General features: G+C 36.5%; 5 protein-coding genes, 1 non-coding gene and 1 pseudogene across 6 annotated transcripts; 4 read left to right on the top strand and 3 right to left on the bottom strand.

Moving 5' to 3' along the window:
* Positions 1-1049: 1049 nt before the first annotated feature.
* On the bottom strand, positions 1050-1625 carry LOC118491598 (alpha/beta-gliadin clone PW1215-like). Its single transcript, XM_035989490.1, has one exon. It carries the CDS (start codon positions 1623-1625, stop codon positions 1050-1052), a length of 576 nt encoding a protein of 191 aa, XP_035845383.1.
* Positions 1626-2834: 1209 nt separating this feature from the next.
* On the top strand, positions 2835-3701 carry LOC110933956. The gene is made up of 2 exons (XM_022177155.1): positions 2835-2963; positions 3069-3701. Exons 1-2 carry the CDS (start codon positions 2835-2837, stop codon positions 3699-3701), a joined length of 762 nt encoding a protein of 253 aa, XP_022032847.1.
* Positions 3702-22115: 18414 nt separating this feature from the next.
* LOC110933957 (uncharacterized mitochondrial protein AtMg00810-like) lies at positions 22116-23288 on the bottom strand. The gene has a single exon (XM_022177156.1). The coding sequence runs from the start codon at positions 23286-23288 to the stop codon at positions 22116-22118; it is 1173 nt and encodes a 390-aa protein (XP_022032848.1).
* A 10216-nt stretch (positions 23289-33504) lies between these two features.
* LOC110937395 lies at positions 33505-34883 on the top strand (annotated as a pseudogene).
* Positions 34884-38584: 3701 nt separating this feature from the next.
* Positions 38585-42989, top strand: LOC110937396. The gene is made up of 3 exons (XM_022179821.2): positions 38585-38826; positions 40998-41495; positions 42289-42989. Exons 1-3 carry the CDS (start codon positions 38748-38750, stop codon positions 42876-42878), a joined length of 1167 nt encoding a protein of 388 aa, XP_022035513.1. The 5' UTR covers positions 38585-38747; the 3' UTR covers positions 42879-42989.
* A 2063-nt stretch (positions 42990-45052) lies between these two features.
* LOC110937397 (la-related protein 6A) lies at positions 45053-51399 on the bottom strand. Its single transcript, XM_022179822.2, has 11 exons — positions 51064-51399; positions 48717-48798; positions 47353-47447; positions 47106-47177; positions 46834-46913; positions 46662-46746; positions 46358-46405; positions 45887-45952; positions 45696-45818; positions 45485-45590; positions 45053-45402 (listed from the first exon to the last, which is right to left on the bottom strand). Exons 1-11 carry the CDS (start codon positions 51226-51228, stop codon positions 45287-45289), a joined length of 1038 nt encoding a protein of 345 aa, XP_022035514.1. The 5' UTR covers positions 51229-51399; the 3' UTR covers positions 45053-45286.
* Positions 51400-67635: 16236 nt separating this feature from the next.
* Positions 67636-67741, top strand: LOC118491817. Its single transcript, XR_004892262.1, has one exon. It is a non-coding gene; the product is annotated as a small nucleolar RNA R71 (small nucleolar RNA).
* The last annotated feature ends 4348 nt before the right edge of the window (positions 67742-72089 follow it).

Below are 72089 nucleotides of genomic sequence, written 5' to 3' on the forward strand. Positions count from 1 at the left end.
ACAACTAGTCAAAATCAGAAAAGAAAGGTAGAAATGAGATAATCCGGCGATTTCAAGCTGTATTTGGTATGAACTCCTCGTCCTGAGCTCTGATACCACTTGTTGGACAGTTCTGATGTCCTAAAACGTCAGTAGAAGCAGTTCATCTTCACATACGAAGGCGGAATCAACGTAAATGAAGTCAAATACAGCAATTCCTTTCAATTTTTCCTTCTATTACTGTTTGCAAGTCTTTACAACAATTCTAAATACAATTGGACAGCACCTCGACTCACAAACACATCAACAACAACTGTTGACCGTTTGAAAATGACCACTATATATAGGCATAGGCTGACCGTTTGAATCATGTTGAAACGGCCAGGCCTCAAACGGCCAGACAATCACAAACGGCCAGGCTTGTTCAAACGGCCAGGGTTCTTTCAAACGGCCAGGATTAAATCTAACCTAAACAACCCTACTTTAATCGCGTTTATACAACCGTTTAGCCTATCTAGACACAAGACTTGATAAGACGTAGTCAGCAGACATTTCGTGCACCAACAGGTTTGCATAATAGTCGCCTCGCTCACTCCACTTTGTGGATTTCAGTTTTACAAAAAATAAAAAAAAAAAATATTTAAAACTGTTTTTATGTTTTTATAAAAAACTGCTTTCTGTATTTTATAAAACTGTTTTCTTTTTGTTTTTAACTGTTTTTCTGTATTTAAAAAAAACAAACAGTTTACTCTATTAAAAAAAACAGTTTTCTGTTTTAAAAACTGTTTTTCTGTTTTTATTAAAAAACTGTATTCTGTTTTTTATAAAAATTGTTTTTCTGTTTTTTTTTAAATCTGTTTTCTTTTTTTTTTCTTATAAAAACAGTTTTCTGTTTTTAAAATATTAAAAAAACAGTTTTATGTTATAAAAACTTAAAAAACAGTTTTAAATTTATAAAAAACTGTACCACTTGAATGAAACAACCATTGAATTTACTAATTTTCCGGTTCAAATCGGTCCACTTCGATGTCATTTGATCCATGTTTCGGTCCGTTGAACCGAGAAGTTTGCTAAAATGAAGCATGACTCGTCTCCAAAACATTTCCTTTTTTTTTTGCTCGTTGGAATATTTTGTTGTTTTCGGAGGTGTGCAAGTACGCCTTGACCAAGGCGATCTCCTCCTTGGTTCTCCAATGCCCCCGAACCGATGGCGGGACAACTTGTTGTACGTCTTCGTCTTCTTCTTCTTCGTTTTCTTCTTCTTCTTCTTGAACGTCATCCTCGTCTTCATCATCATCATCGAGATTTTGTTGTGGTTCGCGATACGCACATGCAAAATGATGGATGAGGGTGTTATCTTCTAGTGGGTCGACTTGGTGGGATTGGGTTTGAAAGTGTGGAAATGATTGGGGTTGAAATTGGTGAGGTTGAAACGGTGGAACGAACGGTTGATTTTGATACGCTTGTGATTGAAAGGGTGGATATTGTTGGGTTTGAAAGGGTGGAAATTGTTGGGTTTGAAAATGTGGGACTTGGTCGGGTTCGTCTTGCAACCTAAAGCGCGCCGGCTCGCCAAGATTCGCTCGCACCTTGTGTCGTACGGGATTTTTCTTCGAACCTGAACCTTTCTTGCTTGAACCTTCCATCTTTGTATTAATTTTTTTTTTTTTTTTGAATTTGGAAGAAAGTTTGGATTTGATGGAAGTAATGATTTTTTTTTTTTAATTTTGGAAGAATGTTTGGATTTGTAGAATGTTTGGTATATAGTGGGGGAATATTTGGATTTTGATAAAAAACCCTCAACCTGAAATGGTCATATTTTCAACAAAAACAAGCCCCCAACGCTCTTTTTTTCCGAAAATCAATGCGTGTTCACTTTCACGCATTAAAAATGATGGTGGCAGCGGTGTTTGGTATTGTTTCACTCGTTATAAGTTTCCATCACAGGGAAAAACTTCTCCACCACACCTGCCCTTAGACCATATGGTGTGGGCGGTGTTGTTGCCAATCAACGCCCGCACTCCCACACCGTCCCCCGCGTTATTCACGTTGTTGTTTAGTGGGCTTGGGATTCTTCACCGGCTTTGAGGGCAAACATTGTTGGAATTAATCGTTTATTATCGGGTCACGGGTTCGGTTCGTTGGTTAGCATTTTATATTGTTTTGAGTTTACTTAGCTGAATGCATGGAATAAGCTTTTCTTCAAAGGTTCACGAGCATGTTACATGGCTGGATTTGAAGATTAAAGCACATGGGTATTTATGTTTCATGGGTTAAACGGTCACTAGAATAAGTCATATGACATGTGTTTGTTGAGTCAAATAACTCCTGTTGAATAGGAGATTTTAGGGTGAGTCAAAGTGGTAGGTTTTGATTAAGTCAGTTTGTTTACGTTGGAGGGTAGCCTATTTAAAGGCATGGTTGATGTTGAATAAAAAGTAACCCTGCATATATACAGTTTCCTTTTTTTTGAAAAATCCTAGTTATCACATAAAAGTGTTCTCTTTTATTACTATATAAAGAAGAGTGAATAAAGAAAGAGCAGGTCTGAACCAAAAGTTAGTATCGGAGCTTCATTCGTTTTGAAGGGGCTGTGATTTTGAATCTGATCAAAAGTTGAAGTGTCACGAAAGCAGCTTCCACTCTTGATCATCCTGTTCGTGATAAGGGTTTAACCGACGTAGGTGCGTGAAAAACGAACGTGAAAGATCCGTCAAAACATTTGGTTTTGGATTTTGTTCGTCTAGCGGGTTAAAGAAAACGGTAAAAGCGGTTGCTTATTTTCTTGATCGGGTGAATAGAGCTCTTGAACGGGTTTGATTGAAAAAGGAGTCGAAGCTGTCAAAGAAAGGAAAATGGCGTTAGTACCAGTGAAAGAAGGTAGTTCGATGACGTACCAATATCCGGTTTTGACCGCAACAAACTATCCGGTATGGGCGGTCAAAGTGAAGCCGATAATGGATGCTCACGGTTTTTGGGAGACCGTGAGGCAAGGAATTTAGGTGAAGAGCCAGGTCAGAAAAAATCGAAACAAGTGTTGGCCTTCTTGTTTCAAGTTATCCGGAGGAGATGGTTTTGCAAATGGCTAGCTACACCGATCCCAAGCAAGTGTGGGACGGACTGAAGACACGGTATTTGGTGTAGATCGGGTGAGAGCGGCTCGCCTTGCAACATTAAGAATGGAGCTTGAGAGTTCGCGAATGAAGGAAGGCGAAACGGTTGATGAGTTCATGGTGAAACTGAGCGGGTTAGCCGCGAAGGTAAGAAGTCTTGGCTATGAACTCGAAGAAGTCGACTTGGTGAAACGATTGCTTGATTCAATGCCCAAACCGTTTTTCCAAATTGTTGCGTCTATTGAACAATGTTTCGAATTAGAGTCTATGTTATTCGATGAAGTCGTTGGTAGGTTGAAAGCGTATGTGGAGCGCTTAAGAGCCACGGAGAAAACGGAGGACATTCAAGGTGGGTTGTTGTTGGGTAGCCATGAAAAACCGCACGGGTGCAAGCATTGTGGCGTTGGAAGCTCGAGCCGAGATGACTTCGGGCATGGCCGGGGAAGAGGCTGTGGGTCCGGGAGAGGTCGAGATGGTAACGAGCGGTTCCGGGATAAAAGCCACGTGAAACATGATAAGTGCGGAGAATATGGTCATTATAACAACGAGTGTCAGAAGTTGAAAAATGAAGAAGCGAATTTGATTGAGGAGGAGCCGACATCACTATGAGTCATGGTATGAATAAACGATTAAGGAGGTGATTGTTGGAATTAATTGTTTATTTATTAGGTCACGGGTTTGGTTCGTTGGTTAGCATTTTATATTGTTTTGAGTTTACTTAGTTGAATGCATGAAATAAGCTTCTCTTCAAAGGTTCACAAGCATGTTGCATGGTTGGATTTGAAGATTAAAGCACATGGGTATTTATGTTTCATGGGTTAAACGATCGCTAGAATAAGTCATATGACATGTGTTTGTTGAGTCAAATAACTCCTGTTGAATAGGAGATTTTAGGGTGAGTCAAAGTGGTAGGTTTTGATTAAGTCAGTTTGTTTATGTTGGAGTGTAGCCTATTTAAAGGCATGGTTGATGTTGAATAAAAAGTAACCCTACATATATACAATTTTCTTTCTTTTGAAAAATCCTAGTTCTCACATAAAAGTGTTCTCTTTTATTACTATATAAAGAAGAGTGAACAAAGCAAGAGGAGGTCTGAACCAACCAATGTTCTCAGACCTGGACCGGACCGGCCGGTTCGACCGGTTGGGCCGGGATTCGTCGTCTTCTCCGGGCCGGTTCACTACAACAGACCAGATCTGCAGTTAGCCGGAGGTTCGGCCGGAAATTCGCTAAGGGCCGGACCGGATCTATTTCTTTATTATTATTATTTTTGACCAGAAATTTGCTGAGATCTGATGACACAAAAAATACTTCTACCAGAGAGGAGAAACAATCTTCTGTTTGGAGATTTGATACCCTTCAGCCCTTCGATATACGGTTATACAAGAGTTTTATGAGACAGAAATTGTATATAATTTGTGAAAATGGATGATGATGATGATGATGATGATGAAATTAAGATCTGCAATGTGAAAAGAAATAAATGTATGTTCTGAGAACATTGGAGGTGAGGCTAGGGTTTTATGAGAGAGAAAATATACATGTGGGCTGGCCTTTAAAAGTTGGTAAGCCCAATTTTTAACTTGGGTATTAAAATATTAAGAAAAACTGAGATTGTTGTTAGACTTTATATATTCTATATTATTTATTTATTTTTTAAAATCTGGTTCTTTAATCCGGTTCGACCGGTCTGACCAGTAAACCGGTAAGGAGGCCGGTTCAACGTCCGGTCCGGTCATGAAAACATTGGAACCAACAAACGTTGCACGACGTGAACGCCATTTATTGGTTGAGGGCAAATGCTGCACGACGTGGAAGGCTCCAATTTTTCTTCTTCTCCGTCGTCGTCGTCTGGGCTTGACGATTTAATTCTATTCTCGTCAGACGACGAGGGACCGGCACTCATAATTTCAGCGGTTCAAAAGGTGGTTCAAACTATAATGGAAGACGAAGATTGCTCCTCGGAACCCAAGAGGAGAAAATACATAGTACGTGACCAAGTCACCGCACATGAATTATTGGTAAGTGATTATTTTTCACCGAACCCTACCTATGATGATAGTACTTTTAGACGTCGATTTCATACGAGCCGTGAATTATTTCTAAGAATATCGAGCGATTTATCAAGTAAATATGAATTTTTTCGACAAAGAAAGGATGCGTGTGGTCGTCTAGGTTTTAGTACGTTGCAAAAAGTCACGACCGTGCTCAGACAATTGGCTTATGGGCTTCCGACATTATGGTTGAATATATAAAAATGTCAGAACGGGTGGCGAGGGAAAGTCTCCATTATTTTTGTGAGTGTGTTATCGAACTATATTAAAAAAAATATTTGAGAAAACCTTCATTTGGTGACGTACAACAACTTTTGGAGGCTCATGAAGAGCGATATGGTTTCCCTGGGATGAGCGGAAGTTTAGATTGTATGACATGGGAATGGGAGAATTGTCCAACATCGTGGGCGGGGCAACACAGTAGCGGATTTCATAAAAAAACGGCTATGATGCTCGAAGCGGTTGCATCTCAAGATATTTGGATTTGGCATGCATTCTTTGGTATGCTTGCTGGAAATAACGATATAAATATTCTTAATCAATCTCCAATTTTAAACGACCATATGAACGGTGTTGGGCCGAAAGGATCTTTTTTTGTTAACAGTGTTGAGTATAAATATGGTTATTATCTAACGGATGGTATATACCCGAATTGGGTTGTGTTCGTAAAATCATTTACCAGGGGAACGACTTTAGACGAAAAGCAACGTAAGTTTAACGGGGCTCAAATGGCGGCACGAAAGGACGTCGAACGAGTGTTTGGTGTTTTGCAAGCAAGATGGCACATTTTGAAAGTGCCGTTTAGAATTATGGAAAATCTAGAATTCGAAATGTGATGTGCGCGTGCGTTATTTTGCATAACATGCTTTTGGAGGATGATGAACGCGCAATTTGCGAGTATTACGAGGAGACGAGTCAGCCAAGCACCGAAGAGTTAAATAATGAAGAAAAAGAAGCGAACTTTAATGAAATTAAAAATAATACAACACATCACAACCTTCGAGCAGATTTGGTTGAACACATTTGGAGCGTTCCACGAGACGACTCTTACGTAGACGAAGACGAAAATTAAAGTTTATGTAATTTTTTATTTTTTATTTTTTAAATCCTGAGAAGAGCTGGGATTTCGGCTAAGAAACAGGCTCCTGTGAATTTCCTTACGAACCCTATGGAAAGGAGATCTACTAGTAGCAACCAGCGGATCTACTCGTCTTTGGTTGGCTAGGGGGAAACATGCTTGTGTGGACCTCACGGGGGTTTCCCCTTTGGTTGATTTAAGGGAAAACGGGTTTGTAGCTGGATAAGCAGCAAGAAAGGTAGAATTGAATAAAGTTGATAAGCACGCTAAATCTTGTGCAGAGAACCAGCATGTTTTTGTCCCTTTTGCCTTTGACACATTTGGCTCCCTAGCGCTAGAAGCTATCCAATTCCTGACCAGGGTCCAACGTGTCACACCCTCAAATTCCACATGCAGAGTATTACCGCGAGGCGTGTGACTGACCAGGATCATGTAGGGCTGTCTAAACTGCTCGACGATCGAAGATCGCTCGACGATCGCTCGAAAAATGATCGAAAAATGCTCGTTCGATTCCCGCTCAGTTTGTAAATGAGCCGATCGGATCGGTTCGATTCAAATTCAATCCGAGCATGAGCAAGGCTCCGCTCGCTCGACGATCGCTCGGTTTCGCTCGAATTATTTTTTATTAATAATTAATATATATATATATATATATATATATATATATATATATATATATATATATTATTTTTTATAGATTAAAAACCCAAAAAATATAATAGCCCAAAATAATTAAAAGCCCAAATAATATTAGCCCATATTTAGTATAAAAATCTAACCCTAAATCTATTTCCTATAACAATTCACCCATTCAGTCGCCGCTCTCAAGTCTCAACTGCTCAGTGTCTCCGTCGACTCTCAGTCTCCCTCTCCGACTCAATTCATCGTCGGCTCATTCGTCTGTGTTCCCGAGTTAAGTTAAGGGGAGAAAAGAAATGATTCTCTCATTTTCGTTTCTCTTCTCTCCGTTTCTTTTCCAAATTGGAAAGATTAAATTTAGGCCAAAAACCTCTCATTTTCTCTTCTCTTCTCTCCTTTAATGAAACTCTGGAACATAACTAAAAATTATTTACTTCCAAATCTTTTCTTTTCTCTCATTTAATGAAACTCGGGAACACAGTGTAAATATCTGTTTCTGTTCGCTCGAGTCTTCATTCCTCGCCTCGTCGGACTTGTTTCAGGCTTCAATCGGTATGTTTTTTTAATTAATCGTTAAAAGTTGCATTTTCTGTTTGATAACATACATACACAAATTGTTAATGTTTCTGCATATCTGTTTCTGTTTCTGCATATTTGTTTCTGTTTCTGCATATCTGTTTGCAACATATCATTAAATCTGCTTCTGTTAACCATATTGTTTCTGTTTCTGCTTCTGTTAACAATCTGTTTCTGCATATCTGTTTGCAACATATCGTTAAATCTGCTTCTGTTAACCATATTGTTTCTGTTTCAGCATATCTGTTTGCAACATATCGTTAAATCTGCTTCTGTTAACCATATTGTTTCTTTATATTGTTTGATTTCTGTTTTGGTAGGATGTCTTCTTACAAAGAATCAAATGAGAATCCGGCTGCTCATGTTGATCTGACTGATGGAGAGGACGACCCGAATCCAATAATTGATGAATCGGGTGATACCGATGTACCTAATACAGCGACCGGAGGTGCTTATTCAAAAAAGAGAAAAAATTCTTCCGATGTGCATGTACATTTTGTAGATGTTCAGAATTTGTTTTTGTTGAACGAAGCCTTATTATTCAATCGAGCGAAAACGATCCGCTCGCTTTTTTTTAGGATTTGATAAAAAACCGAGCGAAACCGAGCCGATCGATTTGAAACCGAGCCGATCGATTCAAATTCAATCCGAGCATGAGCATCACTTTTGCGATCGGTTTTACAAATTTGATCCGCTCGGATCGGATCGGTTGTAATTCAATCCGAGCATGAGCATACCCTCGATCGGATCGGATCGGATCGTGAACACCCCTAGGATCATGCCACCAATCATGCTGAACAATTAAATAAATTAATGAAATCCGTCACCATCAACACGATCAGTGATTAAGTATTCAAAAGTTCAAACAAAGGCTAAGTTAACAGCGGAAGCAAAATGTTTAAAAAAACCCAAACAATAGTTTAAAAGCCATAATTATTTGATAAAGCCCAATTACACAGTTCTATGCAACCACGACACTCCCCCAATGCAAGCTCCTGTGTTGTACCTAACGACCTACAAAGCATGCACAAGTGTGTCAACATAAAGTTGGCGAGTTCACAGTTTTCGGTGTTGTTTCAAAAACAGGTTGTTGAATTACTTAGTTTATAAAACATATCATGGGAAGCTACCCCATCGTTAAGCTACTAAACTGTGTAATACCGAAACTTGACTGTTTAAGTTGTTTGTGCCCCGGGTCAATGTCTATCATCACTGACCAGTTGCCAAGGCAAAGTTCACGCCCGTCCTCCTCAGCACCGTGTGAGGTTTGTCAAACCTAATAGCGCTATTAACTAATACCCCGTTTGCCAAACCCCGGCGACTAATCGGTATAAATGTGTGGGGACTTTCATATAGAGTTCGTTTAGTCCGCTATAGACATGAAGTATAAATAGTATTTAACAGTATTCCAAACTAGGAATACTAGGCAATTCCAAACCAGGGAAAGCGAGGTTCCCGACCACCGGGAATACATACTTTTAATAAATGTGTGAAATCACCTTTGCTTAGCTCGGCAGATTAAAGTAATCGAGCTCGTATGGTCAACCACGTCCTAACAAGTAGCATGCAAGTAAAGCTATCACGTAGCACGTAAATCATGTGAATTCATATGTAGGTTCATAACATAAGATACAATTCCCATTTACATATCAAACCATAACAAGTGTGTGGATAAATCTTAGTGTCCGGCCACACCTAAGTGTGCGGCTACACCTGAGTGTGTTGTCTGGTCTAAGTGTGCGGCCACAACTGAGGGTGCGGCTACAACCTAGTGCGCGACCACGCACCATGTGGTTGTACGTTATGCATCATGTGAGTGTACCATTTAGGAGTGTGCAGGTCAGGGATGTACGTTAATCGTTATGTTGGGTGTGCAACATATGGGTGTGCGGGGTGTGAGGTGTGCTAGTTAAACCCCGCCGTAAGCTACGGTTTCCCAACTGTAGCCTACGGTGCACATTTTCTGGTCAAATCAGTAACCACCCACGTTTACACGATCATAACCAACATATTCAGAATTCACAATCTTTACATTAATTCACATAAACCCTAGTTTTATATATCATCATAACAATAACTAAAACTGATCTTTACTTGAATATCATTGGTAATCATCAAAATTCTATCATGCATATAACCCTAGATCATCGATTAACATCAAACATACTTCCAGATCAGATCTAACAATTGATTATCACAAGAAAATCACCAATTTCTTATCATCATACAAACTACTTATCAGATCATCTTTCATTCGATCAAACAATATCAAAACATGATTTCAAGCAAACCCTAGATCATAAGAAATCTCATGTATGCCAATGTTAATCAACCAATACATAAACACAGCCGAGTATAATAAAAGAAACTCAAATCAAACCATAGTAACACACTAACTGGAAGATGTAGAGCAAATGAAGGTGCTTAGAATGAGAGAGGGAGCTTCAAGAGAGAAGAGAGGTTGCCTTCAATGATAGAGTGATGGAGAGAAAGCTAGAAAATTGTCTTCAATGATCATGGGGGGGGGACTAAGGTTTAATATTTCAATGTTTGCAACTTAATAGGAGCCGCACACACAATTACATGCATGTGTTTACTTTTAAGAAAGGCCTCGGCTTAGGTTGGGCTTGAGGGATACTGGGCCGAGAACCCAATACCAATTGGAGTATGCGGCTGTGAAAGGGGTGTGCGACCTGGTAATAGTGTGCGACTGAACTTTAATAATAAATAATTCACAAAATATCCAATATACTCACAAGCATTCAATTATAATCAATCAAGTTTATCAAGTTTACATAACGTACACATAATGACGACGTATAGTGGAACGTGAAGAGAAATGATACGAAGTTAAAGGTCACGAGATAAGACGACGCTAATCTCGAAAGTACGGGTTGTTACACAACAGGTCATCTACAACAATTGTTCAGCCCTAGGGAGCAGGGTTTTGTCTTTGGTAGATTAGGGTTTGTAATTCAGAAAGGGGTGGCGGCGTAGCTTGTTGCCCGTCTACCTTCTGTTTTGATGTAACTTGACAAGTATGAATGAAAAACAAATTAAACTAATAAAAAAATTGATTTTATATAATTTTTAATAGAAAATAACAATATTAAATAGGTGCCACGTGTCGAATAACGCCTCTCTTCCACGCCCCTTCCCACACCCTTTTTTCCACCACGCCACTATTATGACGCGCGTTGACGTGGCGTCCACATGTCGAATAACGCCCATTCTTCATGCCATCCACACCATGTGGTCTTACGGGGATGCTAAAAAATACCATAGTTATTACCCTTGTGATTTTTGTGAATTTTCCCGTCACCCACAATCATGACACGTAGTTCTTCAAGAACTGTGTCGAATTTGTCGACCCTAGTTGAGAGACCCTCCATCGCACGCCACAAACCAACAAAATAGTGACATTGACAATGTGGCATCAATACCGTAGGTTCATTGGCTTGTTTCATTTTTTCATTTTTTGTCTATCATGGATACACGACACGTTCGTACCATTGATTGTGGAGCATTCATTACTTCTTTTGTGCGGGCGAAGCTTGAGATTTCCGACCGGGGATCGAAAACGTATATACCTAAAGAAGTTATTAAACTGGGGGTCGAAAATGTATATACCTAAAAAATTCTATACAGATTGAGCGAAAAGTTCCAGGGTCGGGCGCCCCCCGGCCCCTTCTATCATGCGCCCATGGCTGAGTCTGAGCATACTTTGAAAACGGGCATCACGTTCGTTCTGTCAGAAAGAAGAGAATAAGTGAAGAATATTCTGATGATTTACAACCCAATCACGGCCTGTTTTACAGCCAAGACTCCAGCTCAGCCATTTATTGTCTTTCCTTTTATTCTTGTTTCATTATTCTATAAATTGGGCATATGTATGTGTAATCAGAATCATCTTAGTATCAAAAACATCATTTTATCTCTATTGTTCTCTATACCAGTTGACATGGTATCAGAGCATGTCTTACGACTATGAGACCGGCCTGTTTATCATCTACCAAAGCCTTTCAGTTCCTTCAAAACCCGGCTGCCATGTTCGAAGACGGTAACTCGGGTTCCGATTTGTCAATGCAACTAGCCAATCTATTCAAGAATGGCTTCAACATCCAAAGCCAAAACCCAGAAACAAGAAACCAAAAACCAAAAACCAAAACAAAAACCCAAACCCAAAATCAAAAATCAAAGATCAAAGATCAAAACCAAAAATCCCCAAATCTAAACCCTAACTTTTTCAATCTCAATATTGCCAACAAATTCAATGGCACCAAAGGCAGAGAAGAAACCCGCCGAGAAGAAACCGGCAGAGGAGAAGAAAACACCGACGGCCGAGAAAGCTCCAGCGGAGAAGAAGCCAAAAGCACCGAGAAAGCCGTTGTCTCTACAGGCAACAATGATAATGCTACTGGCGTTGGTGGTTTCATTGTCATGGCGGCAGTCGACTGGTGAGAAGAAGAAGGGGAGGCGTCGACAGGTATTGGGTTTGAGGATATTTCCTCAGACTCTTCTAACTTTATCTCTAGAAATTGTTCCATGTCAGCCCCTATGGAAACAAAAAAAATTCAAACAAGCTTTAAACAATATGGAATTGCTAATATGGCCCTTAGACAATATTACAATCAAGATAAGCCTTGGATTTTCGATTGTGGAGCCACTGATACGATGACGTACGAGCCATCGGACTTCGTCTCTACAAAGAAACCAAACAGAACCCACATCAAAACTGCAAATGGCGAAAACGATTTAGTAAAAGGAGGAGGAATTATCAAAATATCTCCCAATCTGAGACTGTCAAATTGTTTATATGTTCCTTCGTTAAGACACAAATTGTTATCAATAAGTCATGTTACAAAGGAACTCAATTGCACAGTTCTAATGCATCCTCATTTTTGTATCTTACAGGACATCAGAACAGGAAAGATAATTAGGCATGGCACTGAATGACATGGCTTATACTATGTCGATGAGGTGACTCAGTCAGGGACTGTGATGCTTGCTCACGGAACAAAGAGTAGAGAAGCATGGCTTTGGCATAGGAGATTAGGGCATCCTTCTGTTGGGTATCTACATCTTTTACTCTCTGAACTCTTCCCGTCCAACAATACATTAGACTGTGAAACATGCGCCTTCACCAAAAGTCATAAATAACCATTCAAACCAAGTAACACTAAAGTCAGTGAACCTTTTTCACCAATACATTCAGATGTTTGGGGTCCAGCTGAAACTAATGAGGTCAAAATTTTCGCTTTTTCCTATTATTTGTCGATTACTATACCCGGATGACATGGGTGTATTTTTTAAAACACAAATCTGAAGTCTTTGACAAATTCAGATTGTTTTACACCATGGTCCAAACTCAATTCAAAACCAACATTCAGATCTTACAATCTAATAATGGAGGGGAGTACGTTAATAACTCCATGAAACAATTCATTCAAGATAGGGGAATGATTCACCAAACCACTTGCCCAAAACACCCAGAGCAGAATGGTGTAGTTAAGCGAAAAAAGGCATTCTGGTAGAAATGGCCCGAGCCCTTATGCTTGAATCCAAAGTCCCTAAATCTTTTTGGCCCGAAGCTATAGCCACAGTTGTGTATTTCCTTAACCATTTACAAACCAAATCCCTTGACCTAAAAACTCCCTTAGATACCTTATCCACATTTACCAAACTACCCCCATATCTTACCTTACCACCCCGAGTCTTTGGGTGTACAGTTTTCCCCATATACCCAAAACCAAACGATCCAAACTTGACCCATGTGTCGAGAAATGTGTATTTTTTTTGGGGGGGGGGGGAATCAGAAAGGATACCGATGTTATAGCCCGTTACGACGTCATGTGATTACCACTATCCACTACGACTTCCTTGAAACAGAATATTACTATCAGCCTCATCTTAGTGGTCAGGGGGAGATAGAGCATGAGGACTCACTGAGTTGGTTGAAGTGGATTCCATCCACAAGAGAAGACGAGTCATCTCATACATCCACACATACAAAGGAGTCACCAAAGCCTGTCGAAAGTGTCACCCAAGAATCATCCAGGCTGGTGTTCAAGGTAAGTGATTCTCTAGACCTTAAAAATATACTCGAATCTGATCCAGTTATCACTAACAATCATGAAAGTCACCGGACAATAGAACAGGTGGAAACTGCTGAACAGAACAATGCAGCCCAAGTAGAGGTCGAAACAAATGAACAACATGATGGAGGCTCTGAAACAACACTGGGAACATACGTTTTACCTCCTAGAGCCAACAGAGGGGTTTCCCCAAAACGGTACTCCCCAGAAAGGGAAACCAAGAATTCAAGATACCCTATAGCTAATATGGTTGACGGGAACTTATCTAACAGTGCAAAAGCATTTGTTACCTCCTTATATTCCGAACAGATACCAAGTTTCGTAAAAGAATCCCAGGGTAAGAAGAACTAGAGAGAAGCAATGGAAACGGAAATGCATGCTTTTATGAAAAACAACACGTAGGAGAAGTGCATTCTTCCTAAAGGAAAGAAAACAGTTGGATGTTGGTGGGTATTTTCAATCAAATACAAACCAGATAGTTCCATTGGAAGATACAAAGCTCGGCTCGTAGCCAAGGGTTACACTCAGACGTATGGGATTGACTACTCTGAGACATTTTCTTCGGTTGCAAAAATGGACACCATTAGAGTCCTCTTCTCAGTAGCAGCCAATAAGGAATGGCCGTTTCACCAATTTGATGTTACAAATGCATTTTTTCATGGAGACCTAACGGAAGAAGTCTACATGGAAGCCCCTCCAGGTTTTTCAAGGAATTTTAAAGAAAAGGAAGTGTGTCGGTTGAAAAAGTCTTTATATGAGCTAAAACAATCTCCTCGGGCATGGTTTGGAAAGTTCACTTTGGCCATGAAAGAATATTGGTATAACCAAAGTAATGTTGATCATACTTTGTTCCTCAAGAGAAGAAACGACCTTGTAACTTGCTTGATCATATATGTAGATGACATGATCATTACCGGAAATGATGTAGAAGAAATAGCACGACTGAAAAAGAATCTATTCTCGAAATTTGAAATGAAAGACCTAGGGAACCTCAAGTACTTCCTTGGGATAGAAGTTCCCAGGTCTAAATGAGGGATCTTCATCTGCCAAAAGAAGTATGTCCTTAACCTCTTAGTAGAAACCGGATTGATTGATTGTAAACCAGCAGATACTCCAATGGTGGTGAACCACAAACTTCACATGGAACTTAATGGAGAGATTGCAGACAAAAAAAGGTATCAACGGCTCGTGGGCAAGTTAATTTATCTCTCTCACACTCGCCCTGATATAGCTTATGCTATTGGAGTGGTAAGTCAGTTCATGCACCAACCACAAGTTGCCCACATGGAAGTTGCTCAGAGAATTTTAAGGTATCTCAAGGGGAGTGCAGGCCATGGAGTTTGTTCAAACCAAACGGACATTTAAATGTTGAACTCTACATTGATGCAGACTGGGTCGGAGATTAGGGAAACCGAAGGTCAACATGTCACACCCCAACTGATGGCGGAAACATCGGGGTGCGGCACTAAGCGTTCATATTACTCACGAGATTCCATAACACTAGTAGTTTATGCTATGTGAATGTCGAAATCACCCTGTGCGATCAGGCGTTCAGACAACGGTAAACACGTCTGTGTTCAGTCGGTCTGATCGGATAGGAATCACCCTGTGCGATCAGGCGTTTGTTCATGACAGTGCTATGTTGGAATCCGTACTCCAGCCATCTTTACCGGCAACAATCCATTTCCAAGCCGACTCTAGACTAATCATCAAGTCTACAGTCCGTTTGGGTCCGGATTCCACCGTTTTAAGTAAAATGTTTAAGAAAAGATGAAGATAAACATGAATTTAACTGAAAAGCTTAGATTTCGTAAGGATCCGGCATAAAAGTACATGAAATCCCTCAGATCTGAGCTAGATCTTGAACGGAATGACATCACACAACTGTTGTACAAACCATCATGATGACATCATCCTCAAGAGCTCGAACCTTGGAGATTTCATGGTGAAAAGTGTGATTTCAAAGATGAATCATGTAAAGAATAGTGTGTAGATCAAAGATGTACAAGAATCTTGTGTAAAACGTACCGAAATCGCCGAGAAATGGAAGAAAAGTGGGAGAGCGTGCGTCTGGTCGAAGGGGACTGTCACATCAGTGAAGAATGATGTGACAGGTCCTATTTATAGTGTAAGAGTGGAGATTAAGGCGGTGTGCAGCGGATCAGATGGCACTTTGATCGAGTGGTCATCCATCGGATTGCCATTCGGTCAATCCCATCCTTTCCGCGTTCCGTCTTTGATTCGTTTTGCGAGTTAGGTTAAGTGTTGTGTATCATTGTGTAATAGTATCACATAACTAGATTTAACACAAAAGTTTCCAAGTTTCATAGTTTCCGCTAATGACAAGTCTCCAGTCTCTCGTTCAACCAAGTCTCAAGTTTCACGAGTCTCAAGAGTCAAGCACCAAAGTATCAAGAATCAAGAATCTAGCTTCCAAGTATCAAGTATCAAGAATCAAGCCTCAAGAATCAAGTATCAAGAATCAAGAATCTAGCTTCCAAGTATAAGTATCAAGAATCAAGCCTCAAGAATCAAGTATCAAGAATCAAGTGTCTAGAGTTAAGTATCAAGTCTCATAGTACTAAGTATCAAGAATCAAGATTCAAGAATCTAGCTTAAGTATCAAGAATCATAGTATTAAGAATCAAGTCTCATAGAATTTAGATTCAAAGTATCAAAAGCATCAAGAAACACATAGTTTAGGGACTAAAATTGACAATAGCTAATAAGTTCAGGGACGCATGCGTTACACAACATCAGGATACTTTCCCTTGGTAGGTGGAAACCTTGTTACCTGGAGAAGTAAGAAACAGAAGGTGGTTGCTCTGTCAAGTGCAGAAGCGGAATTTAGAGGTATAGCTCGAGGGTTAAGCGAAGTTCTTTGGACCAGGAAGCTACTAGAAGACATTGGTTTTTCCCAAAGGGAACCCAGTAAAGTTATATGTGACACTACGGTTGCAATACAAATCTTAGAAAACCCAGTACAACATGATCGAACAAAACACGTGGAGGTAGATCGACATTTCATCAAATAAAAACTGGAGGAAAGAATCATAGAGCTCCCATATGTATCGTCCAAAGATCAACTCGCAGCTATTCTATACAAAAGCCATCAACGGAAACGCTTTTAGTAGCTGCTTGAGCATGTTAAGTATTGGTGACCCCACTACTCAACTTGAGGGGGAGTGTCGGAATGAAGAGAATAAGTGAAGAATATTGTGAGGATTTCCAGCCCAATCACAGCCTGTTTTACAACCAAGACTCCAGCTCAGCCATTTATTGTCTTTCCTTTTATTCTTGTTTCATTATTCTATAAATTGGGCATATGTATGTGTAATCAGAATCATTTTAGTGATCAGAAACATCATTTTATCTCTATTGTTTTCTATACCAGTTGACACGATCATGATTGATCAATCTACCAATCTATCGTGGGCTATTGTGAACTTTTTGTAGTATATTCTTTCAAACTTTTTAATATATGGGAGATATGTTTATAAATATATGAGTATTTGTACTGTTGTGAACTTTTTGTAGCAAATTCTTTGAAGCTTTTTAATTTATGCAAAGAACATAGATATTTGTTTATGAATATGCATATGAGCTTATATATTTTTTTTTTCTTTTGGACAAACCAACTTCATGCTGATCAATTCATATATAATAAAATTCAAACTGAATGAACAGTGATAATATTATTATTAAATTAAAATTAGAATTAGAATTATTAGAATTAAAAGATGAGCAAATGGTACCGGGTATAGGTACCGGTCTCAAATTTACCAAACCGGTGTATTTTCGGTACCGGTTCTGCACAGGTATTCACCTGTTTTTACCCTCAAATACCGGTGTCGTACCAGTACAGACCGGTACCGAACCGTACCATACTAGGTATATCCGTTACCGGTACCCACTTTTGGGGATTTCGGTAACGGTATTTTCGGTACCGGTTGGTACCGAGCTCACAAATCCTGTAGCAACGCAGCAATGCAAGTAATTGCACCGTTTAGATTACTTTTCATACACACAGTAAGTAAACTGTTTTGCGTTTGAATGAACTTATTTTGCTTTCTTTTTTGTTTTTTTTCTGTAATGAATGAATTGTAGCATGTAAAATTAACTTGGATATTTAGAATATTGATGAGCAAATCGTATCAAATCCTGTAAACGAATCGGTATCGTATCGGTACCAAATCATTTTCGGTACCAATTTGGTATCCACCTTTTGGCGTTTTCAGAATCGTTACTTTAGGTTCGACACCGGTCTAGCACCATACCTGTATTTATTGATTTTTACCTTCAAATACCATACCGTATTGTACTGAGCATTTTCGGTGCCGATACCTAATTTCGATAATTTTCCAGATCGGTACTTTCGTTGCCGTTACCGGTACCGAGCTCATCCATATTTTAACGTGTTAGCACCGTAATAACTAAACTGAAAACAACCGAATTTCCAACGTGTAGGACGTGTGGGTCCTATTATTATATATTAGGTTATTTAAAATCGTTTTTTATGACGGAGTGACTATCCTTACCACGTCATTTTATTTATGTTTTGATATTCGATATCTGTTTGCCGTTGCTTACACGCCTTTTGTAGTCATTGAGTTCCGCCGCAACGCGCGGGCAGAAAATAACTAGTTCTTTATTAAAAGATGATAGAAAGAACAAGGTAGAACGTGTGTGTATGTTAATCCTGGAATCACAGAAATGGAGGTAGACCTGTTCCTAGTTCTGATCGAGTTCCCGTTTAGGGTGTATGGCTATGATGGGTTAGGTGATCTTGATGATCACGAATTTAGAGAGGGGGAGAATTTGATGATGGTGTTATGATTGTGTGTAACTTTTAACCTCTAGTAATCTTTATATGTATAAGGGAAACCCTATGTTTATGTAATAAGGGTAACTAATCGAATAATTACCGATTAATGATATAAAGATAATAAAATCTATTTTTTAGACTAATGATAATAAAGGTCATCTAATATATTTATATTAAATGTATGCTTACACTTCATGCCATATTGCCTACACTTGTGTAACGCTGTTACTTCTATAAACACATATTATATTTCATGAATTGATATGGATTTTTAAAATTTGACACGAGTAACAAGAACCGTTTATAAAATGATTTATCAACAACTGAAATTTGCACAAACATCATTCACATTTTATAAGTAGTAATCGTAAATCATAGTCTAGTTTAGCAAACCTAACAAGTTTATAACATATACGTGTGGGCTAACTAGAAATTAGGTCCATTTTCATACTTCTGGGGCCTTTAAAGTGGCTTACATTCGGCTAAGGCCCAAAACACAATGAACATTCCATCATAAGCAAATATAATCATTAAAGTGAAAGGTAATTAAAAGTTAAGAATGGGCTTATTGTTAACTTTATGAGTGCCAAAATTCACCTATTGCTAACTTTGTAACTTGTAAGATACACATCCGCTCCACTTTAGTGGGGATAAAAACCTCGTGCCATTAGGTTAAGAGGCTATCGGACATCGGTGAAGTAGATTATAAGAACTAAGTTTTTTCTAAGAATGTATAATGATTGTTTTTTTACTTTTTATTTTTTAACTAAAACTTCACTGATTTTTAAGACTAATGAGATGATGGTGCAAACGTAAAAAGGTGAAAGGGTAAATTTGCTATATAACAACGCATGCCCAAAAGAAAAACCTTAGAAATCAAAAGAAGAAAAAAAGTGTTAAAGTGAGATTAAATATAATATATGCAAGTATAAAAGTTAAATATCCTCATGATAAAAACACCACCATTAATGTAAAGCTTGATTAGTGATCAAGACTAATATTTTATCTGGATCTTTTTGTTTTTGTAAGATCAAATTAGAATAAAAAGTTCTTTACTCAAATCATGTAGCCTTCTTCATATGTATTAGATTAGATTTCATAAGAAAGACCAAGTGAATAGTATATTCATCAAAGACTAGTTTACAAATGATAACAATAGTGTAACAAGGTTTAGATTGTTTTAAACTACAAAACTAACATAGCATGCCCTCATATGTTAGGCGTTTAAAATGAATACTTGAATAAAATTTACTTTTATACGTTGTTTTAACATGTTAGTTCATTTTTTTACTTTACTTTAAGAAAACACCGCTCATTTATAATTTTTAAATTCCTCAATTAACTTAAACAAGATCAAATTATATCAGTGTCGTAATGATACCATGATTAAAATAAAAATCTAATGTAAGGTTTTACACTATCAAAGATCATAAAAAGGATTCACCGTTCACTATATGTATATATTTTGAACGGAAAATTTGGATCACTGACGGACCATTAGAATCACCCGATCATATCCATCTTCACTATGTATAATGCCTATACGTTAATTCAGAAGTAAACCCAATAAATATGAGAAAACCCCCCTTGTGGGAATCGAACCCAGGACCTATTGGTCCCAAAGCCTTATCTCACCTCTAAGATGCCACTTATTAGACCAATAGTCTTATTGCAATATACACTAGATGTTAGTTAAGTGTAATATTATTAAACTCTATATAGAAAATCACTTTAAACTCTAGTTGATTCAATCAACAACAATCAATACAATACAATATTTCCCTAGTTCAATTCTATAAAACCAAAATGTATAAAACTATCTATCCAAAACAATAACTTAATAACCATAACATTGGCCATGATATGAATATTATATAAAAAATATTGGTTAGTAACACTTGGGATGCTCAAGGTGGGGATGAGAAAAGGATAGACCTGCCTACATACATAGTGCCATGTCGGGTCGGGGCCCCACACATGTAAAAAGAACCAATAAAAGTCATGTACAATTTATCAATTTATCAATCTAAACAGAGAAAATGGGCCCATCCTTTGACCCATCACGGCGACCCGTTTCCCAAAACACGGAATCCGGATAACTTTACGCGTTAATTCCTTACTTCCGGTTATCAAAGCATCAAATTTGGTCTTTAATCCCTCGTATTATTATTGCCGAATATGTGCTAAGTACTTTTTTTATTTCTTTTTGTTATTATTAAATTATATAAAAATTGTAAAGTATTATGTAACATTATCAGAATTTAAACTAATATATATAATGAAAAGCATAATATTTATTTTTTTTCATTTCTTTTAAATAGTTCAATATAAAGTTTTGCAAGTTTTCAAGATGAATGAAGTAAAATAAACTAAACATGTAATTTCTTGACCGAATAAAATGATTATGGTTTTACATAAAAAGCTCCTGCGTGTAAACTTTTATTGCAAGTTAGGATAAGGATTGCAACTAAAGGTAAATAATGTAACTAGTTATAAAAAGTATTCATAGGGCTTTAAATATCACATCAGCCGTTTACATTTAACTTTAAGATCTAGTAAATTATTGACTTTATCACAAAGTTAGATGGGATGAATGGGTTGCAACTTATGTAGTAAGTTTGAGTGGATTTACAGCTGGATGTTAACTAAAAAATCTTACTAGATTTTGATTTTAGATGAAAATGACAATAAAATTGAAACCACATAGACCCAAATTCAAAAATTTTGAGTTTTGAACTAATATGAAAAAAGTGATTAAACCTTAAGGACTATTTTAACAGTTTTCTCAAGTTTTTATTTAAACATACATACATAAATAAAATATAATGTAATCATATGTGCCAATTTTATTTAAACATACATAAGTAAAATATAATTTACATTTACAAGAATTATGATTTTTCACTAAATACACACTAGGCGACACACCGCACCACCATGAGATGCATCTCGGTTGGCAACTTATACAAGACCTTTTTTGTGTTTTGAAAAACTCATTACTCCATAATCATTTTTCATTTATTCTTTAAGGGTGAAGGGAGTGGTTACCTATTTCAAATAAGTAAACTCCTAATTCACCCAATCACATATTGTCATGTCAATTCATCTAAATAAGTTACCTAATGCTTAAAAATGTTGGTGGTGGTTTACCTAATAAGTTTTAGGTAATTATTTTTTTTAAAAGAAAAAAAATGTGTGATTGGTTGAGAAGAAATGGATCCCACCACACACCCATCCCCCCCCCCCTCCCCCTCCCCCCTCTCACCTAGTTTCACTCCGCTCACCCTAAGCCACCGAAAAGGAGGGAAAATGTCAGAGAATTAGGGATGAATCAACAATGAAAAGAATCACTTTATTAGAACTTCTTCACTAAACCAGTACAAAGAAATCACCAAGTCATCACAGATTGACTGGTGTACAAATGTAATCAAAAGGTTAACACGAAAGAGATCAAAAACCCTCACGAATGTACGTGTGAGGAACCAAGTGAGAGCAGATGCAGTAATGTTCGAGAAGGAGTAGTGTGAGACCATTCATCCAGGATCCCAAGGAGACTCATATATAGCCGGATCACACGAAGCCCTCAAGCCCAAAGCAAGAAGAACAGCCCATAACGAGATAAGGAGCCCAAAGCCAAAAACCTCAATCACAAAAGAAAAAAGGCAACGGTTAGAGAATAAAAAAGGCAAACATTTAAACTGAGAATTATGTAATAAAATAGAATATTTTATAGGATATTTTAACACCCCCCCCCCCTCAGTTTAAATGTTTAAACAGATTTTCCAAACCCAAAGACTTACACATTTCGTCGTGGCTTCTTGGCATGAGGCCTTTTGTGAAAAGATCAGCAAGTTGAAATTCAGATTGAATGCCTGCTGTTTTGATGATACCTGCAGCAATCTTTTCCCTTAGGAAGAAAAGGTCAACCTCAAAGTGTTTTGTTTTATCATGAAATACTGGGTTTGCAGCTATAGAGATGGCAGCAGTATTGTCACATCTGAGAGTAACTGGAAGATTAACTTGAATCCCCAACTCCCTTAGAATGTTTGTTAACCACAGAATTTCACAAGCAGCACTACACATGGATCTGTACTCGACTTCAGCAGAGGAACGAGAAACTACACTTTGCTTCTTGCTTTTCCAAGAAACCAAGGAGTTTCCAAGGAAAATACAATACCCTGTAACAGACCTCCTGCTGTCAACACATTTGGCCCAATCGGAATCCGCATAAGCTGTCAACTGAAAAGTATCACTTTGTTTAAACATGATGCCAAGACCGGGTGCACCTTTTAAATATCTCAGCAACCGAAAAGCTATCTGAGAGTGTGCCTCGGTTGGTTTATGCATATATTGAGAAAGATAATGAACGGCATATGCAATATCTGGACGGGTGTGAGATAAATAAATAAGTTTCCCAACCAACTTTTGGTACTCAGTGACATTAGCATCTTTTTGAACTTCATTTTTACTTAACTTGGTTAAAATATAGTTCTGTTCAATAGGACAACTAACAGGTTTGCAACCACTCATACCATATTCATTTAGAAGATCCATACAATACTTTCTTTGGGTAAGACAAATATCATCATTGTTTTTGATAACTTCAATGCCAAGAAAGTATTTCAACAGTCCTAGGTCTTTTATTTGAAATTCCTTTTTTAAAAGGATTTTGATATTATTAATTTCATCAGGATTGTTACCTGTAAGCACAATGTCGTCCACATAGACTAATAACACAATAAACACAGAGTTATTGGATTTTATGAACATAGAATGATCACATTTGGACTGATTAAAACCAAGTTTGACAAGAACTTGAACAAGTTTTTCATTCCACATTCGAGGGGCCTGTTTTAGACCATAAAGGGATCTTTTTAGTCTACATACTTTGTTATTTTTATCAATGTTTAGACCATCAGGAGGAGTCATGTACACCTCCTCCTTTAAACTACCATAAAGAAAAGCATTATTCACATCAAGTTGATAATGGGCCAGTTATTTTGAACAGATAGGCTGATAATACATCTAACTGTGACCATCTTGACTACAGGAGAAAAGGTCTCTTCAAAGTCTATGCCCTCAACTTGACTAAAGCCCTTGGCAACAAGCCTGGCTTTAAACCTATCAATCACTTGATTTGTATTTAATTTTGTAAACCCATTTGCAACCAATGGGTTTCTTTCCCTTTGGAGGGTCGACTAAGTCCCAAGTATCATTACTGTATAAAGCAGAGAGCTCATCATTCATGGCATCTATCCATCTTTTATCCTTACATGCTTCTCTATAGCTAACAGGTTCAGTCATTTTATTTAAATTAGCAACAAAGCACATATTGTCACTAGACAGATTAGCATAGCTAACAACTTTATCATAGCCGTATTTAGCATTTCCAACAATAAAGTCATTGAATCTTTTAGGAGCAGATACATGTCTAGTTGATTTTCTAAGGAAAGGTTGGTTACCCTCAGGAAGGACAGATTCGTCATTTGTACCACTAGACTCAACCCTCACAGACTCAGTTTGAGGCTCACTATGATGCTGATCATTAGCCATGTCATCTAAAGGAAGAGACTGCTGAGCATCAGCAACATCAATTGGCCCATTTGAGTTATTGTGTTGCTGTGTCTCGGGTACAGAATCAGTAGGCTCCTTCTCTTCATCATTGGGATTTATATCACTTGAAGTTTCATAGATATCAAAAAAGTTTGAGTGATTTAAAGAATTGGTTTTGTCTAAATCAGTTTCAGAAAACAACTTAGTTTTAAAGGGAAAAACGGTTTCATAAAAACTGACATCTCTTGAGAAGGAGAATGTCCTTTGATCCAAACTCCAAAGTTTGTATCCCTTTTTTAAATTAGAGTATCCCATGAAAACGCATCGTTCAGCTCTTTCTTCGAGTTTATCAGAGTTGGTTAAGATAGTAAAATAACATAGACATCCAAAAACTTTCAAGTGATTAAGAGAAGGTTCAAAACCATACAGCAACTCATAGGGTGTTCTACCACCTAACACAGAAGAGGGGGTCCTGTTAATCAGATAAGCAACAGTAAGCACACATTCAGACCAGAATCTTAAAGGAACACCAGATTGAAATAATAAAGCTCTAGTAATGTTCAGAAGGTGTCGGTGTTTTCTTTCTGCAATCCCATTTTGTTGGGGTGTGTAGGTACAAGAAGTTTGATGAAGAATTCCATTAGTTTTAACAAAATTTTCCATTTGAGAATTTATAAACTCAGACCCATTATCACTTCTAAAAATTTTGATCTTTGTCTCGAATTGAGTTTTAATCAGTTCATAAAAGTTTTTTATGTTGTCAAACACCTCAGTTTTAGATTTCATAAGATAGACCCATACAGCCCTCGAGTAGTCATCAACTATGGTGAGAAAAAACTTGTAACCATCGAGGCTGGGCCGTTTGTATGGACCCCAAACATCAAGATGCACTAAATCACCGACATGTTTAGATTTATTATCACTTAAGGGAAAAGGGATTCTGTGCTGTTTAGCTTTGTGACATGTGTCACAAGGCTCAACTTGACTTGAATCGGTTTTAAGTTTTAGAACATGTAGGACTTGGTCCGAGGGATGACCAAGTCTGGAATGCCAGAGCTTTATTGTTTCGGTTTTGTTAAAACAAGCAATGAAAGGATTACTCGAATTACCACAAAAATAAAGGCCATCAGTTTGTCTACCAATCACCAGGTTTTTCCTTAAGGACACATCCTGGATATAACAATTATGTTCATCAAAAACAACTTTCAGTTTATTATCTTTTGATAGTTTGTGAACAGATATGAGATTAACACAGTATTTAGGGACGACAAAAACATCTTTTAAGATCACGTCTTTAGAAAGTTTAAAACATCCTATTTGTTTCACCTTAGCATCAGTTCCATTAGGATGTTTTACAGTAATATCATAATCAGACACATCTACTAGATTAAACATATTATCATTGTTCATAACCATATGTTGGTTAGCTCCTGAATCAATAATCCATTTAAGTCTATTTCGATGGAAAAAACTGGTGTTGAAGCAATAAGTATTTTTATAGATTCCTAGTGACGAGCAGGAACTATAACACTTACCACTCATATTAGATTTGTGAGAGTCTTCCATCTTATTTTCATTTAGCAGACCTAGCAGCTTGGAGAATTGATCAGCAGATAAAGAGTTCAAGGAAGTACTAGCAGATTGGTCATTCATAGAATTTGCAACAGAATTATTAGCAGACACACTTGTCTTTGACCATTGGGAACTGTTTTGACCAGGTTTATTTCTGTAGTTTGGGGGATAACCGTGGAGCTCAAAACATTTTTCAATCACATGACCAAGCTTATTGCAGTGAGTACACTTTAGGTTGGGATTAGGCCCTTTGTTAAAACATTTTTTATTGTCATTGTATTGAGTTGTTTTGGCAGCGAACCCAACATTAGGAACCTTTGACGATTTATTAGAATCTCTGTGTGATTCTTCCCTAGAAATAATGGAAAAAACAGTCTTAACAGTGGGTAAAGGGTCCCTGGTTAAAAGATTTGTTCTTACAGGCTGATAAATGTCATCTAATCCCATCAGGAACTGCATAAGCTTAATCAGTTGACTGAATTCATTGTATTTAGAAGAGGCATCACAAGTACATGAAGGTAATTGAACCATGGCATCAAATTGTTTCCACATAGTGTTGAGTTTATGATAATATTCAGACACACTTGCCCCATTTTGGCTAACAGAATTAATTTTTTGGTATAATCCGAACACAACTGAGCCATCTACCCTATCATAAGTGTCCTTTAAGTCATTCCAGACTTCACTAGCAAGGCTAGAGTAAACTTGACCAACATACAGTTCTTCAGAGACAGAATTGAGAATCCAAGTTAGCACAACAGAATTGCATCTATCCCACTGACTAGCCAGAACATCATCTTTAGTTGATTTAGTACAAGTACCATTAATAAAGCCTAACTTGTTCTTGGCAGTTAAAGCAAGTTTCATAGCATTAGACTAGACAACATAGTTTTCGGTTCCTTTTAGTTTAACATTGACAACAGAAAGACTACTTGAGTCGCTAGCATGCAAGTATAACGGGTCGCTAGCATCTAATTTACTAATCAGAGTAACAGAGGTCACAATTTGATCATCTGTATCAGGCATACTTGCAGAAATAGAACAATAAGACAGGTAAACACAGAGATAATAAAACCAGGCAAGTAGTCAAGTAACACAGAAGTAAGCAAAAAATAAGAAACACAGCGAAAACAGGAAGTAGCAAGCACGAACAAGGTCAAAAGGCGAAGCCTGAACAGAGGTCCGATCAGAGGTTCATCACTCAAAGGTGCCTCCGCAGACAGTATTCAGGGAGCTCTAGACACAAAGTAATATGCAACAGAGTGAACCCTCTCTGTATCCCCAAATCAAACCGGTCTCACCTAAACACCCGGTATCAAAGATGCCTAGACACAACAAATGATGACGCAAGACAGAAATAAAAAAGAGAAAGAACGATCTCACAGTGGGTGCAAGCAAAATCCAAAGGAATCAAGGTTTGTAACCTTCACTTAGGGTTACACAACCTTGATCAGAAGACAGAGAATAGATCTGTTGGTTTGCCCAAAAAGGGACCAACGAGAAATCCTTCAAACAACAGGTACGAGTAAAACCCTAAAATTTAGGGTTTCGTTCTTCCAGCGGCGGCACAACAACCACAAGCAATCAGTGACCAGAGAATCAACCAGTGGCCCACTGAACTACCAAGATTTCAAGCACCTCCGTCGTAACCCTAGATCAGAGTCCTTGGACTGATATACGGATAAGCAAGCACCGGCGATTGCAGCGGAAGACCACCAGAGCACCAACTTAACCTTGGGGCTCTGATACCATGTCAGAGAATTAGGGATGAATCAACAATGAAAAGAATCACTTTATTAGAACTTCTTCACTAAACCAGTACAAAGAAATCACCAAGTCATCACAGATTGACTGGTGTACAAATGTAATCAAAAGGTTAACACGAAAGAGATCAAAAACCCTCACGAATGTACGTGTGAGGAACCAAGTGAGAGCAGATGCAGTAATGTTCGAGAAGGAGTAGTGTGAGACCATTCATCCAGGATCCCAAGGAGACTCATATATAGCCGGATCACACGAAGCCCTCAAGCCCAAAGCAAGAAGAACAGCCCATAACGAGATAAGGAGCCCAAAGCCAAAAACCTCAATCACAAAAGAAAAAAGGCAACGGTTAGAGAATAAAAAAGGCAAACATTTAAACTGAGAATTATGTAATAAAATAGAATATTTTATAGGATATTTTAACAGAAAATAGTATTTTATTTTCTAAGTACAACATTGCGACGTGTTTTTTATCCCTTAACCAGAGTTAAAATATACAATGTTGGTTTTCGTATACAACGAGTAACTTTTACGTGACTTATATACTTGCACGACATGTTTTTTTTTTTTTTTTTTTATTGTTACATTCACAATTTATTTATTTTTATATTTGTTTCGAACATGTTACGGACCATGAATGATAACCCCGTTGTTAATGAATAGAAAGGAGCAAGACTTTGACGTGACAGAAATATAAAAGTCAAAAGGTCGTCAACATGGTGATGCTCTGATTGGAACAAGACCGTGCGAACATCTTTCCCTAACAAATTAAAAATCAATAAAAAAAGGCTAAAAAAAAAAAGGAAATCAAAGAATTTACTGTCCTCATAAATAAATATATAATTCCATTTCCTTTCACCATTGTATTGTATATTTATATACCACTATTCTCCTCTATGCTCTTTGTAGGTGTTTTATTTATATGTGACACTTCCTTATTCGTTCAGTTAAATTATAATTTTGCTTTGTTTAAATTTATATTTTGTCACTAGTTTTGTTTTTTCTCTATCAGTCAATTACAATTTTATCCTCAATTCAATTTACAGTTTTGCTATCTTTTTTATTTTTTTCTGTCAAATTATGATTTTGCCCCAAGTGTAAACTTATAGTCATGCTATCATTTTTTTTTTGACAAAACTATGGTAGTGTTTTGTTTTAATTGGTTGACTCGGTGTAATTTTTATTCGTGTCAAGCGACTGACTGACACACGCTCATTTGTCTTGAAAATTTATAATTTTGCCCTCAGTTTAAAATTATAGTCATTCCGTCGTTTTAGTTTTTTTTCTATAGCAAAAGTATGGTAATGTTTTGTTTCAATTGGTTGGGTCGATGTAACTTTTTTTTTTGAGATATTGCTATGAGTGGTATGTACAAGTAACCAAAATACAGACGTACATGTTATGTGAGAGAAATATTCGGCTTAGTGCCCCGCAACGTGGGCGATGCAAAAACTAGTATATATCTAAAGGCCATGGGAGGGAATAGTGCTCTCTTATTCCCGAGAACAATTTATGATTTTACCCTTAGTTCAGAATTACGATTTTAATTCTAGTTCAAAATTATGATTTCGCTCCCAGCTGAAAATGACAGTCTTGTCATCGTTGTATATATATATCGCGAACCGTGAGAACGAATGAAAAAACCAATCAAAACCAATTTTTTTTATACAAATCTCATTGTAATTAAGATACAACATCAAAACAAGAATTTATAACATCAAATAATTCATTTCTCATTTCAAAATAATTCTTTTTAGATTTTTTACACATGTGTAAATATAGCAGATTTACACATGTGTAAATGGCAAACTTACACATGTGTAAATTTTCTTTATTTATGAATTCACGTAAATCTAAACGTGTAAATTGAATTTCTAACATTGTATTCGAATAATAATGATAAGTGTAGAAAAAAATTTTGAATTTGAATTGTTTTTGACCAAGTTCTCATGGTTTTTTCATTTGTTCTCACGGTTCTCACAAATATTTAGCGTTCTCATTTAAACCCTCCCCTATATATATATATATATATATATATATATATATATATATATATATATATATTTTAATGCCATGGAAGGGAATGGTGCTCCCTCATTGGCCCGAACAATTTATGATTTTATCCCCAGTTTAGAATTACGATTTTAAATCCAATTTAAAATTACGATTTTACCTCAGCTCAAAATTACAATCTTACCATCATTGTGTTGTGTGTGTAGGCCATGGGAGGGAATAGTGCTCCCTTATTGGTCTGAACAATTTATGAGTTTACCTCCAGTTCATAGTACGATTTTAATTTCAGTGCAAAATTACGATTTTACCTCTAGCTCAAAAATACATTCTTGTCATTGTTGTAGCTTCTCACAAATTATGATTTTACCCGTAGTTAAAATTACGATTTTACCCCCAGCTAAAAACTACAATCTTGCCATCATTGTAGCTTTTGACAAATAACGATTTTACCCCCAGTCAAAATTATGATCCACCCAACCCGTTCAAAATTATAGTCTTGTCATCTTTTTAGTTTCTTTTAGCAAACCTATGCTAGTGTTTTGTTTTAGTTGGTTAACACGATGTAATTTTTATTCGCTTGCGCTCGCTCACCAGCTTAAAATTATAGTTTTGTCATCACTTTAGTTTCTTTAAATCAAAACCATGATAGTTTTTTGTTTTAATTGGTTGAAAAATATTTGACGGAGCGCCTGGCAACGCAAATGAACTAGTTATGTTTGTTTTAATAATATATATCTATTATCTATATTAAAACAAAACACTTTGGTGTCACTTGGCATTTGCTTAAACCATTACTTGCCACGTGTCACTCTAGAACCATCTCCTAATTCCCTTTGAGCGCCAAAGTCTTCTAATTACTTTTATCTTTCTTACATTCACACGCGCTCGTGCTCTCACTCTCTCTCTCTCCAATTAAACTCCTTTCAGTTTCTTCGTTACCTATCAAAACCCTAATTGACAGTCATATTCAATCAAAATTGGAGTTTCTCATACCTATCAAAACCATAATTGAAATATCAACCATGACAGAGAGGCAGCGAAACCAGGCAGTGGTTGTGTCTAGCGGCGGCAGTGGTGGTCTAATGTTGATGGTGGATGAGTTGCAGCGGCGGTGGTTTTGTGGTACTTGAATCTTCCTCTCAATCTTTCCCTACGCCTTCTAACTCATCATTGCATCTCTTAATCAGACAGCTCCTTTCTCTCATCTATACTTTCAATCAAAACGTAGTTTTGATAATTATAATCCCATTTCCTTTCAATCGTTTTTTTTCATCTCAGAAACCCTAAAACTAAGACGATCTTCCACTTTTGTTTTCTCGGTCTTGAAATCTGAAGATACTTTTTGGACGTAGATCATTGTCCCATTGGTTTCAAACCCTAAAATTGATGGCCTTTTTTTGTTCGTATGGTGTAATCGCAGCCAGTAGCATCCTCTAAATCCCCTAAATGATACCCAATTAGGGTTTTAAATTTTGTGATTAAACTTTCTATTGATGTTACTGTTGTTTGATCTATGATTGAAACAGGTTATGATCAATCTTCAACATCTACCCATCTGTACTTATGTCATCTTCCTCAAGATCTATATATATAATGAGAACGGTACTCCTGTCTTTTTGTTTGAAGCATTTTATGGATCATAAACAATATAAATTGATAATTAATTTTGTTTGAAGCATTTTCCCCTTTGATGAACAATTAAACTCTTTTAACCCTCATCTTCTTTATATGATTTTTGCAATTTTCTATAGGTTTACGTGTTTGAAAGTCCCAAAGGAACAATTAAACTCTTTTAACCAATATTAGGGTTTTTTTTGTCTGTGTATTTCTCAGTTCTACCTACTTTTGATATGCAGGAACCAAAAATGGCTCAAGGGCATCAAAATAGCCAAAAGTTCAAACCCACCACGTTCCTCCAAGAGGATAATAGCAGCAAAGGTTCATAATATGTATGAGAAAGTTTGTATTTTGTTATGATTTTTAATAAACTGCTACTGTGTTTGATGAAAAATATAGGCCTGCAAATATTTGTTTATAGGGGTGGAGTAGAATTATTGAATAACTGAAAGCATATATTAATAAGGCTTTAATGTTGGATGAAGCCCTTGAATATCTAAAGCGGCTCCAAATGAAAGTACAGATATATGTTTCTTGATGCATATCATTTTATATTTTTCATCACTGTTTGTTAAGATTGATGAGAATTGAAGCATTAGTACAACAGACGATTTATTGATTTTGTTTCAAAACTTAACATAAGATCCTTAATCATCATGTTTGTGGGTGATCTTGGATTGCAGACACTTACCATGAGAAACGGGTCGCTTTGCCACCTGTTTATGCATAAGAAAAAGGAATGCAAAGGGGAATGGGATACAATGAGGAGACGGGTTGTGTTAATTCCTTCCAGCGGATCAGTCCTTCGTAGTTTGAAGCATCTGCTGGATGGGCTGCCAAACGTCATCGTGAGTGGTATTCTGTAAGCAATTCTAATAAGCTTAATGGACTATTATGAACCGTGTTCTAATAGCCATGTTCATGTGTAGATATCGCCACATTCATCGATAACCCTTTTTTTGGAAGTTGGCATGTCATATCAGTATTGTATCTACCCCTGGGTTATCAGTATTGTATCTACCTCTGGGCTATGATGGTAGCTCTTAGTAGTCTTATTTTATTTTATTTAGGTCACCTATGAAGCTAATTAATTTTATAAATCTTTTATGTTTCCATTTACTCTTATTATGATCTATAATTTCTTTTATCATCTACTCTTTTAGTAGTATATCTTCAAGACTCTTTTATGTTTCCATTTACTCTTATTATGATCTATAGTTTCTTTTATCATTTACTCTTTTAGTAGTCTGCAGCAACTGCTGGTACAAGAGACGGTTCATTCATCTTTTTATAGGGTACACTTTAACGAAAATGGGTCGTATGAGCACAAGCTAGCTTGCAGATTGATGAATTGTCCCATAAAGCTACTTGGTAAGTCTGTTTCGACCGAATAAAACTATCCTGTTTCATTGTCAAGATCACATTAGTTGTATACGAAACTTCACATTAAACTGTGAACTTGCCAAACTGTTTAAATTGCATATGCTTTTATAAACACATCATTTTTCTAAATTGCTTTATAATGGAAGTTTCAAACTGGTTATTTTTTAATTATTTTTTAAAACTATGTAGTACAAGACTACCGTATAAAAGGTTTGCCACTAAGTTTCAACCATTATAGTGTCAATTTGTACATGATAAGTAGTCAATTTGACCCTTAAAGTGAAAAGAAGGTTGACTTTTTTTTGTTGAAATGACAGCAATGGAGCGGATGTTCATGGCTATTTTGTATTTTGTATGGTTGCTGATGGACAACTACGAACGGGCACATGGGTACAATGTAAGATTCGGGTTGCACTATTTTTACCGTCGACGGGTAAAAAATCACTTGGGAAGGCAAGGGCTTGATACAATGGTTTCTGCTTTGTTATAACCCTTTGGATCATAGCATTTATATTTCAAATGAAAATAGTTGCAAATGGTGACTTCTATTAAAATGGTCCAATGATTATTATTTATATTATATAAATTAGTAACATAGCTCTGCGATTTTCTTTGTACCTTTCGCTTTAACTTTTCCATGTGTAATCCGGTGTGGTGGTGTTGCGCATTTTACAAATGTCGCTCATATGGTTTTCGTAATGATGTGTTCCGATTTGTTCCTCTACTAAAATTAGGGTTTTTGTTTTCGTGTAGGGCATATTGTGTCCAAACGATCGTTAATTTGCAAAGAACACAGAGACCTGTGAATGTTGTTCATCTGAAGCACAAGATGGTCCATCGGGTTAATTTGTTCATCTCGCTAAGTATATGTTGTGTGATTGATCAGGTTAATTCGTCAATCCAAGGTGATTTGTGAGGAAATCATTCTTTCCATAAATCTGTAAACGTGATTATGCTTCATTTCATCTTCTTCCACTCATGTTTGATCATCCAAGGTATGCTTTAGGGTTTTAAAAGAATCGTTCGTTCATTTGTTCAACTTTTAGGCTTTTAAAAAAACATGATTTGTGTTTCAGATTTGTAACTTTACGCTTTTAATTGTTTTTGTCTGCATTTGGAATATCTGGCTCTTTAATCGTTCTTACGATTCACTGCAATCATCAGTCATGGTTCTTGAGGTACCTTCTTTAATTTGTTTTTACTGTTTTTTATTTGGTTTGTTGTAATTGTTTGTTGTTTGGGTTGGAGAATTCCCAGGCCAATGAGGAGTTGGGCCGAGAGTAAATTGAGCTCGGAACTTTTGAAAGTGGTGGATAGAGCAGGCTACAAGACGCCATCGCCAATTCAAATGGCTGCGATCCTGCTTGGTCTCCAACAGCGAGATGTGATTGGTGTTGCGGAAACGGGGTCAAGTAAAACGGCTGCTTTTGTACTTCCTATGTTGACTTACATAACTAGACTTCCTTGAATTAGCTAGGAAAATGAGGCAGAGGGGCCTTATTCGGTTGTTATGGCACCTACTAGAGAACTTGCACAGCAGATTGAGGAAGAAACGGTTAAATTTGCGCATTATTTGGGTATCAAAGTTGTTTCGATTGTTGGTGGGCAGTCGATTGAAGAGCAGGGATTTAAGATTAGACAAGGGTGTGAGGTTGTTATTGCGACGCCTGGACGTCTGATCGATTGTTTAGAAAGACGTTATGCGGTTTTAAACCAGTGTAACTATGTTGTTCTTGATGAAGCGGATCGTATCATTGATATGGGTTTTGAACCACAAGTTGTGGGTGTTCTTGATGCGATGCCGTCGAGCAACTTTAAACCCGAAAATGAAGATGAGGAGCTTGACGAGAAGAGGATATATAGAACAACTTATATGTTTAGTGCAACTATGCCTCTAGCTGTTGAGAGGCTAGCTAGAAAGTACTTGAGAAACCCTGTTGTTGTGACTATCGGAACTGCGAGAAAAGCGACTGATCTCATTACGCAACACGTTATCATGGTTAAAGAATCTAAACAAATGCCTAGGTTACAGAAGCTGTTGGATGATTTGGTAGACAAGACCGCGATTGTGTTCATAAACACTAAAAAGTCTGCTGATTTTATGTCGAAAACGTTGGAAAAAGCAAGTTACCGGGTGACAACTTTACACGATGGCAAGTCACAGGAACAGAGAGAAATCAGTCTTGAAGGTTTTAGGACGAAAAGGTTTAATGTTTTGGTTGCTACTGATGTTGCGGGGCGTGGGATTGATATACCAGATGTGGCTCATGTTATAAACTATGATGTGGCTCATGTTATAAACTATGATAGGACGTACAAGGCGTGCAGGGAAGACAAGTACCGCTACTACGTTCTTGACTTTACATGATACAGATGTTTTCTATGATCTTAAGCAGATGCTTACACAGAGCAATAGTCCGGTTCCACCTGAACTTGCAAGGCATGAGGCTTGTAAGTTCAAACCTGGTTCGATTCCTGATAGACCACCGAGACAAACGATACAGTTTTTGCGCATTGATTATGATGTGTAAGATGTTGCATTGCATTGCCTTAGGGTTTAAATGTTGGGTTCAATTACTGTAGCAGGATTCAACTCTTTCAGAGATTTTACAAACTCTAGGTTGGTATCTCTTCTTTATCGTTGATGAATTTTGCGTACATTGTTAATTCACTTTGGTTCATCCTTTTGTGGATGAAATACAGTAGCTCAATTCTTATTTCACCCTGATTATTAATTAGTATGTCACTTTATTGGAGTGTTTTTCTTAGTCATTGCCATTACATGTTCTAAACGATGATCTCATTCGTTTCTCGAATGAACTGAACTCATTGTTCGAGGTCCAGTTATATGTTGATTTGACAATTTCTTGTGGCTATAAAAAGTTTTGAAGATATTTGAGAAACTTTTGAAGGAAAGTACGTAGAACACAAATAGCATCAAACCATGATAAGTATGAACTGCAGAGTGTGAAGTTGTAGATACTATAGGAATCAAAATTTGATTTATGATAGAATTTAACTATGTTCTTTTTCTACATAAATTACACAGCCATTGCGAGGATATACGAGTTGTATATTATTTTTTACGTGAAATATACGAGTGTATTAATGTGTATGATTTTGTGGTTTGGTGACATTATAATTGTCGTGGATTTAAATCGAGTAGACTTCTGGAAGTCAACGGGTCGGTAAGAGGAATCAAGATTCATCTGTACTACGGACGAAGGTAAGGCATTCTTATTAGTTTCCTCATATGGAGCTATGTAATCAATTTATCATTAACTAAGCTACACGTTTATGTTCCTTTCACATATATAATGTTTTTATGTGACGTCTTGGTATTGGTTGTGTATCAAGTGGTTTTGAGTAATGGGTTAAAACGGTTAAACAAAAGAGAATAATTATTTGTTTTAAAATGTCCAGATTTGACCTGGCGTATTATACACCGGGGAGAGGAGTATTTGAGCTTTTTACTCTACTTAATTATCAATACATAAAAATAATATTAACCAGAGTTTTGTAGGTCTTTTTATAGTTTTGTATCAGGTTGAAATATAAATTATCTTTGTAGGTCTTTTATAGTTTTCATCAGGTTGAAATATAAATTATATTTCAGTTTGTATTAGATATAATTTTTATACATGATTTCAACGTGAGTCAGTTTTGTTGTTTGGTTTGGATCAAACTGAACGGTTGCCGAAAACTAGAGGTGGCAAGATGGACGGGTTAAAATGAGTCATCTTTTAGTACAGGTTGACTGCAAAGCAGTAGCGAAGTTTGAGATTTCCGACCGGGCGGGTGGAAGTCACCGGATCTAAAAATTTATATAAAACCGGGGGGTCGAAAACGTATATACCCAATAATTTCTATACGAAAACTACATACTCTCCAATACTGAGCGAAAAGTTCGGGGGGTCGGCCGCCCCCTCCCGCCCTACTTAAGTTGCGCACATGCTTGCTGTACATATTTTTTTGTTTATTTTTAATTTATTCAGATGAGTAAATTATGATTTTGGCCCCTGTGGTTGTATCACTTTTACCCCTTTAGCCCAAAAAAGAATTTTTTAACATCTGAGTATCCAACGTCTTTTTTTCTAACTTTTTTGGCCCCTAACGTCTTTTTTCTAACCCTTTTGGTCCCTAACATTTAATGGATGGGGTTAGTGTTAGGGGCCAAAAGAGTTAGAAAAAAAGATGTTGGGCGGGCTCAGATATTAAAAAATTATTTTTTGGGCTAAAAGTGATATAACCACAGGGGTCAAAATCGTAACTTACTCTATTCAGATATTTAATTTTATTTATTTATTTAGATATTTAGCTAATCTTTTTAATTTGAACCGCTATGGTCTATTCATTTATAACTGGATTTGTTGCAGAACGAAGGAAGTCAATTAAGGAGCAATGGTAGAGGTAGAGAAAGAGGAAGGGATCGTGGCCGAAGGGACCAAGCCAACGAAAGGTGTGGTGGCTGGCGCTGATGGTGGTCAGGACTTTGATCTGAATGTTGGGTGTGATGACCCCAGACATAATATTTAACATCATGGATGGATAAGCCGCCATACAACCACCACCACTACCACCACAAACAGTTCCTGTTAGTGGCGGAACTGGAGTGGATTTGCTAAAAATATTCACAGAAGTTTGGACTCGGTTTGCTTATGAGCCTTTGATACAACCGCAACAACACTAACCCAGGCCTAGCGTAAAGTACTGCTCCTTGCATTCCATAAGGTCTTTTCTTCATAGACAATTTGATACTTTTCGGTTATTATAGTATGTTGAGTGTTTTTATTGTTCTTATGCTTAAATGAGTGTCTTAATGAGCTATTGTATTTATTAATCTGTTTTTTCAGGTTGTTGGCCATACACTTGTGGTGGTACCACTGCACTTTTCACAAATCTTCTTTGAGGACTTGTAATCTGTTCATTTATGTGAAGCAAGTATCATGTATGTGTTGCTCTTGAACTTCCGTTGGGCTCACCAACTGGACTCCAGGAGGAGATCAATGAGATTATACGATACACAATCCAACAATGGAAACTGATTGATTTGGAACGTATTTGCATAATTTGTTTATAGATTGCCAGATCCAAAAGGAAGTCTCTTTGAGGTTCTGTTGACCCGTTTCCTATATTGCCATTCCCATTGTTGACGATCTCTCATAAGCCAATAATAAAAAATTCTAAGTCTTGGTTTCAGTGGTACACTTTATGTTTCAGAATATAAATATAATAATCGAATCCTAAAAGAGTATATCCTAAGGGGGCGTTTGGTTCGTTGGAATTCAATGGAATTGGAATATGAATTTCATCTCTTAAGATGTTTGGTTCACATAATTTGTTGGAATTGGAATCTCAATTCCAATGTTCATGTGTTTGGTTGACAAGTGAATTGAAATTGGCCATGAATTCCTTCATATTCCTTTAGCTAACGGAATTTAAAATCCCTCCTATACGTGAAGAAATTAAAGTAAATTCAATGGAGTATTCGACCGTTTCGATCCCGCACCATTTCAACCCAAACGGTTTCAACCCATACCATACCATTTCGACTCGAAACATTTTGACGCGAACCATTTGGAACCGAACTGTTTGGAGTTGAACTGTTTTGACGCAAATCGTTTGAACACCATATTTCAACTTCATATTTTATTTTGCGATTATATTTATGTGACTGTGTTTCGGACATTTAGTTGCCAATTAAACAATATTGCTTATTTTTTACACTTTATCAATTATCGATAATTGTATTGAGGTGCTTTCATGGTAATATTTTACGAGACAAATAGACTTATCAAGCCTTATTCGTTACACGTTATTCGTTTTTAAAAAATATATATATAATTATGTTTAATAAAACATTAAATATCCGACCCGTGAGTATTCACAGGTGATAACATGAAGATGGAGTAAATCAATAAATTTACGTCTATGTTTAATTTATTAAATCAATAGATTTATATTGAAAAGTTTTTTCATTACGAATTTCATCTCAATGTTAGTAGATATTATATGTTTGTGTTAAGCCACCCGTGAAACTCGCGGAATCTTAGACTATATGAATTTAAATAAGAATTTAGATATTGAAGTTTATATAAACTTGATGTCAATCAAAAGATGAAAACAGTGAACTTTCGTAGATCTATTAAAGGTTCGCTGGTATGTAACAGGTTTTTGGAGAGAGAAGTGATCTGTTTTAACCCTTAGACGTGAAGCCTAAGTTTAGAAAGACCTATAAAAAATGATGATATACATGGGCTTCAATGCCGGTAAATATTATATGTTTGTGTTAAACCACCCACGAAAATCGCGGGATCTTAGGCTAGTAAAAAATATATTAAAGTAGAGACCACCGAAACCAAGTTGCTGGAATCTTGGTTAAAAAGCCTCACTCCCTTCCCCCACTCTGTGTGTTTCTAGTGAGTGAGAGAAACACGGTGTTTTAGAGAGAGAGAGAGAATACATTTTAATTTTTGACACCACCAGATAATGTCTTCTTCAACTACACTCTTCTTATTGTGCCTTATCATCATCTCTCAGCTTCTTGCTATTTTTGCTGCAGAAGACGGTACCTACTCTTCATTCAATCTTCTTCATATTAATTAATTTTATTATGCTATTTGAGATCTCTCTTCATATTCCATTTCTACTATTTACTCAACTCAAATCCACATATTTTAATTTTAAATCAAAGTAAAAGAGAATGTGTCATTTTTTTTTGTTATTAGTTTCACCTAGAAAAGTAATTTGTGTGTTCGTGTGGTGAAATTTGATCAGTAAATGCTTAATTATCACTCCCGGTAATTCGGCGTGATTCGGTTGTACTACAATGTACAAGTCATAATGCACCACACAACGTTGTTCTTTCATAAAGTTCTGGATGCACCGACTTATATTCTATGAGCTGTATTTTTGCTGTTTTTACACATTTGGTTTTTGCAGAAATAGACAACCACATATTTTATTTATAAAAAGTTTTTTTTTTCATATAAAAATGTCATATTTTTTCTGGAAAATCACAATTTTAAACCCATACACAGAATCTTGCACAAAAAAAAATATCGGAGAATGTTTTTTGTCTCCATGTATATGAGTCGCATAACATTATACGGCTCGTATACAATGTTATACGGCCCATATAATGTTATACGACCCAAACCTCATGTAATGTCATACGACCCGTATAAAATGTTATAAGACCTAGTATTTTCTCCATCTATACGAGTCATATAGCATTACACGACCCAATATTTGTCATGTCAGATTATTCTATACGACCAGTGTATAAGATGTGAAAATAAGATTATTAGGTGTGGCTTTATTAACACCTTTTTTTAATTTTTATTGTCAAATGGGTGGTGTTTAAAGATTGATGAGTCAAATCTAAATAATGAGTTAAATCTAAAGGTAAACCCGAAAATTTGATATGAACATGAAAAAATCAGGTGTTATTTAGAAAAGGATGCATTGAATTTGAAATAAAGTATAATAAATGTAACGCCAATTAATTATTAGTTAATATTACTATTTCTATTTCAATAGCTATTTTTGTTAGGAATTTGGTACTCGATTTTCTGGTACAGGCTTTTGCCTTGTATAAGTCACCATCTCAACAACCTACAACGAATTATAACAACACTTTTATAATTGTTTTCCCCTTATGTTGGATCTAATTAAAAGTGTATATTTCAACAAGCTACATTTATTAATGAATAGCCCCACACCAATTAAATTAAAATGATATAAAAAATATAAACATATGACCAAATTCATTTTTTAGATATTGAAGATATTCATTTAATTAACAATCAAATACCTAAATGTATTGATAAACAAAAAAAATTATTAAAGAGTCATAGTTATCCACATATATTATTACTATTATTATTATTATTATTATTATTAATATACATAAATTTAAATTAGATAATTTCTGAAAAAAAAGTTTTAATTTTCGGATAAATTCAGTAAATTTATATGTTGCATTTTTTAAATGTTTGCATAATTGCATATTTAACTTTTTGCATAATCTTACCAGTTTACTTTGAATTAATAATTTAGATTTTTTAGGAAAAGTAAAGGATACGATTTTCTATAAAGTAAAAGAAAATATTTGTCCGAATGATTGTTTTTACTGGTTGTGTTTACCGCCAAAATATGTGTCCCCGTTCAGTTTGTCATGAATCTTTTGCTAAAAGAGTAAAAGTTACTTCCAGTTATTTTTTTTGAACGGCCAACGAATCCTCCAAATGGGCTACTGGCGAAATTCACCACATCGGGATACACTCGCCTTCCGAACCGGGGAAAACCCTCACCTAGGGCCGAAGCCCGTGAACACTCGCCCGAAGGCACGACAGTGCGGTGAGGTAAAACCCGCTCAGTTCAAGGATCGAACTAGCGATCGCCGCCTACTCGCCTAGTCTCCCATCATCACCAGGTGCCGCAGAAACTAAATGCTAGGGGTAGGAATTGAACTTGGGTCACTTGGAACACAAGATCTCTCCCTTACCACTCCACCACTAGCTCATTGGCAGTTACTTCCAGTTATAATATTGCAAATTAGTAAAATAAAAAACCTACATTAACTATTACAAAAAAAAAAAAAAATTACTAACAAATCATTATCTATAAATTTTAAAAATATGTTTCTAAATTCTCATATTTAATGTGTACATGAAGCACTTAGTCAGGTTCTTTTTGTAAGCAGTCTCTCATATCGTATATTTTGACTTTTTGCAGGCTTATTAAACAACGGTGACTTTGAGACTGCCCCAACAGGAGGGTTCGGCGATGACGGAGCCACCGACAGCCCAGACGCGGTCCCAAGCTGGAAACTGAACGGCACGGTGGAGCTAGTGGCATCAGGGCAAAAACAAGGCGGAATGATCCTCATCGTACCCGAAGGCAGACACGCGGTGAGGCTAGGCAACGACGCTCAGATCAGCCAAGAGGTGAAACTTGAAAAAGGCGAGATCTACTCGATCACATTCAGTGCATCTCGGACATGTGCACAGCTGGAATCATTAAACGTGTCGGTTCCACCCGCGTCACAGACCATTGATCTACAAACATTGTATAGTGTACAAGGCTGGGATACGTACGCGTGGGCGTTTCAAGCAGAGCAAGAAGACGCTAGTGTCGTTTTCACGAATCCTGGCATGGAAGATGACCCCACATGTGGGCCCATCATTGATGACATTGCTATTAAAAAGCTTTTTGTGCCTACTAAACCAAAAGGTTCATTACATTCCAAACAGTTAGATCCCAAAAATGGACCAGGGTCCAGTCTTGGTCACATGTTAAAGTTCAGATCTAAATGGGCTACTTGGGTTGGCTTTTGGGATGGCAATCGGTATCATACTTGACTATAAAATCGCGTCCCATACCCGCAAACCTAATGGGTATAGAGAAACAAGTACGAGACACGATTTTATAATCAAACAAAACTAAGATGCTATTTGTTACATTTATTTTTCAGAGTAACGTATACGAATGGTCCCTGTGGTTTATCAAAAATTTGAATTTGGTCCCTAGCTTTCAAAAAATACACAAGCGGTCCAGGTGGTTTGCATGTAACGCATTTAGTCCCCAGCTTTTTCCAAAACTTCATGGATGGACCCTATGGTTTGCACTTTGTAACGCATTTAGTCCCTAAATTGGACATGCCAAAACCTTCAGATTTGTTGGTTGGGGACTAAATGCGATACGTAGTGCAAACCACAGGGACCATTCGTGTACTTTAAAAAATTTAGGGACCAAATTCAAAATTTTGGTAAACCACGAGGTCCATCTGTGTACTTTCTTCTATTTTTAAAAATAATACAATATATATTAATATATTCGGGTAGATGGTTCAGTTAATGTGGGGATTGGTATCATCTAATCCCATACCCGTTTCAAACCCACGGATATTCTAAAATTGTTCTCATACCCGAGTACCCGTCTAGAATGCTTCGGGCTTTGTTTTTCCTGTTCTCCTTGGTGCATTGTCGATTTAAAAGTAACTAAACATTTATTTTTATGATTACAGATAATGCAGTATTGAATGGTGATTTTGAAGAAGGTCCATGGATGTTTAGAAATGCTTCCCTAGGAGTCCTACTCCCAACCAACCTTGACGAAGAAACCTCGTCATTACCGGGTTGGATAGTCGAGTCAAACCGGGCAGTTCGTTACATCGACTCCTACCACTTCTCGGTTCCTGGAGGAAAACGGGCCATCGAGTTACTCTCGGGTAAAGAAGGAATCATCTCACAAATGGTCACAACCACTCCAAACAAACCTTATACAATGTCGTTTTCGCTAGGCCATGCGGGTGACTCGTGCAAGCAGCCACTTGCGGTCATGGCCTTTGCCGGTGACCAAGCCGAAAACGTCCACTACACGCCCGATTCCAATTCGACTTTCCAAACTGCAAACGTGAACTTCACGGCTAAGGCCGAGAGGACACGGGTGGCGTTTTATAGCGTGTATTATAACACTCGGAGTGATGATATGAGCTCGTTATGTGGGCCCGTGGTCGATGACATTCGGGTTGTTGTTTCGGGTGGTGTTAGAGGTTTGAGATTGTCCGGTTTAAGGTTTGTGTTTATGGTTTTGGTCATGTTGTTTATGGTTTAGTTGAAGTAGGTTTTAGTGGCATGTAGTAACTTATTATGGTAATTTCCACTTGGCAAGTTGTTGTGTTATGATGTTACGTATTAACGGAAGTGAATCCTTTTTGTTATGATATTTACATGATATAATTCTCTAAATCTTATAACCTATGAAAAATAAAAATATTACCTACGCAAAAAAATAAGGTTATATGTACAATATATACACACACCATATCTAGTTCTAACTGTACTGGGTCTTTTTCATTATAAAACCACTTGTAAATTAAAAAACCTTGAACATAGCATAATGCAATTGTATGTAGTAGCACATAATTGATGGATACGATAAAACCTAAAATCAGTGTGTTACGTGGTTAAGAGGCGGTTAGCAATTGAGGGTCACTTTTGTAATATCTCAAACTAGAAGGATTAACCGTAATTAGCCTAATAAACTGTAACAATCTTATAAGTTTGTTGTACTCGAATAAAGATCTATCATTTTGGTTGTGTTTCTGATTTAGGGCAGAAATCTGAGAAAGAAGATGCTTGATAGATCTTGATTAGATCACAAGTTACAGTTTCTTGGGCTAATTACAACCAATCCCTCAGAAGAAGAAGACTGATGGAAAAATATAGGGAGAAGAAGCGGGATCTACATATGGTGTTCATTGACCTTGAAAAAGCATATGATAGTGTACCACGTATATTAATTTGGAATAGTTTGGAGGATAGAGGGGTTCCTTGGAAGTATGTTGACATAATTAAGGATATGTATGTTAGATCTGAAACTAGTGTCCGTGCGCCTATAGGGGATACTGATTTCTTCCCTGTTGAGGTAGGGACTTCACCAAGGGTGTGCATTGAGTCCGTTTCTTTTCACGATAGTGTTGGACGAGCTGTCTAGGTCAATTCAAGAGACAATTCCATGGTGTATGCTTTTCGCGGATGATATTATGTTAGTGGCAGAGACTAAACAGGGCCTGAATGCGAGGTTAGAGTAGTGACGAGCGGCTTTTGAGGGAAAAAAATTAAGAATTAGTCGCTCTAAGAATGAGTACCTTTATTGTAATTTCAGTGGTGCCAACGATGGCGTAGACACTCAAATTACTATTGGCGGTCAAGGGGTTCCGAAGGTTACTAAGTTCAAGTATTTAGGATCGTTTGTACAAAGGGATTGGGAGATAGGTAGCGATGTAGCACATCGCATCCATGCCGGTTGGTGTAAGTGGAGAGCAGCCACTGAGGTTTTGTGCGACAAAAGGTTCCCAACTAAATTAAAAGGGAAATTTTATACGGTTGCCATTAGACCTGCTATGTTGTATGGGACGGACTGTTGGTCAATTAAGAAAGAACAAGCGCGCAAGTTGGAGGTAGCAGAAATGAGAATGTTAAGGTGGATGTGTGGGCATACAAGGTTAGACCGGATAAGAAATGAGGATTTTAGGGAAAGATTAAGAGTAGCTATTATTTTGGATAAGATAAAGGAAGGAAGATTGAGATGGTTTGAGCATGTGAAAAGAAGGCAAATGACAACACCATTTAGAGCAGTAGAATGCTTAAGTAACTGTGGAAGGGAGTAGGAGTCGAGGTAGGCCCAAGTTGACTTGAGATGAGCGTATTAGGAAAGATTTGCTAAAGTTACACCCCTCTGAGGACATGGTACAGGATATGGGTCTATGAAGATGTAGGATTAAGGTTAAAGACTTTTAGGAGTAGATTCATTAGGTCTGAGCATTTGGGCAGATGTTCAGTGTCTCTTTATGGTCTAGACGGATTTTGCATTGATTGTGTTTTCATACATGTTACCTATCCACCACTTTCTTTTTTGCTATTTAGCATTGCTCTTTTTAAAGATATGTGTAGTTTCTCGCTTTTCTACTGTCTTTGGTGTCGAGGATCTCTCTGGAAGCAGTCTCTCTATCCTTAGGAATAGATGTAAGGTGCGCCTACATCTCACCCTCTCCAGACCCTACCAATAGCTTTGCTACTTGTGATATTTACTGGGTATGATTGATTTACTTCTAAACGTTGACAAGTGAACGCATCCCCACTTTGGAATCCATCTTCCACTTCTTTTTTTTTTTTGGCCTTTAATCCTCTTGAAGATAATGTACCCAACGCAACATGTGCGTAATGAGCTATTTGGTTAACAGATTATTGGTAGTTTTCCGATAGAAAGTTCACACAGAAAAAAAATTGTATGAACTATGAACCCATATTATAGAAAATGTTGACATTACAACCCACACCATGTAAACACCATAAACTTAAGCAGCCATATGTTACAAAGCAACACAAAAATAAAATAATCCACAATCATTCAAGTTTGCAGATGACTGCACATTTTGTGAGGCCCCAATCCAGATTTTGATTGCATATTTGGTGCATAAAAAAATAACCTGGACAAAGGCAAGATCGGGCACGCAAATGTCAACTTAGAGCCCGTCCACGTCCCATTGTGAATCCCCTTGTACCGTCTGGCATTTTTGGTCCAGGAGGCGGCTTAGAAATTTCAACCCCGTGGTTATGGAACGCTGTCCCATGACCTGAATTTGTAATGCAAACAAGTTTGTTATCATGTTCCAGATTTTCAAAGCAGAGACGCAAATCGGTTAATGACTGTCTTACCCATGCCACTAGGTCCATGATGCTTCGGTTTCCTAGAACGTCTACTGTTTTGACCACGGTTTCCATTCTTATCTTTGGATTGATGGTCCCCGTCATGGTGTGCATGCTAATCAATAAGTGTAAGAAAACACCATTAATGGCAATCATAATTAACGCGATGCGATAACTATTTAAAAAACTAAAAAAATGTTTGGCACTTCTAGAAAAATACCTCTTCATCCGTTCTATCATCATGGTGCTCACCTGATTGTTGGATCTCCTTGTCACCGGGAGATTCTACATGGATGTTTTTCTTCTCAGGGTCATGTCCCTTTTTCTTCTGTGTATTCTTGACCTAATTATAAGATAACATTAGCAAAATCAAAGTTATAATGAGATAAATTGGTGGAAAGAATGAGTTACCCTCCGCTTGAGAAGCTTGACTCGCATGCCATGTCGCCAGTCATGCTCATTGTTTAAAGTAGCAACCTGTAGAAGATCAAATCCAGTCGTGTGCGTAAAACAATCGGCTTAAGGTAATTATTTATCACCAATAGAACAAACGAGTAAAGTAAAAAAGATCAACTTAAAAGAAAACAGATCAAATACGTTGAGCAGGTCAAACAGACCGAAAATACCCCAAATATTATTTCTAATACGTAAAAACCTCTTAAAATCATTTTATACAAAAACTATTAATGAAATGATAGAATTTGAGTAATCATAATTAACACGGTAATTATTTACAAGAGAATGTAAAATATTTGGACAAGTGTTCTAGCTTTTGTAATCGTAATTGAACCCGTTTCAACCTTTCAAACCCGATACCCAACCCGCAAATCATTCAACCTCTCCTAGAAAGGATGTCAACTGAAATAAGAACTTCAAACTTACCGCCTTCTCAGCAGCCTCAACAGTCTCATATTCCACACTTGCATACAACTTGCACACAGCAACCAGAATGGCAATAATCGTTAGAAATGAAAATGCATATTCAAACATCCTCAAATAAAGAAAAAAAACCTTGAATATACTCTAGAATATGTAAAATCTCGCGTATTCACGTTTGTGTAATCTGACGTGCCTCACATTGGTTTCTAGACACAGGACCAACAATACAGAGTAATAAGAATAACCTACTTAAAAGAGACAAACAGACAGACTATATGGGTCATGTTCTACAGAATTTGAAGTTTACCTTACCACTCAGAAGCTTCTCCTCAATACTACATTTTTTTGGATCCCTTGTAGCATTTTCTTCATGAATAGTAATCTTCTTGATACTAAAAAATGATATCATTTTGAGAATTGACAAAAGAGAAGTTAAATAATACAAAATTAGAAACATGATGGATGAAAAAGAGGCATACGTTCCCGCATGGCAAAATATCTTCTTCATGTTCTCTATTGTGTGATCCTCTGGAAGATTCTCTACCAGAACGGTGCACAGCTGGCATAGAAGAAAGGACTATTTTATTAGATGTCATACCCAAGAGAACACCACTATGTTTCAATAAGAGATGAACAGTTGATTATTCGTTCTAAATATATGTTTTTTTTTTCAATTCATATTACAAAAATAATATTTAAATACAACAGAAAAATTGAAACTCTATATCGCTAGCAAAAAAGAAGAGTATACCTCTGGATCCAAAACCTCAGTCAATGGAAAAGGATGAATGCGCTTAACCTTCTTCTCATTTGAACTTAAAGTCTGCAGCCATCAACAGAAGCTCAAGTTTTGATAATATTTAACGCTATGTTAGGCATGGCAAATTGATTAACGGAATTAGGCGACAAACAATATAGAATTAAATCACTTGCTGGTTATATTGGTTTAATGATAACAAAGTACAGACACTCCTGAAATGATGACTTATGCAGCTTACCAGAAGAGAAGATTCCTTAAGTGCAGCCACAATGAGTGATTTGTGATGTGTCAGCTTCTTCATTTTCTTAAAAGAAGCGATAACTGCTATAGGAACTGCAAAAAAATATGCAACTCCGTGAATCAAGATCATTTTGTCATATTTAGTCATTAGTCAGAACCCTTACTTCCTCATGATCCTACAGTCCTACTCTCTTTCGCTTCACCAATTGTTTCTTACTTCTCGTTTTAAGTATGTTCTACAGATACGTTTTTCAATTATGTAATTTTTTTCGTTTTGTTCCTTCAAACTGAACCACTTCTGCCTCCTATATACTGTAAAAACAACTTTGAAGTTCGTGAATTTCCCAACTGTCAATTTGATTTTTGCCGCTTTCTATGTTATGTTTTGTTTATGTTTGTGAATTTCCAGCTTAACTGTCCTCGAAGGTAAACATTCTACGCCTAACTACTGTCTTTATCCACTTTGAGGTTAGTAAATTTCTCCATTTGTGGTTTGATTTTGATGACTTCATTGTTGTTCTGTTCTGTTTTTTTATTTGATTTAATGGGGTAAAAAGTTTTGAAGTTTATATTTATTCTTCTTTTTGGCAACTTTTATGAACTTCTAGAATGAGAACACATCAGAGTGAATCTGCTTCACCTTTGTTGCTCTATAATTTCTTGATAACTCACGTCAGATTTTCTGATCCTATATATTAGTCTGTTGCATTTGTCTTATTGAACTAAACAACTGTTACTCAAGTTTAATTAGCTTTGCATTTGTCTGTCCAATTAAACTAAACAGCTGTTGGATGTGTCTGTCCAACGAGATTCTATTTTCCAGTTCACTATAATCTAGATATATTATTAAACAGCTGTTGAATTTGTCTTCTAAACAGCTGTTGAATTTGTCTGATTTTATTATTTTTCTGTTCTGTTGTTTCTAACTAATTTGCAAGTATTTCTTTCTATGTTATCTGTTAATAAGATCGAAAGTGTCATGTATAATTATTAATTTATAAATTATAAATGCTTTCTAATTCCGAGCGCCTCATGTACGTGAGGCTAATGTCTTTGCCTTGTGCCTCGCTTTTCGAGACCCTAAGCACCTTGGAACACCGAGAGCCTTAAAAATGCATCTTATTTTTTGAGTCTTTGAATTTTTTGCAACAAAAAAAATGGTTCATAAGCGTATTTCTAAAGCAATATCTGAATTCTGAAGTTGTACCCAAGAGCCAAATGCCCATCCCAATATAATGCAATCTATACCTAAAAAATTATTAAAGATTAACAAGTGCTGCATTCACCCATCTCAAAGCACCCTGAGGCCCGAGTCAATACAAAAAGATGTTGAAGTGGAGTATAAAGTGGTGAATGACTTACCATAGCCTTCCTCGTCCTTCGCAAGATACTTCAACAAAAACTTGTCGGTTCTCAAATTTTCATCACTCAAATAGTATTCCACCTGAATATAAAGAACACAATCTCTTTAAGATAATATAATTTAACAAACACTAGTTAATAACTTAAATACGAACTATCATAAAAATCTGGTATGTTCCGTAACCTCGTGGTAATTTTAGAAAGAAAAAAAAAGAGAATAATAATTTCTTTACAAGTTGCTTCCTTTCACCAACCATTCAAAAGAGTATATGCACATCAGCACATGCTAGCTTCCTACTCTGAACAATATATTAAAGGGACCTCCTCATCAGTGATTACTAGTTATAAACCTATCACCTCTTATTCTAGACTTGGAAGATGCAACAGCCTAACAGATAAAACATTGAACCCTATGATGCTATGCAAAAAGGGAGCCAAGAGGTGACCCATCCTAATGCAACTCACGACCCCTCATACCAACCAATACTGTTCGTTTTGCCCACAAGGAGCTCAAGAATTTGTTTTTGGTTACCCAAGTGGAGACTTCCCAAGAAATAACTCATCCTAGATTCCTAGTATTACTCCAACTCAAGCACGCTTATATGTAGAGTTCCCCTCTCATCCACAGCTAGCGCACCCACAACACATTTAGGTATTTGAGGTTGCACGATTCTTAAAAGACCAACATCTTTTGTGTCCACATGTCCATGACCGATGTTGGATTTGCCTAGCGTGTTACAATCCCCCTTTATGAACTCACATACTCGATGAGGTTTTCCCCACCACCCCAATCAAGGATGCGGAACTCGCCTAAGGGGTCCCAAACACCCCCAATAACCCATCACCGAGAGCGACACACAAGTGGCTATGGTATCATCTGTAACATCCGGTCACTCATACCAACCAATATTGTCCGTTTTGCTAACCAAAAGCTTACAATTTGGTTTTAGTTATACAAGTGGAGACTTCCCAAAATGTCACTGATCATATTATAACTCTAACCCAAGCACACTTAACTTTAGAGTTCTCTCATCAGAAGCTAATGTGATCAATACACGTTGGTAGTATTTGAATCGGGCATTCCTTATGAGCCCAACATCTCTCCTATTCACGAAAAAAATTGAGATTTGCCTGCTATTTACTAATTTTTGATTCATGATTAATGAACTTTCATCTTTCTTCATACATAATAGATTTTTAGTCCCCATAGACACTTCCGCTGATGATACTCATGTAGTAGTCCAATTCAATAAGCACATCCATACACAAGTATGCAATGATAAATTTTAACATATAACTTCTATTCATGCATTTATAAGCTAAACCACGATAAATCATATTTTCGTCGTTCTTCATACATAATAGACTTGTAGTCCCCATAGAAACTTTCACTGATACATAAGCATCCACATTTCAGTTTTCAAACATAGAAAAGTTAATTCCATATTACTGCATTTAATTTAATGATATTTAATAAACATCAAGACGCTTACCTAGTTACCTACATAGTTATCTGTGAAGTAATTATATGTCCCATAACAATCACCATGAAAATTTGGCTCATATTAACCTAGAGTCAGGTAAACAACAGTGTGATTATATACATACTTCTCGAGTCTCCACTATCTAGTTCCAACAAAAAATCTACATTACAAAGTCAGTGTTTCAACACGACAATCATTACACAGTTATACCTAAGATAAAATAATGTGGCATCTAACGAGACCAAAGTCAATGAACTAATATGTCAAGTGTAGAATCCTATTGTCTATTTTTACATGATGCTGTCAATTCATCTCATAGAACTCTCCATTTTTACATGATGCTGTCAATTTTTACATGAACTAATATGTCAAGTGTATCTCTGCCTACAATCAATTGAGGAAAGTAAACAAAGACTAAACTGATACTAGTCATATGTTTCCCCAAAAATTGCAAAATCAAGCTTCCTTATTCACTCAATAACTTCGAATACCATGTGCATATATCCTATAAAACACTAATTTACATATGACTTCTTTTAGAACCTTCCTTATAACTGCCATCACATACCATATGACTTGCAACAAACAAAGCTTAATTATACCTAAACTGAAGAAAAATAATACCTACATGTGCGTGCACACAGACTTCTATAGCAAAACCAGCACCAATAGGCGGAACTATATCATTGCAATACACACATAGATAAACAAACTAATTACCACAACATAAGTATCAAAATCGCAGTAACGAAAGCGTGACTGACTTGATCAGATCATCAATTAAAAAAATTCTACGAATCAAAGAGGCATAATAGAAGTATAATCGCATATTACAACAAATTATTAAACTGTATATGAGATACCTGTTTGATGATGTTATCGCGAAGGTCATCGGTTAGGGTTGGGGGAGCTGAGGTGGTCGTCGGAGGAGGAAGTTCGTCGGAAAGAGGATCCGTGATCGATGATTCCTCCTCGAGAGGGGAGAAGTGAGGATCATGATGGATCGGTTCTTCTCCACCGCCTTCCATCTGAATAGAGGAGAGAGAAGACGGTGGAAGAGAGAGAAGATGCGGTGGAAAACCGCTTGTTTTCGCTTCTCTGGACTCTTCCGAGTGGTGGAAAAGTGTAAGTAGGGCTTTTTAGAGTCTTACACGACCATTCTTTTCCAGAACCCCCAAGACGCCATTCTTTTCCAGAACCCCAAGAAGTTTTTTTTTTTTTTTTTTTTTTTTTTCTATTTCAGGTCATCAAAGTAATCCAGAAGTTTTTTTTTTCTATTTCAGGTCAAAGTAATCCAGAAGTTTTTTTTTTTCTATTTCATGTCAAAGTAAAAATAATTTATGAAATTTATTACCATTCTAAGCATACGTGTTGTTATGTAGATCAGAGATGTCGTCTAGGGTTGGTGAAGTGATAGGTTATGGGTTAACCAGTTGACGGGATGAAGTGGCGCTCATTAGAAACTTTTTGTGGGGCGGTTCGGAGAATAATAGAAAAACCCATTGGGTGGCGTGGGATAAAGTGGCTCGTCCTAAAAATTGCGGGGGTCTTGGTCTATGCAGTCTAAAGAAGATTAATGATGCCCTTTTAGCGAAATGGTTTTGGAGATTTCACGTGGAAGATGATAGATTATGGAGGAAAGTGGTGTCTGCCTGTCATGGTAGGAAAAGAAGATGGTCTTCTCTGCCTTGTAACCCGGCGATCGCGGGTGTGTGGAATAATATAATGAAGGTGGAAGCTAAAACTTGGATTAAAGGTAAAAGAATAAATAGCCTCATGAAAGGTGTCCCGGGGAACGGGTGTTACATTCGGTTCTGGATCGATCTATGGTTAGGTGACACTCCTCTCATGTTTAAGTGGCCAAGACTTTTCGCTCTCGAAAGAATTAAAGATTGCTGCGTAAAGGATCGTGTTCCAGCTTCTAATGAAGAGATTTTGCAGCTGTGTTGTTGGGACAGGTCGCCGGTTACTTCAGTGGAGGTGGCGAAGCTGGTAGAATATGTGAATTCGCTGAACGGGGTGGTTTTATCGGCTGCCAAGGATAAATGGGTATGGACTCCTGATGGGGCGGGTAAGTTTTCTACCTTTTCTTTCAAGAGTTTGGTTTCGGATGATAGTTCCGAAGATGTCTTGTTCTCGGTAAAAGGCCCTAGGTGGGTTCCGTTAAAATGCAGAATTTTTATGTGGAGATTGGTTCTTGATCGTCTCCCTCAAGAGAAGCGCTTAGGAAGAGAAATATTTTGGTGGGTTTGGATATGTGCGGTCTATGTGGGGATGGGGTGGAATCGGTGGATCATTTGTTTTCCGCATGTTCTTATTCTATGGGAGTTTGGAATCGGCTTAGTGAGTGGATCAAAGTTCCGCCTATTTTCGCCTTTTCTGTTTATGATCTTCTTGAGGTGCATAGAGGTTTCGAAGGGGAGGATAAAGCTAAGGATATTGTTCGCGGTCTTGTTTTGGTGGCTTGTTGGGCTATATGGAAGGCGAGAAACGATAAGATTTTTTCAAACGGGAGAGGTGATATTGAGGACATTTTTGGGGAAGTGAGATCGTTAGGTTTTCTTTGGTTAAAAAGTAGGTCCAAACACCGTAACTTGGTGTGGAGAGAGTGGTGTAATTATCCATTGTATATGTTGTAGGTTTGTTTTTTGGCGCGGTCTTTATGGGCCGGCCTGTTTCTAATAAAAGTTGCCTTTCAAAAAAAAAGTTGACGGGATGAGATGTGCAACATATAAAAATTTGAGTAAATTAAAACATGGTCCGTTTAACTCATTTTTTTAAAGAGTCATACGTGGTTACAAGTTATAACGGGTTGTTGGGTTTAATAGTGAGTATAAGTAGGACAAGTAAATAATATAGTGTGATAAAACTAAGATTTATATGACTAACTATGTAAAAAGGAAAACTGGAAAAAAAAAAACAAAAAAAATATAAAGGTTTTTTTCTAAGACCCACGTAGTGGGGCGTTTTTTTTTTAAATTAAAAAATAACGCCGAAAAACGCCCAAATCCCGTTACATAGGGGAGTTTTTGGGCTTTTTTCGAAAAAAATTGGATCCACGTTGTTTGAAACACGCCGAAGAGAAGAGAAACTTGATTTCTTTGCCCAATAAGATCTTGCCATGTGTGTATACTTAGTTTTAGAGTTAGTTTTAATTAAAAAAAACAAAAGATGGATTTAAAAAAAAAGGAAGAAGAAGAAGTTGCAGGTTAAAAAAAGGAAGAAGAAGGTTTAAAAAAAAAGATTTTGCATTTAAGTCCCTAAAGTTTAAAAAATGGATTTAACTTTAAAAGTCCTTAAAAAAGGATTTTGCATTTCAGTCCCTAAAGTTTTAATTAGATTTTGGCAATGTAATTTTTTTTTTACTTTTTTCTGGTTTTTTTATTTCTAGTATTGTTTTTTTTTTTAATTTAATGAAGTATTTTAAGTTTTTAATTTAAAAAAAATAATTGTTTAATGATTGAAAGGGGCGTTATTGGGCATTATTCACACTACGCCACTTTTGCAATAACCCCCAATAATGCCCCCATGCTGACTGGACTGCCACGTGTCGCAAAACGCCCAATGGTGGGGGTATTATTGCTCAAACCACTACACATGGTCTAAATACTTAAATGGGTTAACGGACCAACCAATTTTTTATGCGAGTCATCACGAACACGACATATTTTTAATACATCTCAACTTGAACTCTACTCGTTTTAAAAAGGGTCGTGTGAGTTGACCCAAAACCTATTTTTTCATTCCGAATTTCTAGTCGTATCAAGAATTGTCGGCCTAAAAAACCTATAGGATTTTTCCTTTTTACACTATCAACATTTATTTTATTATTATTATAGCTAATTTTAAGTATATTTTGTTTTATTTCTTATAACTAATGACTTTGTATATTTTAAGTTGTTGCAACATAACTATTTTTATCTAATCTGAATAAAAAAAATATTTTTGAAGTAAAGTTAAAACACAAATGTATACGCTATCAAAACTATCTCACAAATTATTTTTATATATTCATGTTTACCCTTTTCTTTAATCTAATAATGTAACGTAATGCTTTATAAAATTCTAAATATACAATATGGTCCCAACAATATTGGTGCAAATACATGTATTCATGTTTTTCTCTCTTTCATTTGCTATATTGAGTGTGGCTAATGTCATACTGTAAAAAAAAACAAATTGATACCAACCAAAATTCGAAACGGACGAATTGACTTTTTTTCTTATCTCCATGTCCAACATAATTTTCATTCAAAACGGGCATTCAAAATAGAATATTATTTTGGTATCATAAGCTATATTGTAACAGGATTGTGACAACCCAAACATCAGTATCGGTATCGATATTGTCATAACCGATACTGATAGCTTTTTTGTTTGTTTTCGATTGAATTTATGCTGAAAAATGAGTTGTATACAAAATTGTTTTTTTATTTTATGCTAGAGCAAGTGTCGACGACGTACTGGTGTCTTGTCGAACCAAAACGATTCCAACCAAACAACATTGATACCGGTATTGTTACTATTGAAACCATGTCGATAAAATTTTTGGCGTATCACGACTATTTTTTTGTTTTGATGTTGATACCATAACGACCCGAATCGATACCAATTGAATTCTCTCTGTTACATGAGGAAATTTCACTATAGGGGTGTTTGGGATTAAGTTAGGAAATGGCTTATTGAGTTATTGGTTTTTTGAAAAATCTAATAAGTTAATAAGTCATTTGAAAAATCCACAATTTCGGGCTTGTTGAAACAACTTGACTTATTGGCGTTGTCAAAAAGCAAATAAATCAATAAGAAATCCCACCCTACTTACGAACAAACATCAAGGCATACAAACACCCACATACAAACGGTTCGTAAAAAAAAGACAGTGATATCAAATATATCGGGTTTCAGGTACTTTAGGTAGTCGAGTGAATTCGGGTCGGTGGTAATTGGTATATGGCAATCGGGTTGGTTAAATGGGCAGCTAAATCGGCTAATTGGTTTGGTGGTTGGGCCTAATTTGGTGTTTGATCCATAATGGCTTTGATACTTGGTAACCCAAATGGGTTATCGGGTCTGAATATAGAATGATCATCCAAGATTCCAAGACCCCAAGAGTCCAAGTTGGTGTTGAACAGTGTAAATAATTAAAATAAAAACAGACAGTAATAGTAAATGAACATGTAGTAATTAATAGGTTAGACCTCCAAGTTGTGGATTGAAATCGCCGACAAGTTGAAAGTTGAAACGTGATTGAATTATCGATTAAGGCATCAGGCGATAATATACTATGAACTATGAAAGGCACCATCATTCGGTTATTATTTTTTTAAATGCTTAATCTAGTTAACCCGATTACCCTCGATTAAGGCATCAGGCGATAATATACTATGAACTATGAAAGGCACCATCATTCGGTTATTATTTTTTTAAATGCTTAATCTAGTTAACCCGATTCCCCCAATGCAAACTGAATATCGATCCAATGTATGATAATCAGGTTTTGGTATAGTATTTGATTGGGTTAGGTTAGACTTCCCCCGGTTCCTTCTTAATAGGGTTGGCAGCTACTGACTGCTTTCGGTTTTGAAACAACACCCCCTAGCATGTATGTATGTATGTATGTGTGTGTATGTATGTATGCACAAATACAAATTAGCTATAGTAGTTAATTATGTGGATGACTAAAAAAAAGAGTCCTAATTAAATATGAACATAGAAAAAGTTAATTGCTTCTATCCATTAGAGTTTGAATATAATAAGATTGGGCCTATGTTCTTATCTATATCTATATATATATATAATAAAATAAACCAATTAATGGACACGTGTTGATACGAGAGACATCTATTTTTAGTTTTCTTGTCATATATTTATATTTATTTTTATCTTAAAAATTACAAGTTTTAAAATAATTTATCAAGTTATCTCATATTTTAAGTCGACGTTTATCTATAACTATATCTCTATATTTATATTTATCTTATAATATAATCTTTATACTTATTTTTAGTTTATTATTTTGCGAGTAAATTGCACAAAACTTCCTTTATGTTTACTCAAACTTGCAGGTTCCAGCCTTAATGTTTAAAACTTGCTAAAAACATCCTTAAAATTTATTTTTGTTGTTGGTTTAATCCTTTATGACTAACCAAGTTAATTATCTCAGTTTATTTCCCTCACATGCCTAACATGTGAGGATCCCACTATCGTTTGATAATCGACATCAACTGACTCGCAAAATGGAATGGGGATGTGGTGCAAACGCAAAACTGCCTGAAACCCATGCAAAATTGCCTCTGTTTTCACCAGAGATGTAGTCCAAACACAATTTGATCTCTTAAATTTATGGGGCCATTCACATGGAGCAAGCTCCTTTTCATTCCGAGCTATCAAATCCACTCGGAGGCAAGGGCGGACCTAAGCCCAGCCCAAGGTGGGCGGGCGCACCCCTGGGAAAAAAAAATTTAGTGTTAAGTTTCGTCAAAAATCCCGTCCGCACCCATTGGAATTTTTCGTCCGCACCCCATGGAATTTTCCGTCTGCACCCCTTGGAATTTTTTGTCCGCACCCCTTCGGTAAAAAGTGTTATCAACTTATATTTTAAAAATATTCTTTAGTAAACTCTTATTTTATAAAAAATACTACATAAGTTATATAACTTTTAATATCTAAATAACTCAACCCAAATACCCAATACATTTAACTAGCCCACTACTAAGTCTTAGCCCAATAAACAAACCCAACAAATCAACAATATTTCAAACTACAATAAAATAAACAAGCCCAAAACCCTTACATATTCTATCCTGCTCTCTTTATCGTCCTTGCACGCCAGCGATCAGAACATCAACAACGACAACAGTGAACATTCAGCAGCCGCATACCACAGTATGTTTGACTTTTTTTTAGTGAAGAACGTTTGGCTTTTTTTATGGTGTATATGTTGTTTAGATGATTTTTAGGGTGATTTACATTATGATATTTAGGGCTTGAATAGTTGATACATTATGTAATATGTTATGGAGCCATGAACTTATAGATCAATTTGTTTGTAATAGCCGATAGGAACAATCAGCAGCGACATTATGGCGCGATTTCTCAAGAGGAAAGTTGATACGTCTTCCGGATTCGTTGATGTGGATACTTGCGTAATCGGATTGGCGATGAGAATTTAAGTGAAGGTTGTATATGTTATATAGAGAAATAGTTGCTTAAGAAAGTAGGTTTAGATGATGTTTTGGATAGATTTCAAAAAATGAAAACCCGTAGGACGACGTTTTAATTATGTTTGTAACAAGGTTTGACGTGTTTTTGATGATTATATAAATTTAGTTCTTTTGTTTTACATGACCCGACTCGACCCGATACGAACCGATTTTCAATTTATATACCTTGGGGCCTAAAATTTTTAAAAATGTTCCGCACCCCCATGGAAAAATTCCTGGGTCCGCCACTGCTCGGAGGAGAGATCCAGCCCGCGTTTCGCTGACTAAATGCCAAACAAGCCATATTTGCAGGTTAATAGCCTCATATTAGTTCTGTATGTGAATTCAAATTGAAAAGTACATATAATTTTTTGTAGTTGTTTTCCTCTTTAATTTTGATTACTTGATTAAGATAACATGTATTAAGTAGGGAAGAATAAAAACTAATATTTAGGTACAAAGCAATGGGTCATGAATGGGGAAAGAAGAAATAAGTGAATTTAATAGACTTTTGTAATACACAAGTTTATAACCTAATAATAGAAAAAAAAAACAGAGTAAAATGTTCTAATATGTAAATAGTATATCAAAGTTCTTTTTACCAAAAACGTATTTTGACGACTGTGTGTGTTAACTGATTACATTATATTTATTCAAGTAGTGTAGTACACGTGCTTATTCAACTCATGTTATACATGGGTAATTAAAGATATAACTTTTTTATTATATAAAAATATATTTAATCAACCCATGTAATACACGAGGTTCTAAGCTAGTTCAATAATCTTCCTATACTAATAAACGATTTTTTTTTTACACGTGTCACTCTCTCTGGTGCCTCCTCCCTTTTAATAATAGTATTACATATTAATTTTATACACAAAATATAATATAATATTAAATAATATAGTTAGAGATAAACGTCTAAATTCAAATTTAAATAATAATTATCTATAACAAATATAAATGTATCAAATAATATAATAAGTATAATATTATTTAATATAGTTAGTGATCAAACATATAATTTCAAATTTAATTAATAGTAAATTACTTTTTGAGCCCCTATGTTTTAGTGGTTTTAACCACCTGAATCCAAAATCAAAAAGTTTAACACTTTGAGTCTCTAACCGCTCATTCACACCCTTTGTAAAAAAATTCAAAAAACCTTTTGTAAGGTTGAGTTCTCTAAGTTTTCACAACTTGTAGAAGTTTTCATTTTACCCTAACCATATATATTTGTTAAGATAAAATATATTATTTGGATATAAACTATAATTACTAATAAAGTATCAAATCACATAACGAAAATATAATTGTTCTTTATTTTTACTAATTTATCTAAATAAGTCATTTCATTAATAAGGATTATACATAAGTTTATAATTTACATTTTTTGTCACTCAGCCCGTATAATACACGGGGTTGTAAGCTAGTAATCCAACGAAAGAAAAAGGAGCACACAGTAATCTGTTGAATTTATATATTTCAAATTTCAAATTAATTTAAGCAGCAATTATTTCTTTTTTTATTAATCAAACGAAACAAAAAGGAGCACACAGTAATCTGTTGAAATTATATATTTCAAATTAATTTAAGCAGCAAATATTTCTTTTTTATTTTTTTATTCCAAGTTAGTCTTGTTGAGTTTAAGAGAAAATATATTAGACCAGTTAAAAGTTATTTTATTTTATTCAAAGATTAAACCTCGTATAGTGTTTAATACAAAGTAGCAAGGGTTCACTATGCAACTCTCTAGATATATGAATGGAATAGTTCGGATATATTTTCGGTAGCTAGATCATTTTTACCCATGCTTTAGAATAGTCACACTTTATTGTGCGCCTTCGTCTTCTCCTGCCGATTCTCTATGTAGCTAGCCTTACATATCTTAAGATTCTATCGAGTTAGTCATATTTTTCATGTTATTTGTATACGATTCTTCACATTGGTGAATCTTCAACTGTGATAGATTTTTAAGACTTTGTAAATAGTCATTAAAAGATTAACGGTTTAAAAACTAGTGTTTGTAAATTTGTAATTCATTCTAGATTAATGAGGGGATACGGTGTGGGTGCGGTAAACGATCGGTGAAAGGGTTTGCCGATCGGTATACATCACCACCAACCAATGTTGCCGCACGGTTTCATTCCCAATCGGTGTTCCATTGCCGAAGCGGTGAAATGAGGGAAGGAGAGTGTGTGTGTGGGGGGAGTGGGGTCCATGCCATTTTTAACCAATCACATCTTTTTTCTTTTTTTTTTTTTTATAAAAAGTTTACCACTTTACCAAGTGTCTAACCATTGCCAACACTTTTCAGCAAAGTTTAAACTTTTTCTCCTCTCTGACGTGGCACTCTCTGATTGGTCCATTTTAAAGTTTACCACTTTCACCTGTTTAACCACTCCCTACACCCTGAGAGTAAATATATGTTAAATTTATATAAAAATTTGATACTTATAGTATTGACCATGTCCATAGTCAAATAAAAACCGCTGAAGGAAACCACTTTTATGATAAACGATGTAGACGTGGGAAAAAAAATAATTTGTGTAGAGATGTATACCAAACCAATAGCCCCACTTATTCAAACCTTAAAACCACAGGATCAATTAATATTTATGTGTCGTAACACGTCAAAAAAATCAACATTTAAACATTATAATTTTATTAATTGAAACTTAAGCTCCTTTTCATTATGTAATTGTTTATTATTTCCTAGAAATTGTTATATACATTAGTGATTTTTATTTTGTTAAAAATTTAAATGTATATGAATGGTTTTATATTAAAATTCTACTTTTAGTAAACAATTCCAAATAATGTCAGGTGACAACATCTTCACCTCACATCTTTTGTTTTCCAATTCATCAAACCTCCTAAATAAATTTTAATCTAAAAAAAATATCTGTAAACTATATATATATATGATAACTTTGAATCTTTACAGAACAATATAAAAAGTAAATATAGCAACCATGCCATGTTTACTTTTTTTGATTTAATCAAACAGATAATTAGATTTATTTTCCCTGTTTGTAAGAATAATAATTCAGTTATTTAAATTTTGTGTAAAAATTATAAAATTACATAATTTCTATTCTTAAACCGTGTAATACACAGATTCATAACCTAGTAAATTATTAAAGTAGGCGACTCATTATTTTATATCTCTTTTGTATGCCATAGATAAAGATTTCATCTTCATAGCTTGCTTATGGTGTTAAAAAGGAATTAACCTTTTTATTAATTGAAAAGGTAATAAATAGTGGTTTTAGTTAAATATAATATTAAAATAGTTATTGATAATATATTAAAAAGTTTTATTTGTTTTAACCAAACTTATATGTTAAAATAGATACTAATCCTTTTTTTTTAAATGAACATTTGACTGTCACACACAGTTTTATGTCATGGAAAGCCATTCACAAAATGAGCATGTAACGCTTAACGGCTTGATGCAATACGTTGCAAGAATATCGATTGACACAACATATGGTGTTGGTTTTGTATGCCAAACAATCTTGACACATTCATTTATTTTTGTTGAATGTTGTAACTTGTAACACTTCAATATTTTCACTTTATGATATCGAAACACATGACATAATGTCAATATATAGAATCATATGTTACAAATATTTGAAAAGATTTTAAATGTTAAATGATTATATGTGGGTAAACAAAATTGACTAAATTGATACTATAAAGGGACATTGACATTTTATATTTATTTTGAAAACATACGGGACATAAATAAATAATTTTATTATAAAAAATGTTCCATGTTTATGTAATGTAAGATAAAATACATTTATCATTTCCACTTTAATTATTTGATCATTATGAACTATTTATAAATATGTGCCTCTTGCATTGTCTATTTGTCTTTTCTCCTTGTTGGCGAATGATTTAATCTAAAAATATTCATTATGTTGCCTTTTTCTGTTGTGGGTAATTTTCTTTTTGAAAGGCTAACTTCATTCCAAACAACAAACCGGCAAGGTGCTAGAGCCGACAAACAAAGCGAAAGAAAATTACAAAAAGTTAGAAACTATTCCATCGTTCCTCCTTAAAATTTAACCCTTTCGTCATACTCTTGAGGCAAAGATAGCCCAAAATCTTCACCTCCTTAAAGATACTTTGCGAGTTCGCCTTTTTATGGTTGAAAATCGCAATGTTTCTAGCCTATCATTAAGCCCAGCAAGTGAGAAGCAAAAAAACTGCATCGTGCGAACATAAATCACTGAACCTTTTAATCTTTCGTGCAGACATAAAATGTCCTTCACTGAAAAGGCTAAAATTGGAGCCATCTTGCACCAGCCGGTGATCTTGGTCTAAACTTTATGTGTTAATCTGCAAGCTGTAAATAAATGACCTATACTCTCCACATATTCCATACAAAAAGGCCATAAGTCATTAATGACAGCCACATTCCTTTTAATTAGAACCTCCTTTGACGGTAAACGATCGAAGTATGCCCTCCAACCGAATATATTAACTTTGAGAGGCAACCATTTATTCCACATAAACACATCAGGGATCTGAAATTAGTTTTGATTTCGAAGAAGCAATCTAACCGACCGAACATAAAAATTCCTGTCTAAGGTGGTGTTTGTTTTTTCAGATGCAAAAGGTCTGCAGTCTGCGGACCACATCTGCAAACGTCTGCACGAGAAGAGGGGGACCAAATGTCTGCGGAGTGTAATAAAAAGAGTGTTTGATTATCTCATCTCTTTACCCCTTATACAAACCTTCACACTCTTCTTTCCAAACTCGTATTTTCATCCGAACTTCAACACTTTCACAATTAAATCTTCCACCTTACCTTTTCAATATGGAAATCACTTCAATCCCATTTCTTAACTGTCATACCCCAACCGATGGCGGAATCATCGGGGCATGGCACTGAGCGAAACAGATTGTCCAGAAGTTTCCATAACAACTATCATCACTATTTAGTTTACATAACCCGTCCCATACCGTGTCCCAAATAATAAAACAAATTATTACAGATAACAACCAGTCAAATATTCTGTTCCGACAACTCAGATTTAAATGAATAATGTAAATATTGTTCAAATGCTCCTAAAGACCCGATCGGACAAGATCTACAGACAACTATGCTCTAGACGCTTGTTCCTGACAGACAACTATTTGTTGGGGGGCTCTAGAGCTTTATTCTAGCCTCGCTTTCCTAGCAAGCAAACATCTTAAACACCTGCCACATACGTTAAAATAAAGTCAATACATATAATGTAAAGGTGAGCATACAAGTTTGATAATATCATATAGAGTTCGAAATAGTTTACGCATAACCAGCACGTACACAGAGGAAAACGAAGCATGTTAATTATCGACATGGATCTATCGATACCAATGACTGCGAGTTGACTGTCCGAGACAGTTTGCAATACATGATTACCACCGTAATCCATGCAAGTAATTGTCCTTAACAACCCCCGTGTGAACGGGTGCTGAGTCCAAACTATAGTACTACGTCGTTAAGGCAGGTAGACAACATTCCACGTGTAAGCATAACAACAAGCATTCATTTAGTCACGTAATACATGCGAATTGGTTAGCGTTCAAATAATTGAGTAGTGTGATCGTTTGTGTTTTGAAATAAGTAACGTATGTAACACCCAAAAGTGCTAAAAGCAAAAAGGGATCGAGTATACTCACAGCGATTGATTGATGGATTGAAGGGAACGCTTGAGAGTAGGGTTAGCCTGAACAGTTCGATAGCATAACGATGAATACACGTAAAATGGAAACAATGGATGATGGGTCGAACAGCCTGGTCGATCGGACAGTTGGTTCGATCGAACGGGTTGTTCGTTCGGCTGGACAGTCCGTTCGGACAGTCTGTTCGATCGGCCAGTAGGCTCGATCGGCTGGACTGTTCGAGTGGATTGTTTCTTCCTTTGAGTAGGATGTGTTTGTGTATGATGGTTTGACCTTTTGAAGTTTTCGTTGTAGTATTTGAGAACACTGAAGTGTTCTTACCTTTCGGGTCGATCGATCGAACGGTCTGTTCGATCGGCCGGCTTAATGACGTGATGTCGTGGTCACAATCAAATTTAATCCAATTACTACTAAGTAGATAGTGGTAAGTGGGTATCGAACACAGGGAGTTTGTGGAATATGTGTTATTTAAAAGATTATCTAACTTGACTAAAATTGATCTTAATTGCAAATAAAATAAAATTCAAGAGTTGATTTGAGTGAATTGGTTTCAAAACTAAAGATACTATTATGATTGCAAAATGTAAGTGTTGGTTGTAAACAAATTAGAGACAAGTAATCATCTTTAGTTTCCGGTTTGCTTTGACATTTATGCTAACATTCCACTAGAAAGAACTACATAGACATAGTTCATGTGTGATCAATTGCAGTGATGAAAGGGAACTAAGTACTCAGATTCCTAGAACGTGAGGTTGTTACCCGATGATCAATCAACCCTTACCTAAGCCTAACTATACCCATGATATCTCGATTGCCAACGGCACCAAGAACGTATGGTTTCTAATTAGTTTAACATAAGAATAATAATTTACTAACAACCAATCACACACCATAACAAACAATTCAATAAAGATCAAGATTGTTATTCTAGAAATAAGGAAATAAAGCATAAAGTCTTACAAAACCTTCCACCAAAGATGACCACAAAATGTTTAGCCACTCATGGCTTGAACAAACATTATAAACTAAGTTTTACTCTTCAAACAAGTTAAGAACATGAAAAACAATGATAGAGATAGTCTTCAAGCTCCAAAAGTTAGCCAAAATCCGTCCCTCCGTGTTGTGTAACCGATTAGGAATGATAAGTAGTCAAAAGACATCATAAAATACCAATAAATGGGGCAGTTACAACTTTTACGCAGGTCAAAGCCGTAACCTACGGCTCCTGTCGTAGGCTACGGGGTCAATAAAACTCTTACGGTGAGCCAGAACTGAGCTACGGTGGACCAGAAGACCCAGTGAGGGCCGTAACCTACGGCCAGAGCCGTAGGCTACGGCGACGCCAGGTTTTGTTTTCTTGTTTTCTTCATAACTTTCTCGTTTCAACTCCGTTTTCTTCGCCGTTTTCGCCCATGTTCTCGTAATTTCATCCTCTATCATGTGCTAATATTAGTTATTCAATTCCAAAATTTTATTTTTTCATTGATGCTTCAAATTCCTTCCCTTTTAAGCTCCATTTGCACCTGTACGTCCAAACAACTAGTAGTTACCAAGTTCAAACAATTAAACGTGTAAAGCATGGGATTTTAATATTTTTAAGGCACTGAAGGGTTGTCCTACGGACCACCCGTCACATCCCCACACTTATCCGTTGCTTGTCCCAAGCAACCCATTCAAAAACCATTTCAAAACCACAAGCGATCAACATGCAAACCAAGCTAAAATGTATCGTCATTTTACTAACTTTTTATCATACCACAAGACACACCCCTCACAACAACTCTCGGTAACAAGAAATATTAGCACATTATGCTAAAACACTCAATGCACGTGTGTGATTGTGCGACAATAAGCTTGTATACAAATCAAATCTCCTCCTATCAAATATTTAGCATGCTTATGAATCAAAAGGACATTCGGGTTGTAACGGGGCTATGTGTAAAGGTAGGAAATAGTGGGAGTGTGAAAGTAGCTCATTGATTCAACCCGGTTTTTATTTCTACTACTAAACAAAGCAAACATCAACTATATACACAGCTTCATCAACTTTCTCAACTACTATTGCAACTAAATACTTCTTTTTGTATTTTTTTTTCATATTTTTCTCTTTTTTTTTTCTTTTCTTTTTTTATAACACATAAAACTCAACAATATATAGAAGGACATCAACAATCACAAACTAAACTCCTAAACCGGGTCGTCTCAATAGGTAAAGTTTTTTTTTTTTTTGAGAAGTAGGTTTGGGTCACAACCGACTAGTATAAGGCTCAAAATGGCTTTCTAAAGACCAAACCCCCAACCCTCACAATACCAAGCTCATATATGTAACGTATGAGGTCCAACCCCCAATTCCCACACTCTCACACATTCGGACGAGGCTACCTAAAAATCCCTATCATTTTCACAAGCATGCTAACTCTAGGATTTAACAAGCATTCATGCACAAGTTCTATTAACACAATACACACACCGCCACTCAAAACAAGGAAAACATCTTTAATAATCATGCGTGGCTCAAACACTCACCAAGAAATGACTAAAAAGGGGTGTCGGTGTGTCAAGTGGAACAATATCAAGTATTCAGATTTCGACAATTTTTCGTTTGGTTTCACAAATTTTTTAAAATTCTTAAAAATTTTCCCCCCATCCCCACACTTGGGATACATTGACCCCAATGTATGGTTTTGAAAGGAATTCATCGCTAAAACCCATTCAAATTTTTTTTTTAAACAAAACATAAACAAACTATCTACCAAAATTTCAAAGCTAAAGAACATAACAAGACTAAGGAAAGAGTAAAATGACCTGGTGAGGTTTGACACAATAGATGTTGTAGACAATCCGACTTCCTATCACCACCTTCACACAAATATCCGCACATCTTCCCCACACTTGAATGTCGCCATGGCCCTGAAACATAGAAAAATAAACACAACAAGATCAATATAAAACCCCGGGTTGCCTCCCGAGCAGCGCTAAGTTTCGAGTCTTCAGCCAGACCATGCCACCCCTATTTATGGTGGCTCAAAGAATCGGTTCCTATCACCTCCCCCACTGTAGCTTGTCATTGGTTGAAATGCATCCATCAAATGTCCATTCGGTGGATAGTCAACTACATACCTGCTCGAACCTTCATACTTCTTTTCACACCCCGGTGGTTTGTTTGTTTTTCTTCTCTGATGCACACTTTTCATATGGTTACTAGACTCTCTACCCTTCTCTTCAATAGGTTCATAACTAATCTCCCTAGTATGAACATCAAAGTACAACTTACGGTTCTTTTCGGTCATAGTAATGATCCCGTCTCTACAGTTGATTTGAGCACTAGCCGTATAAAGAAACGGTTGACCTAAAATTACCCTTTGTTGTGATGTCAATTTGGTAGAGGCATAATCTAGGACCAGAAAATCCATCGGGTATTCGAATTCTCCCAACCGAATCATAACATTCTTAACTATTCCCCGTGGACGCCTCCAACTTTCATCCGCCAAACTCACCATGGTGTCTGCCTCTTGAAGCGGACCAAAATCATACATATCATATAAGTCACCTGGTAACACACTCATGCTCGCCCCATAATCCAATAATGCATGAGGAATTTTTAGTTTCCCTACTCGGATAGGCACGATTGGCACTCCATGCTCCTTGTCCATTTCAACCTCGGCATCCCTTCCTATACATGCACTCACTTGACAAGAAGAAGTAAGAAATTTTCCATTATTAGGAACGGTGCTTACCACATTGATATTAACGCTTTTTATGTTCTTGGGATTTGTCACCGTGTCACTTTGTAGTTGGCCTTTTGCTTTCTTCAATATTGCCACATCACTCACAAGTTGACTCATTTGGGTAGTCAACGACTGAATTGCTTTATCACGGATTTCGTCTTTTTGAATGCGAGCATCATCAAGCTGATTCCTTCGTTGCATCTCAATTTGCATCGCCTTCAACATCTCCATTACTTCATTTCCACCCGAAAAGCTATGACCCGTTTGATATTGCCTTTGATACCCTTGGTTGTTCCCACCTCGATATCCACTTTGATTGTTATAAGGTTGGCGCGAACCAAAGTTACCTTGGCTACCTTGAAAGTTCGGGTTAGCTTGATTTGAAGGGTTCCCATACCGAAAATTTGGGTGGTTCCTCAACCCGGGGTGGTAAGTGTTAGAATTCATATTGTGGTTTCCACCACCCCCTCCTTGACCTTGTACCGCATGAACTTCTTCATATTGCCTTTCCACCATTCCTTGGCAATTTTCAGCCGCATGACCTATTTCATTGCAAATAGCACAAACATCATAAATTTGGTTAGAGGTTTGAACATTACCATCATCAACTGCTTGCACTTGTGTTCGGGTAACAGCCGGTCGTGCTATTCTCGATGCTTGAGCTTTCCTCTTTGAAGTAATTGCCATTTGCTCCAAAAATTTCCAATCGTCATTTTCATAATTCGTGCCAAAAGTGCCATTCGTGATAGACATTAAGTCACGAGCATCTTCAGCACACAACCCCTCATGAAATGCATTCATCAACTCCCAAAGTTCAATTCCATGATGCGGGCAATTCTTGATCATCATATTGAAGCGCTCGAAGGCTTCATGAAACATTTCGCCTTGTTGTTGTTGAAAACTCCTCAACCCCTTTCTAGCATCATTGGTCTTTTGGGCGGTATAAAACTCATCTAGGAAAATTTGTTGCATTTCCGCCCAAGTGTAAATAAATGCTGAAGGCAAAGAATAGAACCACTTCTTTGCCTTATCCTCCAAAGAAAATTGAAACAAAACCAACTTTACATCATCGGCCGAAAAACCTTGACTCCCAAGAGTGTTGCAAATCGAGTCATAGGCCTCCAAATGGAAATAGGTTTCCTCCGTTGCTAGACCCTTATATTTCGGCAAACTTTGCAAGGAATTAGTCCTTACTTCAAAAGTTCTTCCTTGGTTGTTGTGAGGAATAACCACCGGTGAAGGATTATGAGTAATCACCGTCCTAAAATGCGCTTCAATACCCCTCGCATGTTCTCTAAGATGCCTTCTTGGTACACCAAACTGCCCCCTTGGACGAACAGGACCCATTGGTCTTGGTATATGCCCTTGTGGTGCAATTGGTTATTGAAATTGTTGTTGTGGCATCGGTGGGTTTTGAATTGGTCTTTGGAATTGTTGTTGTACATTCTGTAGGATCGAATTCTGACCAGAACGAGTCTATCAGAGGAGTTTTGATCAGATACAGGTGCGGAAAACAAGTACCTGACATAGAAATAGCTAGATTTTCACTTAAATCACTTTGTTGATTGATATAACAACGTTTACAATCAATTCTCACACTGGCAGCACCTCGGTATGGAAAACAAGATGGTTACAAATGATTTCGCTTAAGAGGTATTTATAGACATGTACGAATAAGCGGGACCATTCATAAGGTTTCACTTATACGGACATGTACGAATAAGTGGAACCTCTCATAAGGTTTCACTTATACGGACATGTACGAATAAGCGGAACCTCTCATAAGGTTTCACTTATACGGACATGTACGAATAAGCGGAACCTCTCGTAAGGTTTCACTTATACGGACATGTACGAATAAGCGGAACCTCTCATAAGGTTTCACTTATACGGACATGTCGGGAAATCTCGTACAATGCGCCCTAATCTAACATTCTAAGACTAAGACTCGATACAAGACGAAGTCGACAGATGTATGCACTAACAGACTCCCCCTCAGATGTTGACGAGTCTTAAGTGTCGAGTCTTCGCATCTTCAGTCTTGATCTGTCTCTGGGCTTCATCCTCAATTTTTTCTCGCAGGACTTCAGACTCCCCCTTGCGATATGCTGGCATTTCTTCAGATCATCAGCATCATCAGCTTTAGGATCGTTGTCTGGCTTATTACAGATTCAAGCAACACAACCTGGATCACCTGCAAATTCTCTACCCAAAACATAAGTTTTACAATTTAGAATAAAACAGTATGCACTAAAACAAACTCTTCCTCAAACCAAACTGAAAATTTATCAGTGACAATATTGATGAACCACTTGAAGATTTGATTAAGAATAATCAGTTTTAAAAACCAACTCCCCCTCAAATGATACTCATCATGTTTAGCACTCAGAATTTTGAAAATCAGCTTTTCAATATCAGTTGTCGAAAATCTTTTTGAGTTTTCAAAATTTTATGCTAAAACACACTGAAAATCTTTTTGGATTTTGTAATAAAGAAATATGAAATGCAGTAAAGAAATATTTACAAACAATATTTTTGTGAGTTCGGGTAAGAGGATCATATCAGTTTTTGAGACAAATCACCAACACCGTTAAGCCTCATTTCATTTTATGTTCTAAACAATTCACCTAGATTGTCAGTATATTTGTCCACTTAAATTTTCACACAAAGTTCAATTGTTCGAGATACGATGTTAATGTCTTAATGACTTAAACTTATCCGTGTATCCCACTTCTTGAATATACTCCCGTATCCAGATCCCAATATACAGTCTTACAGGTGAGTATACCACAGATGATATCTGTACAGGGATTAGATGCGAGGGCCGTGAGAGCTCAGGTCGATACTTCCGTATACGCAAAGAGATGACGTCTTCGACTTTTCGGTGTGTCCCCTTTAGAGGATCTTTTGATTTCAACAGCAGCGACTATCAATTTTATTGTTTCATCAGCTTGCTGAGGGCGATGCTATGTTTCAAGCATTTACGGAAAGCATTATCCGGGGACTAGGTCAGTACTTCCATACAGCAGAAGTCCCGGGATAATACCCCAGATATCACTGAGCATAAAGACCTAGTATCTCAGAATAAGGGACCTTTCAAACAAGATTTCAGGGGTTATCTATATATCCAAGATGTTGTTACCCACAGAATAAGCAAGTTTGAATTTTTAGATTTATATCTCGTCACAATCTACTAAATGTGTAAAAACCTACTGGCATATCCGCAGTGAGATTGTTTATCACATTTTTAACTCTCCAATTCTTTAGCATGTTGTGACAGTCCACTGATGTATTATCATTTCCTCTTTTCACAACGAAACTCATTTTTAAATTTTATCATGTTTTTGGCTTTTTCAAATTTTCTAATGTTTTTGGATTTTCTGAAATTTCTACTCCCCCTAAAATGCAAACACATTAAAGAAATTTGAAAACTATCTAAGCTCTTGACCCACTTGAAGAAAATTCAAAATAAACTGTACAGAAACATGACAACCGATATCAAATCGCCTCAATTCGCCATTCTCTAGGCATAAACAATCTGAACTCCCCCTTTCACAAACCATTTTCTCATTTAGATTTCAAAACACTTAAGTTTGTTTTAATCAAAATGATTTTTCCGGAAAATGAGTTTGTTTTTACCACTTGTAAGTTTACCACTTGTTTAAGTACGGGGATATGGTTCATCATCTTGTCAGTTTTATCAAATGTAGTAAATCAAGTACAACTAAATGTCCTTGATTCACTGTTTGCAATCAAGCAACCTCTAAACCACTTGTAAGAATAACCACTTGTAGATATAACCAATCAATACCAACTGTAGGAATGAGTTATCTACATTTTACCCATCAAAGTGCCGATTCCTGCTTCGCACTTACCAACCTGGAAGCTCCGGCGTAGTCATTCAACCTGTAAAATTTTAACAATTTCAAGTATTTTCAAAACAACCTTATTAAACATGAAAGATTCCGATTCCTGATCCACGATTACAAACTTGGGATCTCCGGCAAAGTCAGGTGTTTTAAGCAAAGAAGATGTCCACCCAAGCCTGACCAGCCTTAGGTGATTTTAATTCAGATTTTGTTGGGGTGTAAGTTGCTTTCTTTTTAGCATAAAAGTCTTTTACCCCTTTCACCTTCCCATCAACCATCCTTCCAAAAATCTTCTTAACCTTCCCATTAAATGCTTTATCAACATCAAAATTATCCTTTTCAGAATAATCCTGATTTGAGATTTCAGACTTTCCAACTTTTCTTTTAAAATTCTCAGTCCTCAATGGTGGAAAGTTCTCATCATCCATTAAAGGAACTGAGTTTTCATCACTCTCATCAAACTGTGGCTCCTCTGATTTTGTGGAATCAGATTCATCGCCAGATTTTACCTCAGATTTCTTAACAACCCATTTTTGGTTGTCAAGTTTCACACTACGCCCGTAAAATCTCTTCGAACATTCACCAACTTCAAATGTTGAATTTTTGAAAACTTTAAATTTTTCAGTCAGTGGTTAGGTTTTATCAACAACAACTTCTTTCAGTTTTCCAGAAACTCCCTGTTTTGTGTTTGTCGCTTTCGGACAGTTCCATGCAATGTGACCGGTTTCATTGCATCGGAAACAGGTTCTTGTCTCTTTCTTCACATAAGCTCCATTCTTTCTCTTCTCGGCAAGAAATTCTTGGTTAGATTGTTTCCAGAATAGGCTTTTTGCTTCCTCTTCCGAGCTTGTACCTGAAACAAATTTTGTATTTGTTTTAGAAAATTTTTCATTTTTATAGTTTTCTGGTGGAGTAAAACCAAGTCCTTTCTTTTTGTAGCTACGATTTTGGTTTGGTTTCTTTTGAAAACCAGAACCAGAATTGTAACCGTTTTTCTTGTTTAACCTTTGTTGAACTCTTGAGGTGTAAAGTTTAGGTTTACCATTAAGATTTAAATCTTTTATTTCAGAAATATTAATTTCTGTTAGTTTGAAAACCTTTTTAATCAATTCATTTTTAACACCTCTTATTGGAAACTCTTTATCATAATATAATTTGTCAGAACCATTCAAAGTATACACAACTTCAAACGTTTCGTCATTCAAATTAGATTTTGACAACAAAAACTCTTTACTGTAAACCCGTTTTCCCGATGATTTTGAACTCTTTTCGGACGAATTTGAACTCCCGACTGACTGACACGAACTTTCAGACTCGGACTTTGACTCTGACTCCTCATGCTTATCCAACACCTGATCGACCACTCGTTTTATCAGTCCGGACTCATGATCTGTGTCGGACG

This window comes from Helianthus annuus, chromosome 4 (assembly GCF_002127325.2).
Source record: "Helianthus annuus cultivar XRQ/B chromosome 4, HanXRQr2.0-SUNRISE, whole genome shotgun sequence".
Taxonomy (NCBI): domain Eukaryota; kingdom Viridiplantae; phylum Streptophyta; class Magnoliopsida; order Asterales; family Asteraceae; genus Helianthus; species Helianthus annuus.

Excerpts from the sequence above, each read along its gene's own strand:
- LOC118491598 (XM_035989490.1), bottom strand. The coding sequence starts at position 1,625 with ATGGAAGGTTCAAGCAAGAAAGGTTCAGGTTCGAAGAAAAATCCCGTA.
- LOC110933956 (XM_022177155.1), top strand. The coding sequence starts at position 2,835 with ATGGCGTTAGTACCAGTGAAAGAAGGTAGTTCGATGACGTACCAATAT. Across the intron at positions 2,964-3,068 it reads CTCACGGTTTTTGGGAGACC|CTACACCGATCCCAAGCAAG; the intron begins GTGAGGCAAGGA and ends GCAAATGGCTAG.
- LOC110933957 (XM_022177156.1), bottom strand. The coding sequence starts at position 23,288 with ATGACTCCTCCTGATGGTCTAAACATTGATAAAAATAACAAAGTATGT.
- LOC110937396 (XM_022179821.2), top strand. The coding sequence starts at position 38,748 with ATGTCTTCTTCAACTACACTCTTCTTATTGTGCCTTATCATCATCTCT. Across the intron at positions 38,827-40,997 it reads TATTTTTGCTGCAGAAGACG|GCTTATTAAACAACGGTGAC; the intron begins GTACCTACTCTT and ends GACTTTTTGCAG. Across the intron at positions 41,496-42,288 it reads TGTGCCTACTAAACCAAAAG|ATAATGCAGTATTGAATGGT; the intron begins GTTCATTACATT and ends TTATGATTACAG.
- LOC110937397 (XM_022179822.2), bottom strand. The coding sequence starts at position 51,228 with ATGGAAGGCGGTGGAGAAGAACCGATCCATCATGATCCTCACTTCTCC. Across the intron at positions 48,799-51,063 it reads GCGATAACATCATCAAACAG|GTGGAATACTATTTGAGTGA; the intron begins GTATCTCATATA and ends CTTTATATTCAG. Across the intron at positions 47,178-47,352 it reads TTAAGGAATCTTCTCTTCTG|ACTTTAAGTTCAAATGAGAA; the intron begins GTAAGCTGCATA and ends TGATGGCTGCAG.